General features: G+C 43.6%; 1 protein-coding gene across 1 annotated transcript; it reads left to right on the forward strand.

Moving 5' to 3' along the window:
• The first annotated feature begins 30375 nt into the window (after positions 1 to 30375).
• LOC141165048 (cathepsin E-like) lies at positions 30376 to 57590 on the forward strand. The gene is made up of 9 exons (XM_073650695.1): positions 30376 to 30431; positions 30799 to 30976; positions 33505 to 33622; positions 37506 to 37624; positions 42921 to 43120; positions 43201 to 43323; positions 48077 to 48221; positions 56623 to 56721; positions 57381 to 57590. The coding sequence occupies exons 1-9, from the start codon at positions 30376 to 30378 to the stop codon at positions 57588 to 57590; spliced, it is 1248 nt and encodes a 415-aa protein (XP_073506796.1).
• Positions 57591 to 66002: the final 8412 nt, after the last annotated feature.

Consider the following 66002-nt stretch of genomic DNA (forward strand, 5'->3'; position numbering starts at 1 on the left):
TTTAAGATCCATGGGACTGTAGCCAACCTCCCTGGACGTGGTCGCAAGAGGAAAATTGATGACAAATCAAAGAGACGGATAATACGAATGGTAACAAAAGAGCCCAGGATAAATTCTAAAGAGAATAAAGGTAAACTTCAAGCTCAAGGAACATCAGTGTCAGATGGCACTATCCGTCGTTATTTGATCCAAAGTGGACTTCATGGGAGACGACCAAGAAGAACACCATTGTTGAAAAAAAATCATAAAAAAGCCAGACTGGAATTTGCCAAACTACATGTTGACAAGCCACAAAGCTTCTGGGAGAATGTCCTATGGACAGATGAGACAAAAATGGAAGTTTTTGGCAAGGCACATCAGCTCTATGTTCACAGATGGAAAAATGAAGCATATCAAGAAAAGAACACTGTCCCTACTGTGAAACATGGAGGAGGCTCTGTTATGTTCTGGGGCTGCTTTGCTGCATCTGGCACAGGGTGTCTTGAATCTGTGCATGGTACAATTAAATCTCAAGACTATCAAGGGATTCTAGAGAGAAATGTGCTGCCCAGTGTCAGAAAGCTTGGTCTCAGTCGCAGGTAATGGGTCTTGCAACAGGATAATGACCCAAAACACACAGCTAAAAACACCCAAGAATGGCTAAGAGGAAAACATTGGACTATTCTGAAGTGGCCTTCTATGAGCCCTGACCTAAATCCTATTGAGCATCTTTGGAAAGAGCTGAAACATGCCGTCTGGAAAAGGCAATTGTAACGGGTCTGGGAGGCGGAACCTCTGGGCTACTATACAAGGGAGCGGTCCTTGTAAGGGAGCGGGTGGCGACCAGGCAGGCAGTCACAGCAGGTGACCGGGACAGTCTCTGGGTGTACGGGCAGGAGGTCACGGCAAGTGATCAGGGCAGTCTCTGGAAGAACGGGCTGGAGGTCACGGCAAGTGACCGGGGCAGTCTCTGGAAGAACGGGCTGGAGGTCACGGCAAGTGACCGGGGCAGTCTCTAGGTAAAGGGTAGGTACGACCTGTGATGGCTGAACCTCCAGGTAGGCTAGCAAGGCAGATGGAGGATGTGTGCTCCCAGGTGAGCAAGCGAGAGTCTCTGGAATAGCAGGTGGTCACAGCACGTGACGGCGGAGCCTCCAGGTAGGCAAGCAGGCAGGTAGCGGAGAAGCGCTCCCAGGTGAGCGGGCAAGAGTCTCTGGAATAGCTGGTGGTCCCAGCACGTGACAGCGGAACCCCCGGGCAGGCAAGCAGGCAGGTAGTGGAGAAGCGCTCCCAGGTGAGCGGGCAAGAGTCTGGAATAGCTGGTGGTCACAGCACGTGACAGCGGAGCCTCCGGGCAGGCAAGCAGGCAGGTAGCGGAGAAGCACTCCCAGGTGAGCGGGCAAGCTGGTCCATAGACAGACTGACCGGAGTTGTAAGGCAGACCGTCGGACCTCAGGCAAGCAGGCAGGTAACAGGAAATCAGGCAGGATTAGGACAGCAAGCTGGCATGAATCTGGCAGGTAACTGGCAGGTAACTGGCAACGGGACCTGAGGGCTGAAGCAGAGTAGAACGGTGCAACAACATTGCTCGGGCACCTCCATTTTGGAGGAGGTGCCTTATATATGGTAAAGTCCTCCGGCCATTGGCCGGGGACTCCTTAGGACGGCGCGCGCGGCCCCTTTAAGAGGGAGGGAGGGCGCGCGCGCGCGCCCTAAGCACAGTGGCCGGGAAGGAGCGCGCGCTGCCAGCAGAGCGGGAGAGGGACGCCGGGCACGGAGCAGAGCGGTGAGGGGAACAGCGTCCCTGCCTAGCAGAGGGCAGGGACGCCGGCACTACAGTACCCCCCCCTTTAGGCCCCCCCTTTTTTAGGCCAGATAGAAATTTAGCTAGGATGAGAGGGGCATGGATGTTCTCCCGGGGCTCCCATGTTCTCTCCTCAGGACCAAACCCCTTCCAATCTACCAGAAAAAAGGTCTTTCCTCTTACCCTTTTGGTGGCAAGAATGTTCTCTACCTCAAACTCGTCCTCAGCAGAGACCGGAGCAGGAGGCGTACCTGTAGACTTGGAAAAAGAGTTAAGCACCACGGGTTTGAGGAGAGATACATGGAAGGAGTTAGGGATCCGTAAGTTGGCCGGGAGTTTCAATTTATAGGCCACCGGGTTGATCTGACTGATGACCTCCAGAGGACCGATGAACCGAGGCCCTAACTTGTAAGAAGGTATCTTGAGTCGAACATATTTAGATGAGAGCCAGACTTTATCTCCTGGACGAAATTGTGGAGGATCCAGGCGTTTTTTGTCAGCGTGTCTTTTCATACGCTCGGATGACAGAAGGAGTGCGGACCGGGTACTCTCCCATATGGAGGAAAATTTGCTAACGAGAGATTCCGCAGCCGGGTTGTCCACAGAGGTGGAGACAGGAAAAGGAATCCGAGGATGCTGACCAAAGACTACAAAAAACGGGGATTTGGAGGAGGATTCGCTCTCGTGATTATTATAAGAGAACTCGGCCCATGGTAGGAGATCCACCCAGTCAGAATGGTGGGCATTAACGAAGTGCCGGAGGTAACTGGTCAGGTTCTGATTGATCCGCTCCACTTGACCATTGGACTGTGGGTGGTAAGCGGAAGAGAAGTCCAGGGTGACGTCTAGTAGTTTACAAGTGGCTCTCCAGAAACGTGAGGTGAACTGTACTCCACGATCCGACACGATGTGGAGGGGCAGGCCATGAAGACGGAAGATGTGGCGGATAAAGTCTTTAGCCAGCTCGGGTGCAGATGGAAGGCCTGGCAGGGGAATAAAGTGAGCCATCTTGGAAAAGCGGTCAGCGACCACCCAAATGACCGTACAACCGGCAGAGATGGGGAGATCAGTTATAAAGTCCATTGCTATATGCTGCCAGGGGGCAGCAGGTACAGGAAGCGGAAGGAGGCGTCCGGCTGGCAGATGTCTCGGGACTTTGTTGCGGGCGCAGGACACACAGGCAGAAACAAAGTCTATTATGTCCTTGTGCAGGGTAGGCCACCAATAGTGCCGGGCAATAAGCTGGAGGGTCTTTTTCTGACCGGCGTGGCCAGCTAGTTTAGACGAATGGCCCCAGTGTAGGATCTTCTCCCGATCAGGTACTGAAACAAACGTCTTACCGGGAGGGAGACGATTTAGACTCACGGGAGCCACCTGCATTACTCTGGCGGGATCGATGATATGTTTAGGTTCTTCCTCGAGATCGGACACCAGAAAGGATCGGGACAAGGCGTCTGCTTTGACGTTTTTGTCAGCCGGGCGAAAATGAAGAACAAAATCAAAGCGAGCAAAAAACAAGGACCACCGGGCTTGGCGCGGGTTAAGTCTCTGGGCATGCTGGAGGTAAGCCAAGTTCTTGTGGTCAGTGTAAATTATTACCGGATGAAGAGCCCCCTCGAGTAGGTAACGCCACTCCTCCAACGCCAGCTTGATGGCCAATAACTCTCGGTCTCCTATGGAATAGTTGCGCTCAGAAGAGGAGAAGAGTTTGGAGAAGAAGCCACAAGTTACCATTCTCCCGGAAGATGATTTTTGAGTAAGTACCGCTCCGGCTCCAGAGGAGGAGGCGTCAACTTCCAGGAAGAACTGCTTGTTGCCGTCCGGGCGATGCAGCACCGGGGCGGAAGAGAAGGCCTGTTTTAGGGAAAGAAAGGCCTCCTCTGCTTCGGGCGGCCACTCTTTGGGATTAGTACCCTTACGGGTGAGCGCGGAAATTGGGGCAGTCCGGGAAGAGAAGTGCGGGATGAAGAGGCGGTAATAGTTGGCGAAGCCCAGGAACCGTTGAATAGCCTTCAACCCCTCTGGTCGGGGCCATTTCTCGATGGCAGACAGTTTCTCAGGATCCATTTGTAGGCCGGTCTGAGAGATAATGTAGCCCAGAAACAGAAGCGAGGTCTGCTCAAAGAGGCACTTCTCATATTTAGCGTAGAGATGGTTCTGCCTGAGCCTGAGCAGGACCTGACGAACATCCCTCCGGTGAGTCTGGAGATCCGGAGAGAAGACCAAGATGTCGTCCAGGTACACCACTACGCAGGAGTAGAGAAGGTCCCGGAAGATGTCATTGACCAACTCTTGAAAGACGGCAGGAGCGTTACAGAGGCCAAAGGGCATTACCAGATATTCATAGTGGCCGTCCCGGGTGTTGAATGCCGTCTTCCATTCATCCCCCTGACGGATACGAACCAGGTTGTACGCCCCACGGAGGTCCAGTTTGGTGAAGATTCTAGCCCCCCTCAGACGATCAAATAACTCCGGAATGAGCGGAAGGGGGTACTTATTCTTCACCGTGATCTGGTTAAGGCCTCTATAGTCTATACAGGGACGGAGAGAGCCGTCCTTCTTTTTGACGAAAAAGAAGCCTGCTCCCGCCGGGGAGGTAGATTTCCGGATGAATCCCCTGGCCAGATTCTCCTCAATATATTCGGACATCGACCGGGTCTCAGCAGCGGATAATGGATAAATACGCCCACGGGGAGGAGAAGTACCAGGTAACAGGTCGATAGGGCAGTCGTATGGTCTATGAGGGGGTAGTGTCTCTGCCTCCTTTTTATTAAAGACATCAGCATAAGACCAATAAGGAATCGGAAGTCCAGGTAGATTAGCTGGGGTAGGAGAAGGACGGACGGGATGAACGGGAACCAGACAGGTCTTATGGCAGCCCTGTCCCCAGCGAAGGACTTCTCCGGTCTGCCAGTCAAGAACGGGTGCATGTTTCTGGAGCCAAGGTAGGCCTAGCAAGAGGGCGTGAGAGAGTCCAGGCAGAACATGGAAGGAGATACTTTCAGAATGCAGCATTCCCACCTGCAGAGTAATGGATTCGGTGATGAGTTGGATGGGGCGTGGTAAGAGCCCCCCATCCACGGCAGCAACAGACAAGGGTACAGCCAGAGGTTTGGTGGGGATGCGGTATTTCTCTACCAGGGACTGTGAAATAAGATTCCCGGCTGCTCCAGAGTCCAGTTGGGCTAGTTCGAAATAACGGTTCTCCCCGTAGACGATTGAAACTGACAACAGCAGGGATGGAGAGGATTTATTCTTGTCTAGGTGGACCTCTCTGAGCGAACCTAGACACAGGCGTTTCCCGACCTCTCCGGGCAGGCACGGATCCGGTGCTCCTTACTGCCACAGTAGAAGCAGGTCCCCTCGGCACGGCGTAAGTCCTGACGGGTCTTGACCATCTTGGTCTGGTCGACCTGCATAGGCTCAGGAGGGTGTACCTGGTTAGAGACAGAAGGAGTGACGGGTTTCTGAAAAGTAGGAGCTAGACGTGGTAACCTCCTCTCACGGGTGACCTCTCTGGCACGCTCCTGGAACCGTAGGTCAATCCGGGTGGCAAGAGTTATTAAGTCATCGAGAGTGGTAGGAATGTCCCGACCGGCAAGTTCATCTTTAATACGGCCGGACAGACCCTCCCAGAAGACGGAAACCAGAGCGTCGTTATCCCAGGCCAGCTCCGAGGCAAGGGTACGGAACCGTATGGCATATTGGCCCACGGTGAGACTTTCCTGACGGAGGCGTAGCAACGATGATGCGGATGAGGTCTTCCGTCCGGGTTCGTCGAAGACTTTCCGGAAGGCCGTGAGAAAAGCAGGCAAGTTGGACACCAGGGGGTCTCCTCTCTCCCATAGAGGATTTAGCCAGGCCAGGGCCTCCCCGGTGAGATGGGCCATGATGAATGCAATTTTGGCTCGGTCGGAGTTAAACTGGTGGGACAATAGTTCAAAGTGCAGGGTGCACTGATTTATGAAGCCCCGAGCCTGGGCTGAGTCGCCTCCGAAGCGAGGAGGTGCAGAAAGCCGAGGTCCGGGGTAGGATATCATGGTGTTAGTGGACAGCGGAGCTGCCGGATTGCGAGACATGGCACTGGCGGAGGTTGTTGGTGGAACAGTCAGAGTGTCCAGGCGAGTATTGACATTCCGCAGGTGACCCAGGATGGACTCCTGTTGGGACCTTTGACGGGACAGTTCATGACACAGGTCCGAGAGCGAGGGAGCTTGGGTGCCACCGGGTTCCATGGCCCGAGCAAACTGTAACGGGTCTGGGAGGCGGAACCTCTGGGCTACTATACAAGGGAGTGGTCCTTGTAAGGGAGCGGGTGGCGACCAGGCAGGCAGTCACAGCAGGTGACCGGGACAGTCTCTGGGTGTACGGGCAGGAGGTCACGGCAAGTGATCAGGGCAGTCTCTGGAAGAACGGGCTGGAGGTCACGGCAAGTGACCGGGGCAGTCTCTGGAAGAACGGGCTGGAGGTCACGGCAAGTGACCGGGGCAGTCTCTAGGTAAAGGGTAGGTACGACCTGTGATGGCTGAACCTCCAGGTAGGCTAGCAAGGCAGATGGAGGATGTGTGCTCCCAGGTGAGCAAGCGAGAGTCTCTGGAATAGCAGGTGGTCACAGCACGTGACGGCGGAGCCTCCAGGTAGGCAAGCAGGCAGGTAGCGGAGAAGCGCTCCCAGGTGAGCGGGCAAGAGTCTCTGGAATAGCTGGTGGTCCCAGCACGTGACAGCGGAACCCCCGGGCAGGCAAGCAGGCAGGTAGTGGAGAAGCACTCCCAGGTGAGCGGGCAAGAGTCTGGAATAGCTGGTGGTCACAGCACGTGACAGCGGAGCCTCCGGGCAGGCAAGCAGGCAGGTAGCGGAGAAGCGCTCCCAGGTGAGCGGGCAAGCTGGTCCATAGACAGACTGACCGGAGTTGTAAGGCAGACCGTCGGACCTCAGGCAAGCAGGCAGGTAACAGGAAATCAGGCAGGATTAGGACAGCAAGCTGGCAGGAATCTGGCAGGTAACTGGCAGGTAACTGGCAACGGGACCTGAGGGCTGAAGCAGAGTAGAACGGTGCAACAACATTGCTCGGGCACCTCCATTTTGGAGGAGGTGCCTTATATATGGTAAAGTCCTCCGGCCATTGGCCGGGGACTCCTTAGGACGGCGCGCGCGGCCCCTTTAAGAGGGAGGGAGGGCGCGCGCGCGCGCCCTAAGCACAGTGGCCGGAAAGGAGCGCGCGCTGCCAGCAGAGCAGGAGAGGGACGCCGGGCACGGAGCAGAGCGGTGAGGGGAACAGCGTCCCTGCCTAGCAGAGGGCAGGGACGCCGGCACTATAGCAATCTTCAAACACGAGACAACTGGAGCAGTTTGCTAATGAGGAGTGGGCCAAAATACCTGTCGAGAGGTGCAGAAGTCTCATTGACAGTTACAGGAATCGTTTGATTGCAGTGATTGCCTCAAAAGGTTGTTCAACAAAATATTAAGTTAAGAGTAACATCATTTCTGTCCAGGCCTATTTCATGAGTTTAATTTTTTTTTTCAATTCTGTGGAAGCAGGGTTGAAAAGTGTTATAGCAGAAGATGGAGTCCCTCAAGTTTAAAGGCCCCATCTATGCTATATAAGTCTGACAGTTATTTTAGGCGAAAACAACAGCTATGAATGTTCCTTCTTGTATCAATAGCGTGTCCTTGCTAAAAAGATAACGTGATTCTCCCTGGCCAGATGTTTCTTCTTGTAGCAATAATGTGTTCTTGCAGAAAGATGAAATGACCTTGCTAACTAGATAAGTCTAATTAAATATTTTAAAGCATACAGAAACTAGCTTTTTTCGCTTGTTCAGCTAAACTGTATAATCGAACCATATATAGCAAATCCGTTTCCTGCCTTTAGGGTGTATATTAGCCCTGTGTTTTGTAATAAAGTTTTTAGAGTATGTTTAGACACAAACATCCTGTCCTGTGTCTTCATTCTCTCCGAGCTCGTAATCCAAAGGATAGAAGACCCAAAATTCAGTGATGACAGCTGGCGCCTCGAACAGGGACCTTGAGTTAATCTACCCAAGGGTGCTCGACCGGTCCGAGACGTGGGACGAGTGAAGCTCTCTGTTGGTGATATATACAGCGCTGAGGTAAGAATAACTGTTATATTCTACCTAATTATATCACTGCATAGAAGAGACTCCCTCACCCCCGAGCGGTCGGCTCCCCAGGTAATTCAACAGATTGTTGTCTGGCTCAGGTCCCTTTGAACCAGTAGAATCCCTCAGATAAATTGACAGTCCTGCCTTCTATCCTTTGGAGAATTTAAGAATGAAAGTATGGATCCGATGATTGTGTTGTGGATGTGTCCCGGGATTGATGTTTTTGGTCTGTTTTTCTGGTTGGCGTATAAGTCCTAGAGAGGCTAGTAGTGGAATGGTTCAGAAACCTTTGTGGCCCATTGTCTAAGTGCCATTGTCTAAGTGACTGAGGAGTCTCTTCTAGGTGAGGAGAACCGAAAAAAATGGGGAACCAAAATGCCAAGGAAGGCATTATAGCCAAAGACTTAGTGGTACGCAGAGAAGGGAAACAGGCACTGATTGGAATTGACAAAATATTGTGTAAAGCGGGAATGAATGAGAATGGAGAGATGAATGGAGAGAAATGGAAATCCTTCTTTAACTCCTATCATGGATGGTTGAAAGACAAGGGTCTGTTGGAGACAGTGGATGTATGGATGAATGCATGCGCTTATTTTGAAGGAAAGATTGAAGAATTAGGAGACGGACGTTACAGACTGACAAAAACTGGAATGACAGATTTTCCTCCCTGTCCGCTCCCGACGTCACCCCCACCCCAGTACCAGAATTCCCAGGAACCTAAATGTTGGGTTTGCCCCAGATGTGGACAGCAGAATCCCTTGACAGTAGACATCTGTGTGGCATGTGGAGGACCGAGACCCCACCCAGCTAGTCTATTCCCAATGAGGACGGTAGTTGTGCCAGGAGCACCACCAGCAGCAGCAGCAGGGGGGGATGCAGTGGTTCCAGGTCAGGAAGCTCGTACAATGTTAATGTATAGACCATGGAGCCCTTCAGAGCAGTTGGCACTGATCTCCCAGCTGCCAGATCCGTCCCAGTCCCCTATGGGTTTTGCTAGAATGATCACCACCATACAGGATACGTACCATGCCACTAGAATAGATCTGCAGGGGGTAATTAAGGGAAAATTGGCAGATGAAGCCCGCTATGATAGGTTGATAGATGATACAAAAAAACAGTATGCCAATAGGACCGGACCCGTAGATGCAGAATCTAATGATGCAGCAGCTGGAGTCCTATTCGCAGCAGCGTTGGTAAAAGCATGTCAAGACAGGCAAGCAGAAAAGCAAGTTGCACTAGAAGATAGAGTGCAGGGGAAGGAGGAAGATCCTAAGGATTATTTCTATGCACTAAAGAAAACCTGGTCAGAAATGGGGTTCAACCCCGGGAATAAGACTAGTGAGAGGGTATTAGCAAGTGCTTTCATGAATGGACTAAAGAAAGAGATTGCAGAGAAGGTAAAAGCAAGTAGACCGGACTGGAGATCAGTGAAGGCAGAAGATTTAGCTAGAATAGCTCAGGGGGCACAACATGACATAGCGCAGGCAAAAAGAGCTGCCAGAATACATATAGTAGAGATGACCCCCAGAAACAACAGAGGCAGAGGACGGACTGAAGGAGGAGGACAGAAACTGTGTTACTGATGTAAAAAACCAGGACATTTTAGAAAGAACTGTAGGACCAACCCGTATCCAAATGCTCAGAGTACGGGTCCTCCAGCCGACCAAACCACGCCCCCATAGGATGAGGGAAGCTTGCACATGAACCCCCTCATCTCCTTACCCCCAACTCCCAGTTGTATAGTGCAGGTGAACCTACCAGGGGGACATGAAATCGATTTCCAAGTAGATACGGGGGCCGACAATTCAGTAATTACGCAAGGTGATTGGCCATACACTGACACTGATTTTTCACATCATGTCATTGCCACCCCCTTCAATTCCCCGTCTGTCCTGCTTCCTGTCACTAAAAGAATTCCCCTGCAAATTCAAGGAGCTACTGTACATAGCCAGCTCATGGTATCGCCCCGAGGCCAATGTAACCTTTTGGGAAATGATGTGTTGTCCCAATTACAAGCACATATTGAGTATCATCCCGATGGCACTGTCACCATGACCCCAGGTTTAAAACCAAGTACCCTTTGCAAAATTATGTCACTAGATATTGCCAGCATAGAAGAGACAAATGAGTTTCCCCCGATATTGGAGCAGGCTGTACCACATGATTTTTGGGCCTCAGACAAAACAGATGTTGGTAGGTTAAGAGTTCAACCAGTAATGGTGAAATTAAAACCAGGAGCCATCTTGCCTCAACAGAGGCAGTATCCCCTTAGCTCGGCTCAGGAGAATGCCATAGCCCAGCAGGTCCAAAAATTACTACAGAGAGGAGTCCTAGTCAAAACCCAGTCCCCTTGCAACACTCCCCTGTTCCCAGTAAAGAAAAAGAGTGTGCCAGGACAACCAGCCGCATATAGAATGGTCCATGACCTCCGGTTGGTTAACAAAGCCACAGAACTTCTAACACCAGTTGTGCCCAACCCGCATACTCTCCTGTCACAGATACCTTCTAACTCTCTTTGCTTTTCAGTGGTTGATTTGGCAAATGCATTTTTCAGTGTACCATTACATCCTGACTGCCAGTACCTGTTTGCTTTCACATTCCAGGGCAGTCAATATACATGGACAGTGTTGTCACAGGGTGCCCAGAATTCACCCACAATGTACACTGCAAGTCTGCAGGAAATACTGGAGGGATGGTCTGAACCACATATCGTTGTTTTGCAATATGTCGATGACCTGCTCATTTGTGCCCCCTCCAGGAAACAATGTCATAGTGCAACTATATCGCTTATGTTGTTTCTCTATCACGCTGGCTGCAAGGCATCGAAAGATAAGCTTCAGTTTTGTAAATCTTCAGTCACCTTTTTGGGACATTGCATTACACCAGGAGCTCGTCATTTAACAAATGCACACAAACAAGCAGTACAGGCATTCACCGTCCCCATTAATGTTGCAGCCCTCAGAACTTTTCTTGGACTTGTTTCCTATTGCAGACAGTGGATTCATGCCGTTTCTATTTTGATGCAGCCCCTCTATGACTTTCTTACCCCAACACCTTTTGTACTAACATCAGAGGCAATAGACTGTTTTTATTCTCTCAAGAACCGTATTTTGGCCGCTCCAGCTTTGGGTACACCTAATTATGAGCTCCCATTTACTCTGTACCTTCATGAACAAGCTGGACATGCAGCAGGAGTTTTAACTCAAACACACAGTGATAATCAGAGACCTGTTGCCTACTGTAGTCACAGATTGGATGCGGTAGCCAGAGGTGCACCATCCTGCGTACGTGCTCTGCATGCTGTTGGACTATTACTCCATAAATCCGCAGACATTGTTCTTGACCACTCGCTCACCGTTCTAACACCTCATGATGTCTACACTATATTGAATCAAGTGCAACCCGCTCACCTCTCAGCAGCACGTCATCTCAGGTTACAATGTGCACTGTTAATGCCTCCCAATGTTTCTTTACAGAGGTGTACTACCCTGAATCCAGCAACTTTGTTACCTCTCTCGGATCTAAAGGAGGAGTCAGGTACTGTGCTTTTTAAGGAAGATCCAAGAGAGGAAGTTCCTCATGACTGTGTACAAATGATGGCACAAGAAACGGCAGGTTTACCTACTGTATTTGAACATGAATTACAAAATGCAGATTTTGAATTTTTTGTAGATGGATCCCGTCATCAGGACGATTCAGGTACCTTCCAATATGGATATGCAGTTGTCTCCCTCAATGCAGTAATCAAGGCAGAACCAATGCTCCCACACCAGTCAGCTCAAGAAGCTGAACTTAGGGCCCTAACCGAGGCCTGTAAACTAGCGGAAGGTAGTATTGTTAACATTTACACAGATTCTAGGTACGCATTCGGTATATTGCATGATTTTGGTCCAATATGGAAGTCAAGAGGTTTCCTGACGGCAGCAGGACACCCCATTAAGAATGCTGATGCGGTCCAGCAGTTAATTGATGCGCTACAACTACCTAAACAAGTAGCTGTCATAAAGGTAAGAGCACATACCAGATGCACCGACCAGGTAAGCAGAGGAAACGCGATGGCAGATACAGCGGCAAAAACAGCAGCCTGTAAGCCGCAACAAGGGTCAACAGTACGTCAGTTAAGTGCCCCTAAAAACCCCTTTGTGTCGGAGGACATCTTATCCCAAATGCAGGCTCAGGCTCAAAAGGAGGAGGTTGATAAGTGGTTAAAGGAAGGTGCATGCCTGAATGAAGCAAATGGGGTATGGGGGAAAGGGACACGACGATGCCTTCCAAGGGCACTGTACCCAGCAGCTGCCCAGATACTACATGGGCCGACACACCAATCTAAAACGGGTGTGATGAGTGTGATGCAGAAACATTGGGTGGCACCAGGATTCTCCACCTGTATTGAAAACCTGGTACAAGGGTGCATGATATGTGCTACACATAATCAGGGTAGAGTAGTTAAAACACTACCCAAACACACACCCCGGCCCCTCTATCCATTCCAGAGACTGCAAATTGATTATATTCAGCTGCCAAAGTCAGGATCATGGGAATATGTGTTGGTCTGTATTGATTTGTTCTCAGGATGGCCAGAGGCTTTCCCGATTGCCAAAGCCACGGCTGCGGCAACCGCAAAGAAACTGCTTGCGGAGGTGGTCTGCAGGTATGGGGTACCAGAGGTAATTGAGAGTGACAGAGGTACACACTTCACAGGTGAAATAATGAATGAAGTCATGTCAGCTCTAGGAATTCAACAAGCATTCCATACCCCATATCACCCACAAAGTAGTGGTAAAGTGGAAAGACTGAATGGGACATTGAAATTAAAAATTCAGAAAGCCATGGCTGAGACAGGAAAACCATGGCCGGACTGTTTACCACTTGCTCTGTTTTCAGTAAGATACACGCCTAATAGAAAGACTGGACTCTCTCCATATGAGATATTGTTTGGCAACGTACCCAGCCTAGGGTGTTTCTATCCGCAAGCATTAGAAATGAACAACCATGTGCTAAGTTCCTATGTGAGGGCTTTACACAAAAAGATTAAGCAAGTACATGATAATGTCTTCAGTTCTCTTCCAGATCCAGATCAAGACTCTAGCAGCCATACGCTGCAACCTGGAGACTGGGTGGTTATAAAAAGACACGTGAGGAAAAGCCTAGATCCACGGTTTGACGGACCCTTTCAAGTTCTGCTGACCACAAGTACAGCCGTTAAGCTAGAGGGAAAAGAGACCTGGATCCACGCGTCCCATTGCAAAAAGATACTAGGAGAACCAGCGGACAAAGAATGATGACATTGTTTATACTTACCTGCATACTTGCGACCACAGGTGCATGGACTAGGTTAGGCACCATGGATGGAGACGACAATAGATTCATTAGACACCATCTTGCTCTAATCGATGGACTAAAGGAGCAAAACCAGACCATTGCTAATTGTTGGATATGTACACATGCCCCTGTGACGTCCACTAGCATACCCTTTCTCGCTGTCCCGGTCTCATGGGAAGAGATAAACTTTTGAGTGAACTGTTCAGATACTTTGGCCAATAATTCCACACAGAGATTTTCCTTTCTAAATCCCGCAAATTGGTTTAAAGGTATTGGTGGGTGGTTGGCTGGTATAGTACAAGCTATTTTACAGGTTTTGCTAATGTGTCTTGCGGTTTATTTGGTTTTTAAGCTTTTTCTAATGTGTATTCAGCGTTGTACTAAAAGAAAACATAGAAATTCGTATTGATAAATGAAGGAACAAAAGAATGGAATGTTATAGCAGAAGATGGAGTCCCTCAAGTTTAAAGGCCCCATCTATGCTATATAAGTCTGACAGTTATTTTAGGTGAAAACAACAGCTATGAATGTTCCTTCTTGTATCAATAGCGTGTCCTTGCTAAAAAGATAACGTGATTCTCCCTGGCCAGATGTTTCTTCTTGTAGCAATAATGTGTTCTTGCAGAAAGATGAAATGACCTTGCTAACTAGATAAGTCTAATTAAATATTTTAAAGCATACAGAAACTAGCTTTTTTCGCTTGTTCAGCTAAACTGTATAATCGAACCATATATGGCAAATCCGTTTCCTGCCTTTAGGGTGTATATTAGCCCTGTGTTTTGTAATAAAGTTTTTAGAGTATGTTTAGACTCAAACATCCTGTCCTGTGTCTTCATTCTCTCCGAGCTCGTAATCCAAAGGATAGAAGACCCAAAATTCAGTGACAACAAAAGCAATGTCTGACTTTCATTTGTTCATTTTCATAGATTGTTAATTTATTACTTTTGTCAGATTCAAGTTATTTCTGTGACCATTGTGGGTTTTTCTTTCATTAAAGGAGGGGTACAAACAAATTTTACCACGTATGTAGCAATGATCTTAAGCAATTTATTATTATGGCTATATACAGGGCCACTTTTAGACAAAGTGGGGCCCTGGGCAAAAGTTTAAAATGAGGCCCTAAATGCTGACATATTGCACCATCACACTCAAACATTTCGGTTGTATTTACAGGCGCTGAGTTTAGGCCATTCAATGAGCGCGACCGACAATATTGAAGTCGTTTGGCGCTTGTTTCCCGGTCTCTTTACACCGGCTGAGGAAAAGTGATGGGCACAGAATGATCACTAGAAGATCAGTCTGTCCACATACATATCATGTTATCAGCAGCATATCTGCAGCTTACACCGGGCGATGTGCTGCTGAGAACAAGGATTTCTGTTACGCCATAAACAATCCAATCACCTGATGAATGAGCAGCATTTTGCTAGTTCACTGGGCAATTGCCAACATATTTACATCTATGAACTGTCGTCTGTGCTGCAGGTATTTATACAGTAGATGGATGCCACACACACACAGTATTCTTCACATACTGCCATTTTGTGTCTATACCAGGACATCTACATATATTATTAACAAATAGACAAGTTAGAATAATGCAATAAAATATATAAACATACATATGCATACACACATATACATGACACACACATACACAAATGTACATGGCACACACATATACACACACATGTACAATGGCACACACATATACACACACATGTACAATGGCACACACTTATACATACACACACACATGTACAATGGCACACACGTATACATACACACACACATGTACATGGTACACACACATAATGACCTATAAAGCTGAATCACCAAGGGGTGAGGTGCAATCTCCTGATAACACACAAAAAAGCCTAACTTAGAAGTCTAATAGGTATCATAAAGGTGATTATGTCAGTGATAACTATATAAGGAATACCTCAGACACATTGGAGATATGAGGAATATATCATAATTTTATTAGATACAAAATATTTTTATATATAACAACATCACATAATAAGTGTTGGGAGAGGGTCAGCTAACACGGTAGGGGGATACAGGGTTCAGAATCCCAATGAATGACAGAAAGCACTGCCGTGACAGTCCCAGGTCACTGCAAACACTATAGGCATATCTACTACAGCTGATACCATGAAAGTCCAGCGAATACAAATATAATTCAATAAATGTTAGTACATAAATAATGCGTAACAGCTATAGATATAAGAGATCAACAAATGTCACATGATAATTCAGCTCAATCCATCATTGAGTATATGTGGAATAATGGCTGGCGTGCCATGTAGTCATCTAGTGGTGATATTCCGGCATGCTAGGCAATAGAGTGAATGTCAGCTAGATATAAATACCTTGAGTCATGGTAGAGAACCTGGGGCTTGTGAGAGCATTAGACCAAACGCCTCAACGCGCTTTTCGTCTCGGCTTCGTCAGGAGGCGTGGTTGTAATAAAAGGTGGGTCCCATTTATATAGATCAGGTGTATGGGTCACCAATCGGCGCGCAATCAGTCGCGATGCCACGCCCCCCGTGACGCCGCGGCCCGGCACACAGCCTGCGAGATAAGGAAGAGGAACTACGTCATCCCCCCATCGCCCGGGCGACGAAGCACGGATCGCGACGCCACTGGGACACCGCACTGCACGAGTGAAAGCGCGTCCCTGTGTAAAGCATGAAAGACTGCGAGAAAGATTTGCCCCATTTCTTACATGGCTTCATTGCGGACGGGGGGTGGCCAATCCCCCGCCATCAACGAGGACAAGTAAAGATAAAATATTAGGTGATTATTAGTGTTGAGCGAGTATGTTCTATTAACCCTTTCGCCGAGTATGCTCGGGCCGAGCTCCGAGTATTTATAGCTGCTCGGTGATAAGGTTAAATCGCTTCCGTGTGCATGATTTGCGACTGTTTGACGACTTTATTACATGTGAGGAATGTCTATTTCTTACACATTCCTCACATGTAATAAAACTGTCAAACAGTTGCAAATCATGCACATGGGAGCGATTTAACCTGATCACCGAGCAGCTGTAAATACTCGAAGCTCGGCCCGAGCATACTCGGACAGAACATACTCTCTCAACCCTAGTGAGTATAACATAATAGGGGGGGACATCCCATATTAATGTTTGATAGAGGTCATAGGAATATATAAATGTTCACTGAGTCTAATATGTCCTAATTACCACCCTGAAGGGTATCCCCTCTCCATATGAAGGGAAGGGTGGGGGGGGGGGGAGAGGAAAGAAGGGGAGAGGAAAGATTGAGACAGATATCTTTCGGAGAGACTTCTACTAATGCCATGTTACATTATTCATCTTCACATCCACCCAAACTCAAGAGCTCCATTCCCGTAGGTCAATTCCTACGAGCATGACGTATTTGCTCTAATGATGATAAATTTCACAAACAAGCATATGATCTATCTCGCAGGTTCCAAGATAGAGGTTATGCAAATCAGGACATTAAACGTGGCTTCTTGAGAGCCAAAACTACTAACAGACAACATCTATTATCTGGCCCTAAAAATAAATCAAGTACTACTGATTTCAAACCAAGATTCATCACAACGTTTAATGCCAATTGGATTAACATCAAAAAAATTTTTTTTCTAAACATTGGCCTATTTTGCTCACGGATCGTGACCTACGTCACCAACTTACCAAACAACCACTGGTAACGTGGCGTAGAGCCAAGACCTTAGGAGACATGGTCTCCTGAAGCCATTATGTCCCCCCTAATAATCAATTTCTTTTTGGCAGTAGGGGTCCACCATGGGGCTGCTTCCCCTGTGGTAGATGCTCAATATGTAAATATATTACTAAAACAGCTGAATTTTCAAATTCTGATAAAGAGAAAAATTTCAAAATTCTGCATCACATCACTTGTGAAACAGAAGCGGTCATTTACCACATTAGATGTCCTTGTGGTCTTGTCTATATAGGCATGACCACAAGACTCCTAAAAATCTACATTCAAGAGCATATTAGGTACATAAAAAATGCTGCTACCTGTCTGGATCCCCAACAACTTAAAACTATCCCTAGACACTTTTTCGATGTCCACAACTGTAGCCCTAAGGGTCTTTCAGTCTGTGGCATCGACAGAGTGTATATGGGTATAAGGGGAGGTAATGCTAAACAAAAACTGCTCCAAAAAGAGACACGCTGGATTATTGTGTTGGATACGGTTATGCCCTCTGGCCTGAACGAGTCTGTTAGCTTCTAATCTTTCATATAACCTTTCGAATATCAGCGTTATTTTTATGATGGGTTCCTGGATGTGTGTTTTTATCATTTTGATTCTTTTATATCTCTTTGGCATTGTTAAATTGATATGATCACTAATGATGTGCTTTTTGATATCTCTAGCACTCTATATCTTGGCTGCTGCCGTATTGTTATGACTCCCCATTCCTTTATGGAGATTTGACGTCTCATCAAGTCTTAGAAAACGTGTCATGCATTATCTGAGGTAATAATATCCACATGATCTCCTCTATCAAGATCCATATTTGATGATCCATACCTATTTCTATGTTATTGTATTTATTATATTGTGATCCTGTTTGGAGCTGTCATTTGTGTATTTATTATACTATATCTGATGACCACTCCCTCCCTGCTACTCTTTGGCCCATTAGTCATAATGCTATGTATTCATGATTATTACTATTGTTCTGTATTGGATAGCATTATACTTTCCCTTCCTTTTTCCTCTTTCCCTTCCCCCCTCCTCCCTCCCACCCTTCCCTTCATATGGAGAGGGGATACCCTTCAGGGTGGTAATTAGGACATATTAGACTCAGTGAACATTTATATATTCCTATCACCTCTATCAAACATTAATATGGGATGTCCCCCTCTATTATGTTATACTCACCTAATATTTTATCTTTACTTGTCCTCGTTGATGGCGGGGGACTGGCCACCCCCCGTCTTCAATGAAGCCATGTAAGAAATGGGGCAAATCTTTCTCGCAGTCTTTCATGCTTTACACAGGGACACGCTTTCACTCATGCACAGCGGCGCCCTGGTGGGGCCGCGGTCCGTGCGTCGTCGCACAGGCGATGGGGGGGATGACGTAGTTCCTCCTCCTCATCTCGCGGGCTGCGTGCCGGGCCGCGGCATCACGGGGGGTGTGGCATCCCGACTGATTGCGCGCCGATTGGTGACCCATACACCTGATCTATAAAATGGGACCCACCTTTTATTACAACCACGCCTCCTGACGAAGCCGAGGCGAAACGCGCGTTGAGGAATTTGGTCTAATGCTCTCACAAGCCCCAGGTTCTCTACCATGACTCAAGGTATTTATATCTAGCTGACATTCACTCTATTGCCTAGCATGCCGGAATATCACCACTAGATGACTACATAGCACGCCAGCCATTATTCCACATGTACTCAATGATGGATTGAGCTGAATTATCATGTGACATTTGTTGATCTCTTATATCTATAGCTGTTATGCGATATTTATGTACTGACATTTATTGAATTATATTTGTATTCGCTGGACTTTCATGGTATCAGCTGTAGTAGATATGCCTATAGAGTGTTTGCAGTGACCTGGGACTGTCAGTGCAGTGCTTTCTGTCACTCATTGGGATTCTGAACCCTGTATCCCCCTACCGTTTTAGCTGACCCTCTCCCAACACTGATTATGTGATGTTTTTATATATAAAAATATTTTGTATCTAATAAAATTACAATATATTCCTCATATCTCCGATATACACACACATGTACATGGCACACACTTATACACACATGTACACAATACACTTATACACAGCACACAATGCTGCACAACAAATGCTCAGTAGATATACACATTATACACAGCACATGTATGCAGGACAACACATGTTCACATAAACATATATACTGTATATCTCATAGACAGTACACACTACACATACTTCACATACACACACTGCACATACCTGATACACACACATTGCACATACCTCAGATACACACACTGCACACACTACACATACCTCACATACACACGCTGCACATACCTCAGATACGCACGCGCTGCACATACCTCAGATAAGCACACGCTGCACATACCTCAGATGCACACGCTGCACATACCTCAGATGCACACACTGCACATACAGTACAGACTAAAAGTTTGGACACACATTCTCATTTAAAGATTTTTCTGTATTTTCATGACTATGAAAATTGTACATTCACACTGAAGGCATCAAAACTATGAATTAACACATGTGGAATTATATACTTAACAAAAAAGTGTGAAACAACTGAAAATAGGTCTTATATTCTAGGTTCTTCAAAGTAGCCACCTTTTGCTTTGATGACTGCTTTGCACACTCTTGGCATTCTCTTGATGAGTTTCAAGAGGTAGTCACCGGAAATGGTTTTCACTACACAGGTGTGCCCTGTCAGGTTTAATAAGTGGGATTTCTTGCCTTATAAATGGGGTTGGGACCATCAGTTGTGTTGTGCAGAAGTCTGGTGGATACACAGCTGATAGTCCTACTGAATAGACTGTTAGAATTTGTATTATGGCAAGTAAAAAGCAGCTAAGTAAAGAAAAACGAGTGGCCATCATTACTTTAAGAAATTAAGGTCAGTCAGTCCGAAAAATTGGGAAAACTTTGAAAGTGTCCCCAAGTGCAGTTGCGAAAACCATCAAGCGCTACAAAGAAACTGGCTCACATGAGGACCGCCCCAGGAAAGGAAGACCAAGAGTCACCTCTGCTTCTGAGGATAAGTTTATCCAAGTCACCAGCCTCAGAAATCGCAGCTTAAAAGCAGCCCAGATTAGAGACCAGGTCAATGCCACACAGAGTTCTAGCAGCAGACACATCTCTACAACAACTGTTAAGAGGAGACTTTGTGCAGCAGGCCTTCATGGTAAAATAGCTGCTAGGAAACCACAGCTAAGGACAGGCAACAAGCAGAAGAGACTTGTTTGGGCTAAAGAACACAAGGAATGGACATTAGACCAGTGGAAATCCATGCTTTGGTCTGATGAGTCCAAATTTGAGATCTTTGGTTCCAACCACTGTGTCTTTGTGGGACGCAGAAAAGGTGAACGGATGGACTCTACATGCCTGGTTCACACCGTGAAGCATGGAGGAGGAGGCGCGATGGTGTGGGGGTGCTTTGCTGGTGACACTGTTGGGGATTTATTCAAAATTGAAGGCATACTGAACCAGCATGGCTACCACAGCATCTTGCAGCGGCATGCTATTCCATCCAATTTGCGTTTAGTTGGACCATCATTTATTTTTCAACAGGACAATAACCCCAAACACACCTCCAGGCTGTGTAAGGGCTATTTGACCAAGAAGGAGAGTGATGTGGTGCTACGCCAGATGACCTGGCCTCCACAGTCACCAGACCTGAACCCAATCGAGATGGTTTGGGGTGAGCTGGACCGCAGAGTGTAGGCAAAAGGGCCAACAAGTGCTAACCATCTCTGGGAACTCCTTCAAGATTGTTGGAAGACTATTTCCGGTGGCTATCTCTTGAAGCTCATCAAGAGAATGGCAAGAGTGTGCAAAGCAGTCATCAAAGCAAAAGGTGGCTACTTTGAAGAACCTAGAATATAAGACATATTTTCAGTTGTTTCACACTTTTTTGTTAAGTATATAATTCCACATGTGAATGCCTTCAGTGTGAATGTACAATTTTCATAGTCAAGAAAATACAGAACAATCCTTAAATGAGAAGGTGTGTCCAAACTTTTGGTCTGTACTGTACCTCAGATGCACACACTGCACATACCTCAGATGCACACGCTGCACATACCTCAGATGCACACGCTGCACATACCTCAGATGCACACGCTGCACATACCTCAGATGCACACTCTGCACATACCTCTGATGCACACGCTGCACACACCTCAGATGCACACGCTGCACACACCTCAGATGCACACGCTGCACACACCTCAGATGCACACGCTGCACACACCTCAGATGCACACGCTGCACACACCTCAGATGCACACGCTGCACACACCTCAGATGCACACGCTGCACACACCTCAGATGCACACGTTGCACACACCTCAGATGCACATGCTGCACATACCTCAGATGCACACGCTGCACATACCTCAGATGCACACGCTGCACATACCTGAGATGCACACGCTGCACATACCTCAGATGCACACGCTGCACACACCTCAGATGCACCCGCTGCACACACCTCAGATGCACACGCTGCACACACCTCAGATGCACACGCTGCACACACCTCAGATGCACATGCTGCACATACCTCAGATGCACACGCTGCACATACCTCAGATGCACACGCTGCACATACCTCAGATGCACACGCTGCACATACCTCGGATACACACGCTGCACATACCTCAGAAGCACACACTGCACATACCTCAGATACACACAATATGGAGCTTCTCCTACTCACAGCAATTCTGTCCCAGCAGACACCTCCCTGCCCTGTCCTCTGCTGGGACTGCTGACTAGAGCAGGAGGAGGCTGACAGGACTGGAGCTGCTTCTACCATCACGAGGAGCAGCACACAGGTGAATATGTAGGTGAATATGTAGCGCCCCGAGGGCTCGGCCGCTACAGGGGTATTGCACCTCTGCCAGAGGTGTGATATTCCACTCCCAGGTAAGGATGGAGTATGGACCAGGGCTCAGTTAGCTGCATACAGCACACACACCCCATTTCCGAGGGACAGCTCAACGGTGCTCCCACTAGACATAAGTGCAGGCACGACCGACTATGTCCCTGCCTGGAGTGGGGAGGGGGGTGGAACACCCAGTGCTGTAGGAGCAGATAGGAGTTGGTTCCTGAGCGTAGGCAGGAGCCCATTGGTTGCTGGTCACCTGGGCTCATGGTCAGAGGGAGGTATAAAAGGTGGGCACCATCTTAGATCTAGGTTCGTTCAGTGAGTTCAGCCAGAGGAGAAGACAGGGAGTAGAGGCTCTGTAGGAGCTCTACTCCAGTAGGGCCTAGTGAGAGGCCGAGGAGGAGGAGAAGGGGAGCTGGGATTTTGGCTCATCTCAGCTCCAAGAGAACGGAACAGAAAGGAACAGAAAGGAACGGAGAAAGAGAAGGAGAGACAGAGAAACAGAAGGGCTCAGGAACAAGAAGGTGGAAGGGACCCTAAGAACCCACGAGAATCCAGGGTGCAGGGTCAGGCAGATTAAGGGTACCGGATCCCAAGTTGGTGGAGGAGAAACTACCCTCAGCCAAAGACCGGTCGTCGTGATCATCTATTGGTGCGACACCTCATCAAACCTGCTAGGAAGGCACCATATAGGACAGCGGAGGACGGGGCCCACGTTTAACCGCACAAGTCCGCGGCAGCTGGACAAAAGTGGGTCACTGGTGAGGCAGGCCAGAGAAAGGATTAAAGGGGGTCCTGTGCCATGCTCCTGAACTGCTTGGGAGTTGACCGAGCCCCACACCTGGTGAACGCAGCACGGCTCGGGCGGTCACTACCTGTACAGAAGTGACCCGGAACAAATGAACTGTGAGTAAAGGCCCTGGACTGTAACTTGTTGTCTGTGTGCTCCTTCGCGCCTCCAGCACTGCCGGTACTGGGACTCTCACCACCATCACTCCCACCATCCACTACACTGCCCTGGGGCCGCACTCTTCCCGTGGGGAGTCACACTACCCTAGCTGCACACCTCATCAGCCCCAGCGGTCTGCATGCAGCGGCGGTTCCTAATAACCGCAATCCACGGGTGGCGTAGTCGGACATTATCAACAGCACATAACGGACTACCACTGGCCTGACCACCCTGAGCCGCGGAACCGGGTTGCCACTACTACTCCCATCGTTCCCCCTATTGCCCGGATCCGAGTGCCCCACGGCCCAGGGGGCGAGTCAGCTTTGGCGTAGTCGGCAGGATTTCGTGCCCGCTAACAACGGGTACTGCGCGCCTGAAAAGAGACTGTTTCGTTGTACTAAAGATGGCACCCGCCCTAGAAGAACGAGCGCCATAATGTGCGCGCCAAAAGACCACAGGAGGCCGCCTCCCATCGTGGGCCGGGTCCCAGAATGGCGCCAAAGAGGAAGCCCGCCCCCGACAACCATGAGCACTGCTGTGGAAATGTCCGTCAACGTGGGGGGGCTGCCCCTGAGAGTGATTGTCAGCAGAATGCCCCAGGACCACCCCCCATGGGGGCGGAAAGAGAAGAAAACTGCGGGGCAGGGGGTGGTCTGGATCAGTCCAGACAGACCGCACCCGGGGATGGACGCCCTCAGCAGCATCAGCCTCCTGGCCCGAAGCCTACTGCAGGCCGAACCGCTCTGCAGCCTAGCAGAAGTCCTGGCGCAGCTCCCCAGAGACCCGGAGCGTGCGCAAGCTGCACTGGAGGACCTGGAGCGGAGGATGGTCCGGGCGCAGCGGGGTGCACTCACCGATTGGAGAGAGGAACTGGCCCGGCAGGCCGAGACCCACCAGCGACAGGCCTCAGCCGCACCCCGGGGTTTGCCTGCCTCTGAGGACGGCGCAGGAGGAGAGAGGACCGGAGGCGACGCCGCGGAGGGAGCCATGAGGACTGAGGCAAGTGAAGGCGACGTCACCACCCCAAGCCCAGCACCCGCAGGCCTGCCCCAGCCTCCCGTCGCAGCACCAGAAGCCCCACTCACCGCACCTGTTGCCGCGCCGCCACTGCTCCTAGCTAGGCCTCAAGCGGCGAGCGCCGCGGCCATGCCCACGCCCAGCGCCACGCCCCTTGACCCCGGGCGCCATAAAGCAGGAAGCATCATCGGCCCGGTTGCAAGGCCTGGATGACCCGGGCGCCATCGCTAAGCCTGCGCCCCTGTCCCGGATGGGACTGCCACCTAGCGCAGCCACAAGACCCCCGGCCTGGTCGCAAGGCCGAGTGCCCCCGGGCGCTGCTCCCAGATCAGGTCCCCCCACTATACCATCGCTGGGCGTGGACTTATTGGCACATCATACCGGTCCGGATGGACTGCCGCTGGAGTGGCCGGCTGAAGTGACCAGCAGTCAGCCATGGAAAATCCAGCCCCCGCGCGAGCCTCTGATACCGGCTCCTGAACCCGTCGAGGTCACCCTACCCCCACTGGAGGACGTCCAATTTGCGTGGGACCCCACCAGCGAGAACTTGATGGGGTTCTCCCAAGAGACCCGGGCAGACGCGGTCCGTCGTCTGGAGGCCTGTCATCAGCAACTGGCGACCTTTGAGCGGGAGCGACGAGAGAGGCGCGTCAGAGAGGAACAGCTCCAGGCCCAGAGTGCTGAGCAAAAACGCAAGGCCCGCCAAGACCCCCAGCAGCCCGTGGTCCCCGAATCACCGGGACCATAGTCAAATTCCACATGGAGAACGGCTGGGGGTTCATCAGGGGCCCAGAAACCGCAGGCGACGTCTTTGTGACCTGCAGGGACGTTGAGAGTCATCTACCTGAGGGACATCGTGGCCGTGACCTATACCCTTGTGATGTGGTCGCCTTTACCCGCCACGTAGGTGCAAAAGGACCATATGCCCTACATGTCCATCGGCTCACCGAGGAGGAGCTACAATACCGCGGCTATGAGGAGAGCCAAGAGGACCCGGACGGGTCTGAAGAACCATATGAGGAGGAAGAAGGAGCATATGGAGGACACCGCTACTAGTAAGTAGCAAAGTACCTGTGTACATAGTTACCCGTCAGGGTATCAGACCTGTTTTTGGGACTGTTCCCGTCTTGAAAGTGTGGTCCCCGTTGGGACAAATATTGAACTGTTACCTGTGTGCCCCTCATCCCCTACCAGGCTGAGGACTGTGAGCAGCCATTCCCCCTTTTCAACCGGCCGAGGACTGGGAACGGCCAATCCCTTCTATATAGTTGCGCTTCCTAAAGCGCCCCCTACTGGTTTTATACAAAAACTGCAACGTCTACCTCAAGACAAGTTTACTGGACTGTTGCACCTTTACCTGGTCGCAAGTTGCACCGCGGCCATGATCCAAGAATCCAAGAATGTGCTTTACTTAAAAATGTTTTACATGAGAAAGTTTAATATGCTGCTAGATGATAATGCAAATGTTTTACAAGGTGTTTTATATGACAAAAGAGTTCCATAGGCATTAGCAAAGTGTTTTATAATAGTGACAAGAAAAGAAAAGTGTTTCCCATAAAGGGAATTGAACCGTATTACCTGTTTTCTGATGTGAAAAGTTATTGAAAAAGTTTTGCATGTCCTGTAATTATCTGCTTTTGCTCTTTTCCAGCCCGAGGACGTGCTGTGCTTTACCAGGGGGGAATGTAGCGCCCCGAGGGCTCGGCCGCTGCAGGGGTATTGCACCTCTGCCAGCGGTGTGATATTCCACTCCCAGGCAAGGATGGAGTATGGACCAGGGCTCAGTTAGCTGCATACAGCACACACACCCCATTTCCGAGGGACAGCTCAACGGTGCTCCCACTAGACATAAGTGCAGGCACGACCGACTATGTCCCTGCCTGGAGTGGGGAGGGGGGTGGAACACCCAGTGCTGTAGGAGCAGACAGGGGTTGGTTCCTGAGCGTAGGCAGGAGCCCATTGGTTGCTGGTCACCTGGGCTCATGGTCAGAGGGAGGTATAAAAGGTGGGCACCATCTTAGATCTAGGTTCGTTCAGTGAGTTCAGCCAGAGGAGAAGACAGGGAGTAGAGGCTCTGTAGGAGCTCTACTCCAGTAGGGCCTAGTGAGAGGCCGAGGAGGAGGAGAAGGGGAGCTGGGATTTTGGCTCATCTCAGCTCCAAGAGAACGGAACAGAAAGGAACGGAGAAAGAGAAGGAGAGACAGAGAAACAGAAGGGCTCAGGAACAAGAAGGTGGAAGGGACCCTAAGAACCCACGAGAATCCAGGGTGCAGGGTCAGGCAGATTAAGGGTACCGGATCCCAAGTTGGTGGAGGAGAAACTACCCTCAGCCAAAGACCGGTCGTCGTGATCATCTATTGGTGCGACACCTCATCAAACCTGCTAGGAAGGCACCATATAGGACAGCGGAGGACGGGGCCCACGTTTAACCGCACAAGTCCGCGGCAGCTGGACAAAAGTGGGTCACTGGTGAGGCAGGCCAGAGAAAGGATTAAAGGGGGTCCTGTGCCATGCTCCTGAACTGCTTGGGAGTTGACCGAGCCCCACACCTGGTGGACGCAGCACGGCTCGGGCGGTCACTACCTGTACAGAAGTGACCCGGAACAAATGAACTGTGAGTAAAGACCCTGGACTGTAACTTGTTGTCTGTGTGCTCCTTCGCGCCTCCAGCACTGCCGGTACTGGGACTCTCACCACCATCACTCCCACCATCCACTACACTGCCTTGGGGCCGCACTCTTCCCGTGGGGAGAAACACTACCCTAGCTGCACACCTCATCAGCCCCAGCGGTCTGCATGCAGCGGCGGTTCCTAATAACCGCAATCCACGGGTGGCGTAGTCGGACATTATCAACAGCACATAACGGACTACCACTGGCCTGACCACCCTGAGCCGCGGAACCGGGTTGCCACTACTACTCCCATCGTTCCCCCTATTGCCCGGATCCGAGTGCCCCACGTCCCAGGGGGCGAGTCAAATACAGGATGACTTATTCCACAGCTCAGCTTGGTAGGTGCTGGGTCTCTGGCTCTCCCTCCCTCTCAGAGGTTCTGTGCAGGAGGACAGGAGCCCTGGCCTATGAGGGCTTATATCACTCTAATGGGGAAGGTTCAGTGGGCAGTGCTCTTGCCCTTCACTGCCCGCTCCTTTTTCAATGCCAGGCCCTCAACAAAGGTTCTGAAGTTCTCCACAGTGCAAGACCTGCGGTGACATCACAGTCACATGACAGGTCACATGATCGTGATGTCACCAAAGGGCCTGAACCACTCTCTACATCGGAAGATTCACTAATAATTCTGTTACCAGTGAAGCTCCTGCTGTAAACGCTGGGGTTCCCCAAGGGAGTGGTGGGTCCTTGGCAAATGCCTAGTCTGCCCTGCCCTAATGCCGGCCTAGGCTATAGAGTACTTGTTAAACCATAATTTTTTTTTTTCTTTTAATAAGGAATATTTTTTTACAGATGGAAGGGGTGCCAGTGGGGTCCTGATTTTCACTTTCTATTTGTTTCTTGGTGGGAAAGATTTTTTCTATATACTGATGACAATCCATATGAGCCTGATATAGTCTGGTATGGTCATTATATCGATGATATCCTCATGGTAAGGAAAGGAGACATAGCGACCATACCAGATTTTATTAATTATTTTAATTCTAATGAAATTACTCTCAAATTCACAGCTACTTATTCTAAAAAAAGATTCCATATTTAGATATTGAATTAAAAGGTGATGCTAAGTTGAGAGTTATCCACCCCAAAATGTTTCAGAAACTGGTTAGGGCTACCACTGTGTTACTACAGATACAGTTGGAACCAGAAGTTTACATACACTATATAAAAAGACACATACAGTGGTGGCCAAAAGTATTGGCACCCCTGCAATTCTGTCAGATAATACTCAGTTTCTTCCTGAAAATAATTGCAATCCCAAATTCTTTGGTATTATTATTTTCATTTAATTTGCTTGCAAGGAAAACACACAAAAGAGAATGAAGCAAAAATCAAATCATTGATCATTTCACACAAAACTCCAAAAATGGACCAGACAAAAGTATTGGCACCCTCAGCCTAATACTTGGTTGCACAACCTTTAGCCAAAATAACTGCGAACAACCGCTTCCGGTAACCATCAATGAGTTTCTTACAATGCTCTGCTGGAATTGCAGACCATTCTTCTTTGGCAAACTGCTCCAGGTCCCTGATATTTGAAGGGTGCCTTCTCCAAACTGCCATTTTTAGATCTCTCCACAGGTGTTCTATGGGATTCAGGTCTGGACTCATTGCTGGCCACCTTAGAAGTCTCCAGTGCTTTCTCTCAAACCATTTTATAGTGCTTTGGAAGTGTGTTTTGGGTCATTGTCCTGCTGGAAGACCCATGACCTCTGAAGGAGACCCAGCTTTCTCACACTGGGCCCTACATTATGCTGCAAAATTTGTTGGTAGTCTTCAGACTTCATAATGCCATGCACACGGTCAAGCAGTCCAGTGCCAGAGGCAGCAAAGCAACCCCAAAACATCAGGGAACCTCCGCCATGTTTGACTGTAGGGACCGTGTTCTTTTCTTTGAATGCCTCTTTTTTTTTCCTGTACACTCTATGTTGATGCTTTTTGCCAAAAAGCTCTACTTTTGTCTCATCTGACCAGAGAACATTCTTCCAAAATGTTTTAGGCTTTCTCAGGAAGGTTTTGGCAAACTCCAGCCTGGCTTTTTTATGTCTCAGGGTAAGAAGTGGGGTCTTCCTGGGTATCCTACCATACAGTCCCTTTTCATTCAGACGCCGACGGATAGTACGGGTTGACACTGTTCTACCCTCGGACTGCAGGGCAGCTTGAACTTGTTTGGATGTTAGTCGAGGTTCTTTATCCACCATCCGCACAATCTTGCGTTGAAATCTCTCATCAATTTTTCTTTTCTGTCCACATCTAGGGAGGTTAGCCACAGTGCCATGGGCTTTAAACTTCTTGATGACACTGCGCACGGAAGACACAGGAACATTCAGGTCTTTGGAGATGGACTTGTAGCCTTGAGATTGCTCATGCTTCCTCACAATTTGGTTTCTCAAGTCCTCAGACAGTTCATTGGTCTTCTTTCTTTTCTCCATGCTCAATGTGGTACACACAAGGACACAATTCAGAGGTTGAGTCAACTTTAATCCATGTTAACTGGCTGCAAGTGTGATTTAGTTATTGCCAACACCTGTTAGGTGCCACAGGTAAGTTACAGGTGCTGTTAATTACACGAATTAGAGAAGCATCACATGATTTTTCAAACAGTGCCAATACTTTTGTCCACCCCCTTTTTTAGGTTTGGTGTGGAATTATATGCAATTTGGCTTTAGGACAATTCTTTTTGTGTTTTTTCATTGAAGACAAATTAAATGAAGAGAATAATACCAAAGAATTTGTGATTGCAATCATTTTCAGGAAGAAACTGAGTATTATCTGACAGAATTGCAGGGGTGCCAATACTTTTGGCCACCACTGTATGCATGTTTTTCTCAATATCTGACATGAAATCAGAATAAACCTGGCAGACACATACAGAAATGGGCCCCTGTGCAAGAACAATATATGGGCCCTTTGCAGCCCAAGAACTCCAAAAAATGCAAAATTGCACCTGCTTTGGGGGTAGAAATGGGCCCCTGTGCGGCCGCACAGGTTGCACCAATGATATGTCCACCCCTGCATTGCATAGAATGTACTATCTGTAATATATGTTGTGTCGGGCGCACAACAAGAAAAATGAAAGAAACAAAAAAAAAAAATTTGGAACATATATATAACATTAATAAAAGCAACAACACGTATTCGGGAGTCACAAAGTATTATGTAGAAGTGCATAAAAATAATTTAAATGGCTTAAATTGTTATGAAATTGAAAGAGTTAAGTGTCCGGAAAGTGGTAGTGACTGGCAGAGAAAGGTATTGGATTCTTACCATGAATACAAAACAACCTAACGTGTTACATTTTTGAAACGATACAATGTTCTTGTATTAATATTTAAATAGTATATAGATATAAATACATATATTAATAAATTTATATGTTGGGAAAAATTGTAATCGTGTAAATTTGTATAATGGATTGTGATTGGTTAAAAGTGCTTATAAATAGGTGTTGCTAAGTACTGACGATAAGGGCGGAACTAATGCCGGAAATGCGTCAGAGATGATTTAATGAATCAGCAAAGCACATTTTAATGGATTGACAATAAAGAACATTGATTGTATACAGTGGATGTAACGTTTAATCACAATTTCATGGTGATTTCTTGATGTCATTCATATATAAAGTACAGTGATGGTCATGAATAAAAGAAAAGTTTGGGTTACCGAACAAGATCTGGCCTCAAGCATAACTATCTCTAGAGATGGATCATTTTTTTTAGAACTAGCAGGAAACAAGCTTTGCATCAGCCTCTCCTATTCTCTGATTATTGCACAACCGCTGAGCAGGTGAATGTCCTGTGGTAATCGATTGACCTGAGCAGGAGTACATTATGACCTTAGGAAATATACAAAAGACAAGGCAACATTTTAACAGATCTCAGTGATTAGCCATGAAGCTCGCAATTATACTTGTAGTCTGCATCCATATTAGCACAGCATTACATAGGTAAGAACATTTCAGAACTCTCACCACGTATGTATGTTGTATATAGTTAGTGTCTTTCTAAGTGGCATAGTTAACCAAAATGTTTGATGAACTTGCAGAAAATTACCATATTTAGAAAATAGCTTTGCGTGATGGATAAATTGTTAGAGATTAATTATTGGGAACATACAGGTTGTGAAAAATATAGGGCTTATTTTTTTTAAATATTGACAGGTCAAAATGATGCTGAAGGTTAGGGCTCCAAGGATCATGGATAATTAAATGGAGTTCACCAATGGATAATTAAACGGAGTCTCAAAATGTCAATGGGTATTATGAAACTCCACTGATGATAAAAGCAGATGAGATTTCTAATGATTTCTTTCAGAATCCCTCTGGTGAAAGTCCAAACAATCCGTCAGCAGCTACGGCAAAGAAATGAACTAGAGGAATTTTGGCTGCATCACCAAACCCACGTCTTTGCTCAGAAATATTCTCAATGCTTCCCAGATTCTCTCTCATTGACAGCTGGATCAACAGCAGAATATCTGTTTGACTATATGAATGTAAGTGTAACTGTAACAATAAGGATCCTGGGTTGTGGCATCCATGTCTAACACACAGGACCATTGGGTTAGAATGTACAAAAGTAATACCATGGGACACTGGGAAGTTATTTTTTAATCCAAATGTGTGTCAGCTAAAATTGTATTTAATTTATTGCATTACATTCTAAATAAAAGGTAATTATGTATAATCTAGCAATTTATTGTAAATTGGAAAAATGTTACAACATAATTCAATTAAAGCTAAGGCTAATGAAAATAGGTTTTATTATTTTTTTCGAGCCATGTGTAAAGAAAGTACAAAATTGTACAGAATTGTACAAAACGCGCCATTAAAGTGTTTAGCTGTGCTGTTAATGATACACAGATGTTAATTCACCAACATATAAAGATAAAAATTAAAAATAGTACAAATCAGTACCAGTTCCTACATATGATCATATGAGGATATGTATTTTGTCTTATTTTGATTTTTGATGATTGTGCAGTAAAAAACTGTGATAGAAATATAAATATAAGATTTAGAACAGACATTAGCACCTTTTGTTACTGATTTTTTTTGAAGGGGATAATGCCAATATTTCAAATTTCCTATATTTCTAAACCCCATTGCTTAGTACTTTTCAATAAGTAGTCAGCAAAGCTGGATATATATGTTAATGGGGGCATCAACTGAATCATCTTTGAGCTGCCAATTACATTGTGTTATGTTCTGATATTGTCTTCCATTTGTCAAGGGAGGAGTGAGGGGATCAGGATGTTACATGATTATTATGACATATTATGAATGAGAATATATTCTTCTATGAGTAATAACTGCTTTTAGAAACAGGAATCACTCAACATAAATATCTAATCTTAGCTGTAAATGAGGTACAGGGTGATGGAAAGCAGACCCCATGTTCTTCCAGTCCGCCTGTTGCTGAGCAGGCTGTACATTATTTGATACTTGACCTACTAAAAGACAATTATGTCTGTGCAGCATTGGTGTCCTTTAATGTTGCATAGTACAAATCCTTTATTGGGCAGAATAAATCTCTCACAATTATCATAAGTATGAGTACATTAACATTATCTCATCATTGCACAATATTTTAATCACCTGTCGAGAAGAGACTTACAAATTGTAGTAATTTGACCCAATAACGACCAAGTGCCTCAAATTTATGTGCTTGGTCCGCGGCTTTAACCCGGCGCCATTGTAAATTTATGTCACATAGTTTAAGCTCCTGCAATTTAGCAAGAGTAGGTCCAGTCCCCCGCTGTACAAAGCGAAACACAGTTGGGAACCCTGGGGAGAAGACAGAAGCAGTTTATTACCACCTCTGTCTTCTTTGTTAGAGACATAGCACTCGATAAATGCTATGCAGTAGCCAAAAACTTCAGCACTGCCGATGCTTTTATAAGACTTAGGGCACGGCCCCACTATCAGTATTCGGTCTGTATTTTTTCTCAGGAGTGGAAGCCAAAGCCAGAAGTGGGTGATAAATGCAGAATTGGTGACTTGTTTCTATTATACCTTTTCTCTGATTGTTCCTCACCTGGTTTTGGCTCCTACTCCTAAGAAAAAATACTGACCAAATACTGATAGTGGGGCTGTGGCCTTAGCGTTAACATGACTGCCGGGTGTCTGTCGACATAGCAGTGCTGCTGCATCTAAGCAGACACAGATCAGCTCTTCTTTGAGGGGAGCTAGCTAAGGAATAAGCACTAGATCTGTAATCTCCTGGTAATACAGCCCTGGAACGTAACACTTGAGGTTGGCATGTCACATTCTATTTTAGGTATCTGAAACTTGCAAACAAGATTCAGATAATGTGCTAGAAAAAACGTGCTTTGAATGTTAAGAGATAATGCTTTATTTTTGGAAAACTTGGTCTACAGCAAGCTATGGAGGACAGAGGTGTTAGTTAAAAGGGTTGTACAAAATCCGAAAAACATGACCATTATTTTCAGAAACAATAACAAACCAGTCCTAAGGCTATATTGGTATTGCAGCCCAGCCCCATTCACTTCCAAGGAAACTGAAGCGCAATATCAAGCACAAATCATTGACACGTAGTGCTGATCTCTTGACGAAAGCAGAGATGTTGTTGTGATCCATCACAACCTTTAAATAGGTTTAAGTGGTTATTATAATGTTTCCTAGATATATCTTGCAAAATGAATTCAAGTGAAGATCCTGCTTGAAGCCATGTTATAGAGTATATTTAATGTTTTATTAACCATTTTGTAAATCACCTATTTCTAAGTGAATAAAATAAAAATGGCGCTGAAGTTGTGAGTAGAAAACAGACTACAGTAAATGCATAAGTTCCATATCTAAAAAGGCTCTTCATGACATTAGCAAGACCTACAGATTGGTTTTACTGGTAAAGAGTGTGATTCTGGCAATACTACCATTATACCATGGAGTTGTGACTCAAGAATGAAGCAAGACTGATGACTAGTTCTCCGTCATTCACTAGTGTTGTCCTAGAGAATGTCTGTTGTTATATCCCAGCCAGCCATACTTTTTATCCTTGCAGGCTCAGTACTTTGGACAGATTAGTCTTGGGACTCCTCCACAGAACTTCAGTGTGGTGTTCGACACTGGATCTTCCAATTTCTGGATCCCATCCTCTTTCTGTGTCAGTGAAGCATGCCGTAAGTTATGTAAAACATACATTATAGTTCAATAAAGAACAGGCAGTTGCTCACAATTGCTAACTCTACAGATACACCATGTACTTGTACTTACACTGCATAGATCTGCACACATATCAAAAATTGAACAAAAGGTAATTGTGTTACCCAAGGTATACATCCCATGTTTTCTGGCATTTTTTAAATAACTGGTGAAATAAAAAATATTTATTCCTAATTCTAGAAAATAATATTTTCAGTGTATAAAAAAGTATACATTATAACATATAAGACTGTGGTAAAAATAATCCCCTCTTTACATCAGTAGAACATTAGGGGCATGAGAACAAGTTAAAAGGTTAAAAACAAGTTAAAAGGCTAAAAGAAAGCTAATTATCTCACTTTGGAAACTGCTAAAACTCTTACTGTCGCTCTTTTTCACTCTCGTCTGGACTACTGCAACTCTCTTCTGATCGGTCTCCCTCTTACCAAAATCTCCCCTCTCCAATCTGTCCTGAATGCGGCAGCCAGGGTCGTATTTTTGTCCAGCCGCTTCACCGATGCCTCCACCTTGTGCCAGTCATTACACTGGTTACCCATTCGCTACAGGGTCCAATATAAACTCATTGCTCTCATCCACAAAGCTCTCCACAGTTCTGCACCACCTTATATCTCCTCTCTCATCTCAGTCTATAGTCCTACCCGTGCCATCCGTTCCACAAATGACCTACGACTAACATCCCCAATAATCCGAACCTCGCACATCCGTCTCCAAGACTTCTCTCGTGCTGCGCCAGTTCTCTGGAATGCTCTACCCCAGACGATCCGATTGATGCCTAGCCCCAATGTCTTCAAGTGCGCTTTAAAAACCCATCTCTTTAAACAAGCCTACCATCTCAAATACCCAGTAAACTAACTTTCCCCTGTTCCCTCCTAAATACTATTCAGAATCTGCCCCCTACTGTTCATCTGTTTCTACACCCTCCATGCACACGATAGCTGCACTCAGTAATTGAGTATTGCACTTGAACATACAGGCTGATGACCGGATCATACAGCTTTATATGATAATCCCGACTTATTATAATTGCCTGACCTGAAATAACAAGCATTTTCCACCTATTGTGTCCCCCCATTTCCTTGTAGAATGTAAGCTTGAGAGCAGGGACCTCACTCCTGATGTAACTGTTAAACTGTTAAACTGTCTCACCTTGTATTGAATTTATTGTTTGTACATGTCCCCGCTTAATTGTAAAGTGCTGCGGAATATGTTGGCGCTATATAAATAAAAATTATTATTATTATTATTAATTATATATGCTTTCTTCCATTCACTGTTCATCTCAAATTATCAACATACATTTTTATGTTTTTACCTATATTTAAATTATACTATTTGCTTTGACCTATCAGCTAATGCTCGCTACTATTTAAGACACCTCCTCCCCTCCCTGGATATCAGCAATATACTGGGTGGAACACAGCTGTACATTGTTTAGTGTCTGCTGCCAAGTGCTGCACCTTATCTCCTATTTATACAACTGCCAGAGCAAATAAACCGCTGATAGGTGAGGTTGCCAGGAGTTGGACCCCCATTGACCTCATATTGGTGACCTATCCAGTGAATAAGTAATCAATGTGTACAGTTGTGCTCAAAAGTTTACATACCCCAGCAGAATTTTTCCTTTCTTGGCCTTGTTTCAGAGAATATGAATAATAACTAAGAAACTTTTTCTCCACTCATGGTTATTGGTTGGGCGAAGCCATTTATTGTCAAACTGCTGTGTTTTCTCTTTTTAAATCTTAATGACAACCAAAAACATTCAAATGACCCTGATCAAAAGTTCACATACCCTGGTGATTTTGGCCTGATAATATGCACAGAATTTGACACAAATGGGTTTGAATGGCTACTAAAGGTAACATCCTCACCTGTGACCTGTTTGCTTGTAATCAGTGTGTGTGCATAAAAGCTGAGTGAATTTCTGGGATCCAGACAGACTCTTACATCTTTCATGAAGCCCCTGACGTTTCTGGATTGTAAGTCATGGGGAAAGCAAATGAATTGTCAACGGATCTACGGGAAAAGGTAGTTGAACTGTATAACACAGGAAAGGGATACAAAAAAATATCCAAGAAATTGATAATGCCAGTCAGCAGCGTTCAAAGTATGATTAACAAATGGAAAATCAGGGGCTCTGTAAAAACCAAGCCACAGTCAGGTAGACCAGCAAAAATTTTGGCCACAACTGCCAGGAAAATTGTTCAGGATGCAAAGAAAACCCCACAAATAACATCAGCTGAAATTCAGGACTCTCTGAAAACTAGCGGTGTGGCTGTTTCAAGATGCATAATAAGGAGGCACTTGAAGAAAAATGGGCTGCATGGTCGAGTCGCCAGAAGAAAGCCATTACTGCACAAATGCCAAAAAGTATCTCGCTTACAATACGCCAAACAGCACAGAGACAAGCCTCAAAACTTCTGGTACAAGGTAATTTGGAGTGATGAGACCAAAATTGAACTTTTTGGCCACAACCATAAATGTTACATTTGGAGAGAGGTCAACAGGGCCTATGATGAAAGGAACACCATTCCTACAGTAAAGCACAGAGGTGGATCGCTGATGTTTTGGGGATGTGTGAGCTACAAAGGAACAGGAAACTTGGCAAAAGTTGAAGGAAAGATGAATGCAGCAAGTTATCAGCAAATACCGGAGGCAAATTTGCACTCATCAGCCCGGAAGCTGCTCATGGGACGTATTTGGACGTTCCAACATGACAACGATCCAAAACACAAGGCCAAGTCGACATGTCATTGGCTACAGCAGAACAAAGTGAAGGTTCTGGAGTGGTCATCTCAGTCTCCTGACCTTAATATCATTGAGCCACTCTGAGGAGAGCTTAAGCGCGCAGTTCATGCTAGACAGCCCAGGAATTTACAGGAACTGGAGGCTTTTTGCCAAGAAAAATGGGCAGCTTTACCATCTGAGAAATTAAAGAACCTCATCCACAACTACCACAAAATACTTCAAGTTGTCATTGATGTTAGAGGGGGCAATACAGGTATTAAGAACTGGGGTATGTGAACTTTTGATAAGGGTCATTTGGATCTTTTTGGTTGTCATTAAGATTTAAAAAGAGAAAACACAGTAGTTTGACAATAAATGGCTTCACCCAACCAATAACCAAGAGTGGAGAAAAAGTATTTTAGTTATCCTTCATATTCTCTGAAACAAGGCCAAGAAAGGAAAAATTCTGCCGAGGTATGTAAACGTTTGAGCACAACTGTATGTCCCTGACAACCCCTTCTAATGGGTAATTAGAAAAAATAAGGATTGAGAATTATGGCATCCAAACTCCCAACCAAAATATTCAGCATGTAAAATGAATCATTGATCCTAGGATTGGTGGTCCAACCTCTGGGTATTTTCCCAAATTGCAAATATTCGGTAGATTTTCCACTATAGATTTGTGATCAGAAAATCCAGAGTGGATAGGATAAGATGTTAGCGAAACTCCTCCATTCATTGCATAAATAATCTGCAACGTAAATTGGGACCTGTGGAGCAGATTTTCCTTCGGCATAAAGCCAATGTATGCTGTGAATTGTCACTGAAAAGAGCATAATTTCTCTCATTATTCACCTATAGCGACTCCTCCATACTGGACAAAGATAATGTCATATATCTAATTTATTCATGTGTTATGAATCTCTATTTACCGTATGTATTAAAAAAAATGTATGCACCTACGACAGACGCAACATTTCCCTACACTGTGCTGTTAACATGACATGTCCATTTACAAGTAGAGCATATACATGTAGGATAAGTAGTTTTTTTACTTTTTTTATAATTTTACTTGTATAAGACAAGATCAAATCATGTGTCCTCATGTATCTTCAGGTGTGCACGAGAAGTTCCACTCTTTTCTATCCAATTCCTATCATCATGGTGGGAGAACCTTTTCAATACACTATGGCACTGGAGAACTTGTTGGTGTATCAGGTAAAGATACACTCCGGGTAAGAGAAATTCTATGTTTTTTTCAATATATTTCCTAGACATTATATGAGTCAGTGCCACAATTTACAAACGTTTTTGTTCCATTGTAATATACTTTATGACATTTGTTGTAAGAATTAATGTGGCTAGACCATACTTAGATACCTAAGGTACAAGATCTACTATATAGCTCATGAAAACTTCTGCTTTCATTATAAAGCAGCATGGTTCCTTAAAGTGAGCCAGTCAAGTTAAATCTGGCATCTGATATGCAGGCAGAATGTTATAGAGCAGGAGGAGCTGATCACATACATTTTCAGTAAATCTTACAATTTGGCCAGTGGGTGGTCCTATTCAGTGAATGACAGTCTTCCCTTTATGATTGTGCATGCAAAGATATAGAGTAGGGCCGTCCACTGGACTCATATACAAACACCAGGGATTTCAATTAATAAAATACAAGTTATACTGAATCTTTTCCACCAAACCTATATATCGTTCTTCTCAGCTTCTCCTTCTCTATGCCATGGTGTCCACTGATTGGACTGCATGTACAACGTGACAGGTTCCTTTAAGTCAGAGAGATGGCTGTGAGGACATATTCTATAACTTTCTGGCATTGACTGACTGCCTTTTTGCTAATAACAACAGTGTCCCTCACTGACAGAGTCTACTTCCTAGAATCTGTAACACATCATACCTTATCCCATCCCTCATAGTGGTGACTCCCAAGGGCTTGGAACAGGCCGGGAGCACTGTGGGAAAAGTTTACAAACCTTTTATTAAGCTTGCCAAGCTGGTTCCTAATGAGCTTAATTGGTCAGTTGAAGACATGAATGGGTGGACAGGGAGCACTCCCTCCCTTCTCTCCCTCAAATCCAACAATTGGTCTTCAGACTGAACCGTAATCTCAGAAAAATGGTTATTTCATTGAGGCACACTCCCTGGTTGCCGTAAATATAACATTTTTGTGGCATAAATATGTCACTGCAGCAGTGGCACAATACCTACATTTCTAAATAGAATATTGAAGGAAAAAGTAGGTCCTGGCCTGTTTGCTAACAATCAACTTCTAGTCAAAATTGTTACAGTAAAACCAGCTCAATTTCAGTGATGCTTCACCATGCAGTATAATCTAGAAATTGGCCAGCATTACGTATAGTATTACATGAATATGTACAGTACAGACCAAAACTTTGGACACACCTTCTCATTTAAAGATTTTTCTGTATTTTCATGACTATGAAAATTGTACATTCACACTAAAGGCATCAAAACTATGAATTAACACATGTGGAATTATATACTTAACAAAAAAGTGTGAAACAACTGAAAATATGTCTTATAGTCTAGGTTCTTCAAAGTAGCCACCTTTTGCTTTGATGACTGCTTTACACACTCTTGGCATTCTCTTGATGAGCTTCAAGAGGTAGTCACCGGAAGTGGTCTTCCAACATTCTTGAAGGAGTTCCCAGAAATGCTTAGCACTTGTTGGCCCTTTTGCCTTCACTCTGCGGTCCGGCTCACCCCAAACCATCTCGATTGGGTTCAGGTCAGGTGACTGTGGAAGCCAGGTCATCTGGCGTAGCACCCCATCACTCACCTTCTTGGTCAAATAGCCCTTACATAGCCTGGAGGTGTGTTTGGGGTCATTGTCCTGTTGAAAAATAAATGATGGTCCAACTAAACGCAAACAGGATGGAATAGCATTCTGCTGCAAGATGCTGTAGTAGCCATGCTGGTTGAGTATGCCTTCAATTTTGAATAAATCCCCAACAGTGTCACCAGCAAAGCACCCACACACCATCACACCTCCTCCTCCATGCTTCATGGTGGGAACAAGGCATGTAGAGTCCATCCGTTCACCTTTTCTGGGTCGCACAAAGACACGGTGGTTGGAACCAAAGATCTCAAATTTGGACTCATCAGACCAAAGCACAGATTGCCACTGGTCTAATGTCCATTCCTTGTGTTCTTTAGCCCAAACAAGTCTCTTCTGCTTGTTGCCTGTCCTTAGCAGTGGTTTCCTAGCAGCTATTTTACCATGAAGGCCTGCTGCACAAAGTCTCCTCTTAACAGTTGTTGTAGAGATGTGTCTGCTGCTAGAACTCTGTGTGGCATTGACCTGGTCTCTAATCTGAGCTGCTGTTATCCTGCGATTTCTGAGGCTGGTGACTCGGATAAACTTATCCTCAGAAGCAGAGGTGACTCTTGGTCTTCCTTTCCTGGGGCGGTCCTCATATGAGCCTCTTTCTTTGTAGCGCTTGATGGTTTTTGCAACTGCACTTGGGGACACTTTCAAAGTTTTCCCAATTTTTCGGACTGACTGACCTTCATTTCTTAAAGTAATGATGGCCACTCGTTTTTCTTTACTTAGCTGCTTTTTTCTTTCCATAATACAAATTCTAACAGTCTATTTAGTAGGACTATCAGCTGTGTATCCTCCTGACTTCTGCACAACACAACTGATGGTCCTAACCCCATTTATAAGGCAAGAAATCCCACTTATTAAACCTGACAGGGCACACCTGTGAAGTGAAAACCATTTCCGGTGACTACCTCTTGAAGCTCATCAAGAGAATGCCAAGAGTGTGCAAAGCAGTCATCAAAGCAAAAGGTGGCTACTTTGAAGAACCTAGAATATAAGACATATTTTCAATTGTTTCACACTTTTTTGTTAAGTATATAATTCCACATGTGTTAATTCATAGTTTTGATTCCTTCAGTGTGAATGTACAATTTTCATACTCATGAAAATACAGAAAAATCTTTAAATGAGAAGGTGGGTCCAAACTTTTGGTCTGTACTGTAGGTGCAAGTAAAATGTTATTATTATTGTTATTTATTTTTAGAGCATCATTGATACAAATGTATATAGAGACACTATGCAACAGAACTTTGCAATTTTTGAATACATGAATGTCACTATTGCTACACAGTCAAAAAACGTGAGGTTCTTAGTCAACCTTTCGATCAATTTTTGTGTGCCCATCTGCTGGGAGCTATAGTTTAGAGCAAAGTTATAGCTAGATTCTTTTCTTCCCCAACTCATTTAAGAGCTAGGCAAAAATAATGGTGAGTCTTTAATTTAGATTCACATCTGAAAAAGGTCGCCTTGTAGGGCTGCCACCAGGAATTTCAGGGCCCTATAATAGCAAAATTTTTGAGCCCCCTTGAGACTCCGCCCAGGTACAACCCCAGCTCCATTTCCACACCTCAAACCTTCCACAGTCGCACCACCCAGTCTTCGAAAAAGTCCACTTCTGCACCACGTCCTTACCAATCACAAATTAACAGTTACCATCGAACACCATATCACATACATAGCCATCAGTTTTTGTTTTGGCCAAAAGGTTTTTAAGCCTGCCACCACAACGGGGTAGAATCTTCTGGCAGGGCTCTCCTCTACTCTTCTTCCTGCCATCTGTGTATCCAGACGGCAGGAAGAAGATACCGAATAAAATACCCAATACTCTTTTTAGGTGTATTTTTATTTATTTTTCTTTAAGGGAATGTGTCAAATACATTTTTTAAAATTACCAATAATACCACATAAAAGGGATTAATACCATCACACCATGGCCAGACCACATATTACTACTACATAGTGACCAAATATTACCACATACAAGGGACAAATAATGTCACACCATGGCTGGAACACATATTACCACCACATAATGACCGAATAATACCACATACAAGGAACAAATGCTGCCATATCATGACCAGACCACATATTACCACCACATAGTGACCGAATACTACCATACATAATGGACAACTACCACCACACCATGACCAGACCACATATTACCACCACATAGTGATTGAATAATACCACATACAAGATACAAATACTGCCACATCATGACCAGATCACATATTACCACCACATAGTGACTGAGTACTACAATACTGATCATTAATAAAAAAAAACACAATACTAATATTACCATAAGTGCCATTTCACAGGAGATCTGTACATACTTGTAGTATACAACGTATAGTGTAAGTGTACACATAATACAGGGATTCACCAGTGACTTTATACACAGTAGCTCTATATACAGTGGCAGTGTACAGGTAATACAGGGATCACCAGTGACATTATACACAGGAGCTCTGTATATAGTGTATAGTGTACAGGTAATACAGGGATCACAAGTGACAGTATACACAGGAGCTCCGTATATAGTGCAAGTGTACAGATAATACAGTGATCACCAGTGAAATTATATACAGGAGTTCTGTATGTAGTATATAGTGTAAGTATACAGGTAACACTCTGGCTCACCAGTGACATCTCTAGTTGAAGATATTCATCTTTTCTTTTCTTCTTCATCCTGTGAAGACCGCCATCACTTCTTCCAGCCAGGACTCATCTCTGCCAAAAATAACACAGTTATTTACAGCACTGATTCCAGAGCACATTCCCCAATTTTTCCCCAACTTATACACTACGCCAGATGAAAAAAAAAAGCAACATAGTGCCACCCTGCACAGTAACAAGACCTTCCCCCACTGAAAACAGTATCCTCAAGAATAATATCCCTTAATTGGTCCCTACAGTAATAATGTCCCACATCCTAGCCCCTTCCTGTAATAACGTGCCCCATTCTGGCCCCTTGTGTCCTCTCATTCCTGGCCCTTTGTGTCCTCTCATTTTGGCCCCCATGTGTCCTCTCATTTCTGGCCCCAAGTGTCATCTCATTCTGGGCCCAAAGTGTCCACTCATTCCTGGTCCCCAAGTCTCCTCTCATTCCTGGCCCCTTGTGTCCTCTCATTCCTGGCCCCGTTGTGTCCTCTCGGCTTTCAGTACAAAAAAGAAAAAAAAAATTTTTCTCCTTACCTGGCCACGGTCCAGTGGTGTCCTCTTTCTCATCCATTTGAGGCGCGGATGCGCCGGTGCATGGCAGTGACATCATACACCAGTGACGTACACGCCGACGCTAGCTGCTGGCCTCGGATTGGCTGGCGGTTAAAACTAATAATTGGCTTCCTGCACGGCAATAGATGTCAACTGAACGTGCGTCTGAGGACGCAAGTTGAATTACTGATCCGACCGAATCCTTTCCATGGGGTCCGGTGAGCAGAAGCAAAAGTGGGGCAGTAATGCCCTGATGGCGGCCCTGGTTGGCATACATACCTTGATCAAAATGTGGACTAAGAACCTCACATTTTTATGTGTATAGCCACAGTGGAATTCATTTATTTAATAACAGCAGAGCGCTGATGCTCCACCATGGTCTTATAGTTGAGACCATGATAGAGTGTGAGCTAATATATAATAATTTATTCTCTGTTCTCATGCAGATCAGTAACCTGACAATTTTTGGGCAGGATTTTGGCCAGTCAGTCATGGAGCCAGGCAGGACTTTTGTACTGGCACAGTTTGATGGAGTGTTGGGTCTTGGATACCCTTCACTTGCTGTTGGTAATGCAGTTCCAGTATTTGACCAGATAATGAAGCAACATCTAGTGGATAAGCCAATATTTTCCTTCCATTTAAATAAGTAGGTATACAGCTATAATATCGAAAAACACTGTGATTAATTATTTCAATATTTTCAACCTACTATGAATTGTTTTACAGAGATGACAATTTTGAATATGGAGGGGAACTTATATTAGGGGGGATAGATCACTCTCTGTACAAAGGACCAATTCACTGGATTCCCCTTACTGATAAGGGGTATTGGCAAATTCGACTTGATAAGTAAGTAATGTTGCACATAATCTAGGTACAATGTGTTGAATGGACATGAAATACAGTAGTATTCAAAATAATAGCAGTGTGTTCTAAAACATGAGTTAAGGGGAATCTGTCACCCCCTGGGACCTATCAGACTGCTAATATGGGCATGGGCTCCCTCTTCGACCGCCTACAATCTGGTTTCCGACCGCACCATTCTACTGAAACTGCACTGACTAAAGTCACCAACGACATACTAACCGCCAAATCTAAGCGACACTACTCCGTCCTCCTCCTCCTAGACCTGTAACTGCCTTCGACACAGTGGACCATTCCCTCTTACTACAAACTCTCTCATCTCTCGGCATCACAGACTTAGCCCTATCCTGGATCTCCTCATACCTAACAGACAGGACATTCAGTGTCTCCCACTCACGCACCACCTCCTCATCTCGCCCCCTATCTGTCGGTGTCCCTCAAGGTTCAGTCCTAGGACCTCTGCTCTTCTCCATCTACACCTTAGGCCTGGGACAGCTCATAGAGTCTCATGGCTTTCATTATCACCTCTATGCTGATGACACACAGATCTACCTCTCTGGACTCGATATCTCCTCCCTACTAACCAAAATCCCACAATGTCTGTCCACTATTTCATCCTTCTTCTCTGCTAGATTTCTAAAACTTAACATGGAAAAAACAGAATTCATCATCTTTCCGCCATCCCATTCACCCCCCCCAACTGACTTATCTATCAATGTCAATGGCTGTCCACTCTCCCCAGTCCCTCAAGCCTGCTGCCTTGGAGTAACCCTGGACTCTGATCTCTCCTTCAAACCACATATCCAAGCCCTTTCCACTTCCTGCCGACTCCAACTGAAAAATATCTCCCGGATCCGCACATTCCTCAACCATGAATCTGCAAAAACAGTAGTGCACGCCCTCATCATCTCCCGCCTCGACTACTGTAACCTCCTGCTCTGTGGCCTCCCTTCTACCACTCTTGCACCCCTCCAATCTATCCTAAACTCTGCTGCCCGACTAATCCACCTGTCCCCCCGCTATTCCCCGGCCTCACCTCTCTGTCAATCTCTTCACTGGCTCCCAATTCCTCAGAGAATCCAGTTCAAAACCCTAACCATGGCATACAAAGCCATTCACAACCTGTCTCCTCCATATATGTCTGACCTAGTCTCCCGTTACATACCCGCACGCAACCTCCGATCCTCACAAGATCTCCTTCTCTACTCCCCTCTTATCTCCTCCTCCCACAATCGCATACAAGATTTCTCCCGTGCTTCCCCCCTACTCTGGGACTCTCTACCCCAACACATCAGACTCTCGTCGACAGTGGAAACCTTCAAAAGGAGCCTGAAGACCCACCTCTTCCGACAAGCCTACAACCTGCAGTAACCACCGCTGCATGACCAGCTCTACACTCACCTAATGTATCCTCACCCATCCCTTGTAGATTGTGAGCCCTCACGGGCAGGGTCCTCGCTCCTCCTGTACCAGTCGCTGTCACATTGTGTTCAAGATTATTGTACTTGTATTTGCTATGTATACCCCTTTTCACATGTAAAGCGCCATGGAATAAATGGCGCTATAATAATAAATAATAATAATAATAATACAGGTGATAGAAATGTGAATCTATACTTACCTGTATGGCCCATATTAGCGGTCTGATTGCTGTGTAAAACCTTTTTATTAAATTAGTTTTGGCAAGCTTCGCGCCCGGGGGATGCCAAGAAATGGTCGCCTACTAGCTTAGTTTCTATACTCACCCCACCTCCCCTGCACGTGACAGGGCCCTGTGACGTGCAGTTCCCTGCCGGATCCCGCGATCCCATTCGAATGGTAGTCTTCCATGTCTCTCTGGTTTTTATTTCCATTTTAAAGCATTGGAGATCATTTTAGCTGAACAGCTTATCATTGTCTGCACTTCTTTATAAGTTTTACCCTCTCCAATCAACTTTTAATCAAAGTACGATGTTCTTCTGAACAATGTCTCGAACGAACCATATTTCTCTGGCTTTCAAGGAGAAATGCATGTTCAAGGAGAAATGCATGTACATGTGCTGGCTTCATCCTTAAATAAGGGCCACCTGACTCACACCTGTTTCTTCACAGAATGATTGACCTCACTAATTGAACTCCACACTGCTATTATTTTTAACACACCCCCTTTCAATTAATTATTCAAATACACAGACTCAAAAACATGCAGATCATGAATGCTGAGTCTGGTGGTTTTCTTAGAATCTACTGCACCAACTGGTAAATTGTTTGACATGTGGTAATATAATTTATAACAAAAACAGTGATTAATCGGGTTAGTCATATTGGACTGCTATTATTTTGAACACTACTGGAACTCTGGATAATTATCTTGTTCAGACACAAAATGTCTAGCAGTGATAAATTAGTTTGTATGAGTGCTCGATAAAATTCTTCCAGATCTTGATCCTAAACAGGAAATTGAACTGGCGAAGCCTATGACGAGTGGTGGTAAAATGTATTCAAGATTTTAAACAAATCTGTATAATTTTGGTTTATCCCGACTACATGTGCACTAAACTTTCTGAGTAAAAATCTCCAAAAGCATGCTACAAAATGTTTGATAAAACTTTGTAACCTGTTTAAGAAATGTACATTTTCGTCATAGGTCAATAATGAATTTATGAAGTCAGTGACTGGCAGTATGACATAGCTGGAATGTGTCTGTAACTGCAGCGGCCAGATCTAACTCCGATCACCGCAGTTCAATCTCTAAGAGCGGCATTTAAATAATGTCATTGCTGATGCACATGCACTGTCTTCAATCGGCCCTCCACAACACTATTGCGGAGAACCTATGGCTTACTATGGCAACTACTGTAACACTAAGCCACAGGCTGAGCTCCAAAGGAGAACTGAGATTTTCCTATATACTGCAATATGTTGGAATTGCAAGTATATAGTATAAGTGATCGAACGATTGCAGGTGAAAGTCCCCTAGGGGGACTAAAAAATATAGTAAAAATAAAAAAAGATGCTATTAAAATTTGAATCATTGCCCTTTTTCCCCATATAAAATAATAAATGAGTAAGACAAACATATTTGGTATTTCCAAGTCCACAAAATTCTATTCAATCAAAATATAAAATTATTGAGATCATACATTGAATACTGAAAAAGAAAAAATTGAAATGCCAGAATTGCAGCTTTTTGGTTATCGGACTTCTCCAAAAAGAACAATAACGGGCAATCAAAATGCCATATGTATCCCTAAAATGGTGTCAATAAAAATGTAAGGTCAGCACATTAAAAAAAGGCCTCACCCAGCTCCACATATGCAAAGAAAAAAAAAAGTTATGGGTCTCAGAAAATGGTAACCCCCCTTCACAATAACTTCCATAGATGTAAAAAAAAAAAGTTATGGGTCGAAAACAGCAAGATTTCTGTAATGAAATATATTATTACTAGCGATGAACAAATCAATTTGAAGGGAACTTAATTCTACTTAAATTTTACAAAAATACACGTTACAAAATACTGATTTTTTTTTGTAATCTGCTTCTGCGTGAATTTAGCAGAATCCTGGCCGTCATTTTTCTGAACCATAAAAGGCCATCAAAATGTTAAAGACATAAAAGAAAAAAATCTTTACACTCACCTTACCACTCACCTCTTCGGCCTGTCGGTGTCACCTGTTTGGTTCTTGCTACATCTTCAGATCATTGCTGCTTGTGCTAATATTCCTGGGCCTCTCACACTGAGCCAGGACTTCCGGATTTAATGAGGAGCTTGAAATGTCACGGTGTCGTGCCATCACGGGGTGCGCCGTGACCTTTCATGCACATGTGGGGTTTTCAGTGCATTCTGCATCGATCTGAAGATCTGGCGAGGACCAGATGGCTGATTGTGAGGAACAGAGGGGCCGGAGAGTTGAGCGGTTGGGGGAGTAAAGATTTTTTCATGTTCATTTTTACATCTAATGTAAAAAGACCCAAGAGCATAATAAGGGACATTAAATTTGCACAGAATAATAATAATTCTCCGCAAATCAAATATCCCAGGAAAATCCACGCGAACAGGCAAATTCAAACTATTTGCTTATTATTACCCCTCTATGAATCATTTGTAAGCTCACATCTAGATTATAGGGTCCAGTTTTGGTCTCCACATTTATAAAAGGATATTGGGAAGTTAGAGTCGGTTCAAAGGCTGCAACTAAAGTATTAAATGTTATGCAAGGTTTCTCATAATGAGAGGTTCAAGTTTGGTTTGTTTAGCAAAAAAAAAAAAGAAAAAGACATTGCAGATGAGATCTCATTTACATGTATAAATGCATGCATGGTCAATGCAAAGGACTGACACATAATTTATTCCTCCCCAAAAATTACAAAAGATCAGGGGACATTTGTTAAGTGTAGAGCAATAGTGGTTCTGTAATTTAAATAGGAAAGGATTCTTTACAGTTACAGCAGTCAGACTGTGGAATTCCCTATCGCAAGAGATAGTAATGGCAGACACTATATCTGCATTTAAAAAGGGGCTTTTTTCACAACAAATGGCATTGTGGGTTATAAATAATCTAGCGATAGAAAATTCATAATTGGTTGAGAAATGAGTGGAGCTATGTCTTTTTTCAATTGTGATGTAGAAAAAAACAAAACATGTCAAAATAAATTTAACACATGATTCTAATTTAAACACTAGGTAATTTTATAACGATAGTTCTATATAGGTATATTTTAATGATCTTATCTCAGCATGTCTCTTGTTTTCATGCAGTATCAAAGTTCATGGGAAAGTAGCATTTTGTCCTGATGGATGTGAGGCTATAGTTGATTCAGGCACTTCCCTTATTACCGGACCAACTGTTGACGTTAAAAGGTTGCAGAATCTCATTGGGGCTACACCTTTGTTATTTGGAGAGGTAAAAATATTACATGCTGAGATTGTATTGGGTATTACGATGATGCAGTCATTGAACTGTTCTTTTGCATCTCTACGAATGTGTCTTTATAGCTTTTGTATCATAAGCAAAATACTCGTGCTAAATTATGTATCCCATGAAACTACCATATTGATTGTGTCCAAGATGCCTCCCTGAAGAGTGTCATGAAGACACAACCCAACTTTTTTTCCCCTAACTTCCACTGTTGCAGTTACATCATGTAACTTACATGCACTTTCATTGTTCTCCTTTGTGACTTTTGCTGCAACCTCAGTGGTTTCCGTATTGTGGATACATTGAGTTGCATAATTGTGTCACTTATCCTATGTGACAAATGCCATTGCCAACCAATAGAAATAAACTGTATGTTACTTGACTTAGCATTCGTGTGTCATAGAAAAATACATAAGAAATTGTACTGCTGCAAAGACCAAATGAACAGATGCTTAGACTTGTAGAATATGCAGTGGAATACTTTGGTGTTATAAAATGATTTATAGCAAAGAATAAATAAATAGTATTTTAAAAGCACCCAACCAGAATTATAGTTTTTATGCTTTAAAAAAAAAGAAATAAAAATTATATATATATATATACACACATATATACATATTGTGACAAAGTCACTGGTAAAGTGACAGAGGGAAGATATGTTTCACGGAGGCTATTAGCTTCCGTGAATTGAAACCATGAAGTGTGCTCCAGCATGTTATTTGCTGAGAGGGTTAAACCTCCATTAAAAGGGAGTGTTTTTTGTGAATGGCCATCGTGAAGGGCGGGAGGTCACTCACCATATCTCCACCTCAGGGTGTGGTCTGGGAGGTTTAAATATTCGGCCTGCAGAGACATTCAGTGTTCAGTAGGTCTGGAGAGAGGAACTCCAGACATTCTTGTGTGGAGCTAGCCTGAACCACGTGGAGTTGCAGAATGCTGAGCAGGCGGATCCCTGCTACCACAAGGACTGTGCTTTGTGTTGCCATTTTGCTTTGTTTTCCTGTTTTGCCCAGCGGGCTGTGTTTTCTATTATGGACTCAGTGTTGGTTTATGCTGCATTTTAATAAACCAACCTAAAGTTTTAAAGAGACAGTGTACCTGTGTCTACCTCCGTGTGCAGCTGAGTGAGCCATCTACCACTATATTATATATATATATATATATGTATGTATATATATATATATATATATATATATATATATATATATATATATATACACACTGTGGGGAAGATACACTACCAATTTTGCAAGTTTTCCCACCTAAAAAGAATGAAGAGGTATGTAAATTTTATCGTAGGTACTGTACATTTCAATTGTTAGAGACAGAATCTAAAATAAAACCAGAAAATCACATTGTATAATTTTTAAATAATTAAATTGCACTTTATTGCATGAAATAAGTATTTGATCACCTACCAACCAGCAAGAATTCTGGCACTCACAGACTTTTTAGTTTTTCTTTAAGAAGCCCTCCTACTCTGCACTCATTACCTGTATTAATTGTACCTGTTTGAACTTGTTGCCTGTATAAAAGACACCTGTTCACACACTCAATCAATCACACTCCAACCTCTCCACCATGACCAAATAGCTGTCTAAGGACAGCAGGGACAAAATTGTAGACCTGTACAAGACCGGTAATCAGGACAATAGACAAGCAGCTTGGTGAGAAGGAAAGAACTGTTGGCACAATTGTTATAAAATGGAAGAAACACAAGATGACTGTCAATCTTCCTTGGTCTGGGGCTCCATGCACGATCTCACTTTGTGGGGTAAGGGTGATTCTGAGAAAGGTCAGGAATCAGCCCAGGACTACATGGGAGGACCTAGTCAATGACCTGAAGAGAGCTGGGATCACAGTCTCAACACTACGCAGTCATGAATTAAAATCCTGCAGGGCACGCAAGGTCCCCCTGCTCACGCCAGCACATGTCCAGGCCCGTTTGAAGTTCGCCATTGACCATCTGGATGATCCAGAGGAGGCATGGGAGAAGGAAATGTGGTCAGATGAGACCAAAATAGAAATTTTTGTTATCAACTCCACTCGCCGTGTTTGGAGGAAGAAGAAGGATGAGTACAACCCCAAGAACACCGTTCCAACCGTGAAGCATGGTGGGGGAAACATAATACTTTGGGGGTGCTTTTCTGCAAAGGGGACAGGACAAATGCACTGTATTGAAGGGAAAATGGATGGGGTCATGTATCTTGAGATTTTGGCCAACAACCTCCTTCCCTCATTAAGATCATTGTAGATGGGTTGTGACTGGGTCTTCCAGCATGACAATAACCTGAAACACCCAGCCAGGGCAAATAAGGAGTGGCTCCGTAAGAAGCATTTCAAGGTCCTGGTGTGGACTAGTTAGTCTCCAGACCTGAAACCAATAGAAAATCTTTGGAGGGAGCTGGAACTCAATGTTGACGAGCGACAGCCCTGAAACCGGAAAGATCTGGAGAAGATCTGTATGGAGGAGTGGGTCAAAATTCTTACTGCAGTGTGTGCAAACTTGGTCAAGAACTACAGGAAACGTCGGACCTCTAATTGAAAATAAAGGTTTCTGCACCAAAATTAAGTTCTATTTCTCTATTGTATCAAATACTTATTTCATGCAATAAAATGCAAATTAATTATATAAAAATCATATAATGTGATTTTCTGGATTTCTTTTTAAGATTCAGTCTCTCACAGTTGATGTGTACCTACGATAAAAATTACAGACTTCTCCATTCTTTGTAGGTGGGAAAAATGGGAAAACTTGCAAAATCGGTAGTGTATCAAATACTTATTTTCCTCACTATATATATATATATATATATATATATATATATATACCCAGTGGCATGTAAAAGATGATCTCTAAAAGGCCTAAAGTTAAAGATGACACATTTCCTTTGTATTTTAGGTAAAAAATATATATTTTCATCTTTTTACATTTTAAAAATTACAAAAAGGAAAATGGACAGATGCAAAAGTTTGGGCACCCTGCATGGTTAGTACCTAGTAGCATGCCCTTTTGAAAGAATCACAGCTTGTAAACGCTTTTAGTAGCCAGACAATTCTTGTTTGAGGGATTTTCATCCATTCTTCCTTGGAAAATTCTTCCACTTCTGTGAAATTCCTGGGTCCTCTTCCATGCACTGCTATTTTGAGGTCTAGCCACAGATTTTCAATGATGTTCAGTTCAGGTGACTGTGAGGGTCATTGTAAAAACTTCAGCTTGCGCCTTTTGAGGTAGTCTATTGTGGATTTTGACAAGTGTTTACGATCATTTTCCATTTGTAGAAGCCATCCTCTTTTCAACTTCAGCTTTTTTTATATATGATGTTATGTTTACATTGAGATTTTGCTGAAATTTCATTGAACCCATTCTTCCCTCTACCTGTGAAATGTTCCTCGTGCTATTGGCTGCAACACAACCCCAAAGCATAATTGATCCACCCACATGCTTAATGGTTGGCGAGATGTTCTTTTCCTGAAATTTTGTGTCCTTTTTTCTCCACACATACTTTTGGTCACTGTGAACTAAATGCTCTAATTTAACCTCATCAGTCCACAGGTTTATTTAGATGTTCTTTTGCATACTTCTGATGCTGAATTTTATGGTGAAGATGCAGGAGAGATTTTCTTCTGATGACTTTTCCATGAAGGCCATATTTGTGCAGGTGTCTCTGAACAGTAGAACAATGTACCACAATTCCAGATCTTTATGAAGGTCTTTTCCAGTCAAGCAGGGGTTCTGATTTGCCGGTCTAGCAATCCTATGGGCAGTTCTCACTGAAATTTTGCTTGGTCTTTCAGACCTTATCTTCATCTCCACTGTTTCTGTTAACTGCCATTTCTTAATTAAATTCTGATATCGAGGAAAGGGCATCTGGAAAACGCTTTGCTATCTTCTTTATAGCCTTCTCCTGCTTTGTGGGCCTCCACCATTTTCATTTTCAGAGTGCTAGGCAGCTGCTTAGAAGAACCCATGGCTGCAGTTTTTTGGCACAAGGTTAGAGGAGGCTGGGTATTTTTAAAGCTGGGAAATTTGCATCACCTTGCCTTTCCTAACGATGATAGTGAACAAGCCATAACCTTAACAGGCTAATTAAGGTCTGAAACCTTGGTCAACGTTATATAAGTACACAAATCTCCTAGGGTGCCCAAACTTTTGCATTGGCCCATTTTCCTTTTTGTAATTTCTAAAATGTAAAAAATGACAATATATATATTTTTTTGCCTAAAATACAAAGGAAATGTGTCATCTGTAACTTTAGGCCTTTTAGAGATCATTTCATCTTCAACTGCAGCTGCGAAGGCAAATAGAGTCATGGCATGCATCAGAAGAGGAATAGGGGCATATGATGAGAACATTGTTCTTCCTCTGTATAAAGCGCTGGTAAGGCCGCACTTAGAATATTGTGCACAGTTCTGGGCTCCGGTGCTCAGGAAAGACATATTGGAGCTAGAGAGGGTACAAAGGAGGGCGACTAAGGTAATAAAGGGAATGGAGGGACTAGAATACCCAGAGAGGTTGTCAAAATTAGGCCTATTTACATTGGAAAAGAGAAGGCTTAGGGGAGACCTCATAAACATGTATAAATACATCAGGGGGCAGTACAGAGATCTCTCCCAAGACCTGTTTATACCAAGGATGGTGACAAAGACGAGGGGGCACACTATGCGTATGGCGGAAAGGAGGTTCCTGCACCAGCATAGAAGGGGATTCTTTACGGTCAGAGCCGTGAGACTCTGGAACTCTCTGGGAGAGGAAGTGGTGATGTCCAACTCACTTAAAGAGTTCAAGAGAGGCCTGGACACCTTTCTTGAGAGCAATAAAATTACATCTTATGCTTAGTTAATTAATCCAGGGATTTAATCTGACTGCCAGATTGGTGTCGGGAAGTGAATTTTTCCTCAATGATGTAAATTGGCCTATACCGCATGGTTTTTTGTTGCCTTCCCCTGGATCAACGCTGCGGAATAGCTGCAGTGCACAAGAAATAGGCTGAACTGGATGGACGCTTGTCTTTTTTCGGCCTTATAAACTATGTAAACTATGTAAACTTGCTTTACTGTTCACAATAACAGTTATTTTGACCAGGGGTGCCCAAACTTTTACATGCCACTGTATATATACTATATATATGTATATATATATATATATACAGTATAGACCAAAAGTTTGGACACACCTTCTCATTTAAAGATTTTTCTGTATTTTCATGACTATGAAAATTGTACATTCACACTGAAGGCATCAAAACTATGAATTAACACATGTGGAATTATATACTTAACAAAAAAGTGTGAAACAACTGAAAATAGGTCTTATATTCTAGGTTCTTCAAAGTAGCCACCTTTTGCTTTGATGACTGCTTTGCACACTCTTGGCATTCTCTTGATGAGCTTCAAGAGGTAGTCACCGGAAATGGTTTTCACTTCACAGGTGTGCCCTGTCAGGTTTAATAAGTGGGATTTCTTGCCTTATAAATGGGGTTGGGACCATCAGTTGTGTTGTGCAGAAGTCTGGTGGATACACAGCTGATAGTCCTACTGAATAGACTGTTAGAATTTGTATTATGGCAAGAAAAAAGCAGCCAAGTAAAGAAAAACGAGTGGCCATCATTACTTTAAGAAATGAAGGTCAGTCAGTCCGAAAAATTGGGAAAACGTTGAAAGTGTCCCCAAGTGCAGTTGCAAAAACCATCAAGCGCTACACAGAAACTGGCTCACATGAGGACCGCCCCAGGAAAGGAAGACCAAGAGTCACCTCTGCTTCTGAGGATAAGTTTATCTGAGTCACCAGCCTCAGAAATCGCAGGTTAACAGCAGCTCAGATTAGATACCAGGTCAATGCCACACAGAGTTCTAGCAGCAGACACATCTCTTCAACAACTGTTAAGAGGAGACTTTGTGCAGCAGGCCTTCATGGTAAAATAGCTGCTAGGAAACCACTGCTAAGGACAGGCAACAAGCAGAAGAGACTTATTTGGGCTAAAGAACACAAGGAATGGACATTAGACCAGTGGAAATCTGTGCTTTTGTCTGATGAGTCCAAATTTGAGATCTTTGGTTCCAACCACCGTGTCTTTGTGCGACCCAGAAAAGGTGAACGGATGGACTCTACATGCCTGGTTCCCACCATGAAGCATGGAGGAGGAGGTGTGATGGTGTGTGGGTGCTTTGCTAGTGACACTGTTGGGGATTTATTCAAAATTGAAGGCATACTGAACCAGCATCGCTACCACAGCATCTTGCAGCGGCATGCTATTCCATCCGGTTTGCGTTTAGTTGGACCATCATTTATTTTTCAACAGGACAATGACCCCAAACACACCTCCAGGCTGTGTAAGGGCTATTTGACCAAGAAGGAGAGTGATGGGGTGCTACGCCAGATGACCTGGTCTCCACAGTCACCAGACCTGAACCCAATCGAGATGGTTTGGGGTGAGCTGGACCGCAGAGTGAAGGCAAAAGGGCCAACAAGTGCTAAGCATCTCTGCTTCAAGATTGTTGGAAGACTATTTTCGGTGACTACCTCTTGAAGCTCATCAAGAGAAAGAGTGTACAAAGCAGTCATCAAAGCAAAAGGTGGCTATTTTTAAGAACCTAGAATATAAGACATATTTTCAGTTGTTTCACACTTTTTTGTTAAGTATATAATTCCACATGTGTTAATTCATAGTTTTTATGCCTTCAGTGTGAATGTACAATTTTTATAAGATAAGATAAGATAAGATAAGATAAGATATACTTTATTTATCCCGGAGGAAATTATAGTCATGAAAATACAGAAAAATCTTTAAATGAGAAGGTGTGTCCAAACTTTTGGTCTGTACTGTATATATATATATATATATATATATATATATATATATATATATATACTCTATATGCTCATTTTTACAAACAAAGGAATACAGCAGCAATCTGCAAGTGATGAGACATATGCAAACATTGACTATGTAATTTGAACTGCATTACTGATATATGGAATATACTGATACAATTAAGGTATTTCGCACACAATTTGGACAATTCACGAACGACAGCCCATCAGCAGTAACAAGGCTTTCTTTGATGGGACCGTAAACCTGATATTTATCAAAGATGCCTCTCCCAGGCAAAATGCCTACAAATTTAACCCCTTACTGATATATGACATACAGTTACGTCATGTGCCAGTTACCTGACCTTCTTTCTTGTCAGTCTCTGACAGTGGCATTTACAGAGTGGTGGCAGGGGGAGCGTCATTCCATGTGACGCAATTACAGTGCGAGATGAGTTGATTTAACTGGCAGGGGTCTACTGAACACTCCTGTGCCTGTTACGACGGTACCCCTGTAAATGCCAGCTTCTGGCTGGTGTTCATCGGAGACTGTGATTTTTGCTATATACAGCCGTACTGGTATTGCTGTACATAGCACAGGCGATCATATCATCGCAGGTTCAAGTCCCCTAGGGGGACTAACAAGTACAATGAAAAGTTAAAAATAAAGTTTAAAAATGTAAAAAAAAAATAAAAATATCAAATTACCCCCGTATTGTCCCATTAAAAATAAAGAAATAAAAAAATACACATATGTGGTATATTTACATTTGTAAAAGTCCGATCTATCAAAATATAGAATTAGTTAACCCAATCGGTAAACAGCATAATGAGACTAAAATCTAAATGCCAGAATTACGTTTTTTCAGTCGCTGTAACGTTGCAAAAAAAAATGGTAAGTATAAAAAAACATAAAGCAATTGTCTAATTGTACTTTTTTCACAATTTCACTGCTCTTGGATTTCTTCTCGGCTTTCCAGTACATCAAATGATAAAATGACTTGTCTCATTCAAAATAAAAACTCATCTTGCAAAAAAAACAAGCCCTCGAATGGCTATATCGTCAGAAAAATAAAATTAGTTATGGCACTTGGAAGAAGAAAAGTAAAGAACAAAAACGCAAACACGGAAAATAGACATTTCAGGAAGGGATAGAAGCACTGGTACAATCCACAACAACCTCCAATAATATACTACATAAACTGACCTGCACCTCCTAACAGAATAAAGCAAGTGTGAACAGGTGCAAGCTGCTATGACTTCATAATCTCCAAACAAAATGGTACAGCAGGACTCTGTATAATACAGTATATATATATATATATATATATATATATATATATACATACAGTATATTTAATGTTCAGTAGTACCATTGCTGTGGTTTACTAAGCTCTTGTCACTAATTAGTGGACATCTTCCAACATCCTTCAGTGAGCAATAGTTTTTCTTACAAGTAACTGATATTTTGTAATACCTTTGGATAAGAAACAAACTGATTATTGGTACAACAATGGGGAAATGCAGTCCCAGTGGTCTGTCTAATACTCATGCCTTCCTTGTATGTCATAGTTCACAGTAGACTGCAGACAAGCATCCAAACTTCCAACTGTGACGTTCACCATTGATAACAGAGACTACACCATAACTCCGGAGCAGTATGTACTGAAGGTATGTGCGCAATAATCAGTAATCCATGCTATAGTCTAGGGATGTTAAACTCAAACACACAGAGGGCCAAAATGAAAAACTTGGACAAAGTCGCAGGCCAACCAGTATACAGTATAATGGGCCCCACAAAGTTCTCCATACAGAATAATGTGCCCCACATAGTCCTCCATACAGTATAATGGGTCCCACATAGTCCTCCATACAGTACTATAGGCACCACATAGTCCTCCATACAGAATAATGGGCCACACATAGTCCTCCATACAGAATAATGGGCCACACATAGTCCTCCATACAGAATAATGGGCCCCACATAGTCCCCATACAGTATAATGGCCTCACATAGTCCCCCATACAGTATAATGGCCTCACATAGTCCCCTGTACTGTATAATGAGCCCCACATAGTCCTCCTTATAGTATTATGGGCCTCACATAGTTCTCCATAAAGTATAATGGCCCACATTGCCTTCTATACAGCATAAAGGGCCCCACAAAGTCCTCCATGCAGAGCCTCACATAAGGGTGGTGGTTCTGGTGTCGCGAGGCAAATATAATCACCAAGCGGGACTGATTTGGCCCAGAGTTTGACATGTATGCTATAGGCCCTAGGTAACACACAGTACCGTATGTGCATTAATATGTCCTTTATGGTTTCAGGAGCACACAGCGAAATCATCACAGTGCTTGACCGGCTTTCAGCCCATGGACTTGACTACTAAATCTGGACAACTATGGATCCTGGGAGATATTTTCATGTCAAAATTTTATAGCGTATTTGACCGTGAAAATGACAGGGTTGGACTGGCAAAATCCTCCAAAAAGAAGCATAGACCTATTACCGAAGCTATAATATCCTCCACTTTGTAGGATTCCAGCATAAATTCTTAGATACAGTATGATCTCTGCAGAGAAATTATAAATTCCTTTGATCGAGCAATCTTCAATGCTATATGAAGTCAAGGACATGTAATAAATCTGTATATTTGCGAATTCCAGTCATGGAGCTGCAATGCTTATTTGCATTCACTGGAGGAGAATAACTTGCGCAATGGGAATGTGAGGCAGTTTCCCATGGCAACCAGTGACTTTTTCATTGTCTAAAAGTTCTTTGATAAATGAAAACATTTAAGCAGATGTTTCACTTGCACTAGTTTTTGTAAATTCCCCTACTGAGTAATGCTAAAACTTTCTACATAGATCAGAAGTGAATGGAGAAGTGATTGTTAGAGGCAGATGTCAGATAGTTAAAGGGGTTTTCCCAAGAATGAAAGTTCATTTTTATCAATAGATCTTGGAATAATAATAACTTCCACAATTGGATGTGTTTAAATAAAATGTTCCTGTGCTGAGATAATCTTATAAATGTGCCCCTCCTGTGTACTGTGTGCAGGGGTACATTTATAAGATTATCACAGCACAGGAACATTTTATTTAAATACATTCAATTGGCGGAACTTATTATCATTCCAAGATCTATTGATTAAAAAGAACTTTTTTCGTGGGAATACCCCTTCAAGGCCGAGTTCACATTACGTTTAACTTTTCATCCATAACTGTGTTGGCAGTCCAGTCTGAAATACCAAAAAATGTGATTCAAACAGAGCCCCTGACAAAGCCATTGAGTACAATAACACAAACCGAGGCCAAGGTATATTACTCTTAGGCCACGTTCACACGGTCAGTATTTGGTCAGGTTTTTACCTCAGTATTTGTAAGCCAAAACCAGGAGTGGAACAATCAGAGGAAAAGTATAATAGAAACACGTCACCACTTCTGTATTTATCACCCACTCCTGGTTTTGACTTATAAATACTGATGTAAAATACTGACAAAATACTGAACGTGTGATCGAGGCCTTATTGCGTTAGGCTAGAAAGACTGAAATCACCATTTGCACTCAATGGCTCCATCGGCAGTTTCTTCTGAATCCATACAATTCCCAACAGAGTCATGACTGAGGAAGCTAAACGCAATATGAACGCAGCCTTAGTGTCATATATAATAAAACATACTGTACATAAGGTTGTAAATAGTGAAGATATACCAACATTAAAGCGACTCTCCACCTGGGGACTGAAAAGTCAATATACATTTCTCATGTATAGTCATCCTACCATTTGCCTCCCGCTGCCTCCTCTGCTCAGATTGTCAATCGGTTCCTCCAGCTTGCAAAATCGCCACCGCAGTGGTAAATTAAAGGGAACCTGTCACCAGTTTTGTCACATAACAGCTAAAAATATCGCCTTATTCTGCGTCTGCCCTGCTTTCTCTAAATATGGCTGCGAAAAAACTTTTTAATTTCTCCCTCGCTGTATGCTAATTGGGTCCGTCTGGTCCGATGAGCGGTGCTTCGGGCCTCTCCACTTCTCCCCCCGGCTGCTGCTCGCCATCCTTGACGTGCATGCGCACTTCTGTTTTTCGGCTTTGCCCGCGCCTGTGTAATATGCTTTGCTCAACTGCGAACTGGGCAAAGCATACTGCCAGGCGCGAGATGTGATTCGTCAAGGATGGCGAGCAGCAGCCGTGGGGAGGGGTGGAGAGGCTGAAGCCACACCCACCGGACCGGATGGACTTAATTAGCATACAGGGCGGGAGAAAATAAAAAGGTTTTTCGGGACCATACAGGTGTAGTCAGGGGGTTATATATGGATTTACAAAAAGCAACACAGTCGCTCAATAAGGTGGTATTTTTATCTGCTGTGACAAAACTGGTGACAGGTTCCCTTTAAACCACTCCTTCCCTGCCATCCTGCTGCTGTCTTTGATACTCACGGACCCATAGATATGTATTGATAATTTTGATCCATGACTCTGGTCTGTGTTTTTTTGTGGATCACTCAGTCCGCAAAAAACACAGACATATGAACAGCCACATAGACTATAATGGGTAGGTGTATGTGACTCACAGATGCCTAAATACTTTATATTTACCAATTTCATTTTTATTATTATTCTATACTGTAATCAAATTTTCACAAATTCACACAAAATATACCTTTATCACTTTGCAAGAGCCTCAGGACTTTACTACATGTTTAGCTCATGTTGAATATACCCTTTCCACAACTCATTTAGTATTTTTTTTTCTCTAAGACCATCTTAACCCATTATGTTATTTTTTTATGAACATTTCTACATGTTTATACACTGCTCAAAATAAAGGGAACAGGTTGCATATGTTTTTTAATTTTTCTTTATATCTGTCCAGTAATCTAAAATACTTGGGTAACGCAATACTCATTGAGACAAGGCATGTGAAGCTGGCCATAGACATTAGATCAAGGTCTTCCCACACATCCATGGCGATTGTTCCATTTTTCATTATATACTCAACATTGAAATCACAACACCAAGAAGAAAAAGTCGCGGAATTATGAAAATCATAGAATCCATAGACATGTTATTGATATGCAAATTATGAAAAAATGTAAACAAAATGTTAAAAAAAAATCTGGATTTTTTCAGTATAGAGCATTAGCAGCACGTGCAGAATTACAGGCACTTACAGCCTTGGCATGCTATCAATGAATGTTATTAATCATTGTCTGAGGAATGTTCTGCCATTCTGAAGGCAGCTGGCCACACAAATATATTCACTGCTGGCAGTACCCTTTGCAATTGCAGACCAATGATGTCATAAATGTGCTCGATGGGAGACAAGTCTGGAGTTGCTGCAGGCCAAAGCAACACGTTTAGGCCACTCAGGCTGCGCACAGTAAAACGAGCAACATGCGGCCTGGCCTTGTCGTATTTAAAAATGGCCCCTGGGACACTTGGGAGATTGACAATACCACTGGTTCCATGACCAAATCAATGTAACACCAAGCTGTTCGTCTACCTGGAATGCAGGTAGAGGGGTCCAACTGCCATACATTATGCCACCCCACACTATATCTCATGTAGTGATCGATTCTGTAGTCAAAGTGAAAATAGATGTAATATACCAAGTCTAAGGAATCAAAGAGTCTACACAAACCATCAGAAGACATTTGCACAACAGTGGACTATGAGCCAGACGTCCATCTACAAGTGTTCCATTGACCTTACACCACTGCTCTCAACGCCTATTATTGTGCAACGCAAGACAGCAATGGAGGCTGTAATGGAGGCTGTAATGGAGGCCTATCTACTTAAGGGATGAGTCCTGCTTTTGTTTTAAATGTAATAATAGTTGGAGATTGGTCTGGAGATCACATGAGCAATGCCATGAAGAGACCTTCATGAAGGAATGTGAAAATATCCCAAGAGCCGTTTTTGAACATGAAAATGCCTGGCGGAATGTTGCTTGTGCTACTCAACAGGTATATGAAGTGTGTGTATTTCTGCATGTGAATTTCATACTCAATACTGAATAAATTGAGATGTTTTCACTTTTTTTTCCCCATCTTTTCATAATTTGCATATCATTAACGTGTTTATCGATCATGTGATTTTCATTATTTCACAAATTTCCCTTTTTTTGCTTTTGCAACTTCAATGTTGAGGAATGTAGTTATGCCCAAGGTCTCTACAAACATTTCTGACATAAGTTCTTAGATAATTGTTCTTCTGTCTTTAAAAAGTGACAAAAACATAATTTACTAGAACCTTGAGTCAAGACCAGTCAACCAACTGGAGCGTAAATATCAGGATACAACCAATTAATGTCTAAACAACTTAATAGATGACAAAACTGGCTGTTAATTCAGTAGTCCAATAATTATAATTAGACATGGAAAGCTTTAGATAAATTAAATTGCCAGTAACTGTTTAAAAAATAATTTTGTGCACTTTATAGACAACCATATTAGACTGATATATAGCATGTATACCATCATCATGGAAACTACCAAAATTCACAAAAAATGTCATTTCTATAACTGGTATGGTTTTTGCATAGTCATATAATTTTTATGTAAGACAGATGACAGGTTTTCTGTTCTTCACATATGGAATCGCATGTATTGTCATCCAGTTTAAGCCAGAAGCATCCAGAATCCTAACGTTACATATTACAGACAATACTATATTCTTATGTGTGAAAGTAAATGTAAATTGGTACAGAAACCTTCATGTGCACTAATATTGTTACAAAGACTTAAATGGGTGGTCTGAAGGCAAAGCCATTTTGCTCCTGACTCCCTATCTATTTGATGCTATAATCTAAGCTACTGTCTACAATCTAAGCTATTATAATTATAAGCTAATATACTTGCTTTAAAAATTCCCTACCATTCCCTCACTGCACTGTCTAACAGCTGTTGTATTTTTTTTCTCTACTTCCTATGTGATGACGATTCGTTTAAGTATTCCAGTGCATGCTGGGATACTCAAATGAAGCGTCAGAGCTGGGGGCAGAGGCTGCAGTCATTGTCACAGCCCCTGTCCCCTTCCCAGTAACGAAGCATCATCAGTGACACTCGTTTCAGGGGTGCTGCTGTCCCTGCTGTCTCCCCCGTGCAATGTCCGCAGAGCGATGTTTCCCCTGTGCGACGTGCACAGTGCGCTCTCTCCCTTGTGTGCGCTCAGTTGTCTGCTTAGATGAATAGTAATAAGCTGGGAACAGAGCGGTATCAGAATACTCGGCGGTGCAGGAGACTAGCGCCACCCCCACAAGTGACATCACTGGTCTCGGCTGGATATTCTGACACTGCTCTATTTCCAGCTTATTACTATGCATCTAAGCAGACATTAGAGAGCACATCGCACAGGGGCGACAGTCCAAGGGGGAGACAGCAGAAACAGCACCACCCCCTCACTGATGACGCCTCGTTTCAGGGAGGGGGCAGGGGCTGTGACAGTGACCGCAGCCTCTGCCCCCTGATGACGCTTCCTTAACATGCACTGGGATGCTCAAATGAATCGTCATCACACAGGAAATAGGGAAAAAAAAGGGAATTTTTAAAGTAAGTATATTAGAAAATAGCTTAGATTATAGCACCAAATAGATAGGGAGATAGGAGGAAAATGACTTTGCCTTTGGACCACCCCATTAAGAATTTTTTCCCAAAATTCACATTTGTACATTTTAACTAGAACTATCAGGGAATGCAAGCCCCACATGAACCATATTACATTTTGGTGTTTGTATGTTTTGTATGACAAACATTTTAATGAAGGTCACTATGGACTATAATATCCCTGGCCGGTGCCATTAGATTTAAAGTGAACCTGTCGCCATGAAAATTTAGTCCAATCTGCAGGCACCATATATAGAGCAGGGGTTGCCGAGTAGATTGAAATATGGTTTTATAAGAAAAGATTCAGTAAAATTTGTGTTTTAATAATTTAACCATCTGCTCTTTCTGGTCAGTCACTGATAGGACCACCCACTGGACTAAAAAGAACAGAAAGTGCAGAGGTTTAAATGATTAAAACTCAGGTTATACTGAATATTTTCTCACAAAACTATAGATAACACTGCTCAGCTCCCCCGCTCTATAACATGGCACTTGCAGATTGGACGACATTTTCTTGATGACGACAGGTTCCCTTTGAGTACCATATAGGTATGCAAATTGCCTCTTCAGAGAAAAAGAGGACTTGAACTCTACAGCGCCACCTATTGGAAGCAGCAATCCTACAAGTCACAATCAACCCTTTAACGAGTCGTGCAATAGGACTTAGGATAAAAGCCAAATCAGAATCTCAATTTGCAGACACAGTGTTTCGGGCTGTTGGCCCTCGTCAGTGCAAAGTATGAGACTAATTTAACCATATAGGTTAAATTTTGAAAATGGTTATGAGTGTGCAGACCACTCATACCTCAAAGTTTCATGACCCAAGCATCAATAAGAAAAGACACCCAAAATGCTTAATGTCTATATATCATAGAACATCGATTGAGTTATGTTTAGAACAATGGAGCAAAATGTAACTGTTAAAAGTCCACTAGGAACTATATAAAGAAGTGGTTATGCAGGTAGGATGGGATTTTCTTTAGGTTCTGTTAGGTCATGCTTACACGTTTTGTAATCTATCATATACATGTGGATTACGCCCCTAAATTGAGACAGATTTGACATGCATGCTGTCTGAATGCACGTGAATGGTATATTTTATGCTACATACACAGGTTACGAAAATCAGTTCAGATTTTTATACTCCACAGGATATTCATTAATGATATGAAATCTGCTCTGTTACACTGTGGATTTGCTTAGTAAGACATAAAGGAGTTAATCAGTTTGTAAATCCATATGTCAGAAATCCACAAAATCCAGACTGGAAAAATAACAACTTCCAATTACTATATACCCTTTGCTCTAGTCTGAATAAAAAAAAAGAATACATGAGTCCTCATATTATTATTATTATTATGTGTGAAATATTCTGGAACTGTGTTGTGTGTACAGCAGAGTTTAAGTATTTGGGAAAAATGGGGCCTGAAATCATCGCATTCCAAAAAATCTAGGACCAACAGGAAAAAGTTGTGTTTCATGTGGAACATTTTTCTTCCCAATGGGATGAACTGAAGATGACGTTTTCCATGGCTATGACCAGCAGGATGGTGTTAATGCACACTCGTTCTTGCAGGGCAGGATTACATGGTAGCACAAGACCCCTTTCTTTTTAAAGTGGATAAGATAAATAAATTAGGCCGTGATGTATTTATTAAGAGTTACTAAATTTTTAATAAATAAAATAAATATACCACAATAACTGCAAATATAATATTATAAACTTTCTTAAAACCAGATAACAATAAAACCAACAACCAACTCCACCCAGCAAAAGCTGGGCGATTATCCCTCTAATAAGACATCACAACAAAATAAGTTCATAAGGGAGGGTGGGAGGGCGTCTTCTTCTTATCTTCGTCCAACGGCGAATGCCAGCTGACACCCGGACCTGGTATTAAATACAGCATGAATTTCCCGCACTTTTGTATTCCACCAATCAGCTTCTTGGAAAAAGACCGCTCAAAACAACTGTCACAAACCAGTCTAAACCTGCTGGTGCCCTTGCACAGCTGACCTCAATAACCTTTGACCTAGAATATGACTATAAAAGTATATCAGCCAAAGACAAATACATTAACACAGGTTTAATAAATTATGATTAAATAATTAAGGGCTTCCATGTATCCCCCATTTTATGGATGGCGGGCCCCTCATGGTAGCACAAGACCCATTTCCCTTTAAAGTGGATAAGATAAATAAAAGACACAATACACTTTTATTGTGGATTAAATTAGGCTGTGATGTATTTATTAAGAGTTACAAAATTTTTAATAAATAAAATAAATATTCCACAATAAATACAAATATAATATTATAAACTTTCTTAAAACCAGATGACAATAAAACCAACAACCAACTCCACCCAGCAAAAGCTGGGCGATTATCCACCAACGAAGACTAAAGTCTTGGCCCCCCCAAACAAAACATCACAGCCATTTTTCAATAGCATTCTGCAAACCTAGATTAAAAATATCTAGACCTATGTCTAAAAGGTGCACCAGATCGCTCCTAAAAATTCCTGGTGCAAATCCCTCCAAGTCTGAATGCCTGTAGGATAAACTTACTAAAAGTAAACAAAATTTCTCCCTCGCTCCATTCACTCGCTTTTTTATTTTCTCAAAAAAATTACTTCCAGAACCCGACCATGCTAGTCTCTGAATTATTTCTGAAAAAATTAAAATAGAAGTTGGAAACCAACATTTCAATAATGAAAAATCTTTTTTCACTGACCAAAGGAGATCCAACGTTTTCATTCCACCTACATCATTACCTCCTGCATGAATTAAAATGAAATGAGGATTTGGTGGCTAATCTTTCCCCAACAGTATTAGTAGAGCTAATGAAACATAGAGAAGAGCTAAAATCTCTATTAAATGAAAAATTCCTGAAATTCAGAAATCAGTTTAAAAAATATCTATATCACTCTGCCGATAAATGCGGTCATCCATTGTCACGACTTTTACACCCTCGTAACAAGAACACATTTATTCCCAAACTTCAAGGACATAAAGGAAAAGAAACACATAGCCCAACAGAGATATTAGAAATAATGCGGGGATATTACGACAATCTTTACAAAATAAAGGGTAAATTGTCAGACATGGACCCTCAGATCCTACAGACACGGATAGATCAATATATAGCCGATACAGCTATTCCCCCTTTAAGTTCTGACTCCATAGAACATTTAGAGAGTCAGTTTTCAGTAGAAGAAATAGATAATGCAATTAAAAACACTCCTACAGGTAAGAGCCCGGGTCCAGATGGATTCCCTCCCCTATTCTTCAAAACATTTAGAGAGCTGTTGACCCCCTTTGTCACCAAGGTATTCAACTCG

This window comes from Phyllobates terribilis, unplaced genomic scaffold, assembly GCF_046119375.1.
Source record: "Phyllobates terribilis strain yellow unplaced genomic scaffold, ASM4611937v1 Scaffold_11__3_contigs__length_659146591, whole genome shotgun sequence".
NCBI lineage: Eukaryota > Metazoa > Chordata > Amphibia > Anura > Dendrobatidae > Phyllobates > Phyllobates terribilis.

What these genes read in the sequence shown, in the direction of transcription:
- LOC141165048 (XM_073650695.1), top strand. Translation starts at nt 30,376, where the DNA reads ATGAAGCTCGCAATTATACTTGTAGTCTGCATCCATATTAGCACAGCA. An exon ending in CTGTGTCAGTGAAGCATGCC is followed by an intron (nt 33,623 to 37,505) that starts GTAAGTTATGTA and finishes ATGTATCTTCAG; the next exon opens with GTGTGCACGAGAAGTTCCAC. An exon ending in CAGGTAAAGATACACTCCGG is followed by an intron (nt 37,625 to 42,920) that starts GTAAGAGAAATT and finishes GTTCTCATGCAG; the next exon opens with ATCAGTAACCTGACAATTTT.